The sequence below is a fragment of the Anolis carolinensis genome, chromosome 1 (genome assembly GCF_035594765.1).
Source record: "Anolis carolinensis isolate JA03-04 chromosome 1, rAnoCar3.1.pri, whole genome shotgun sequence".
NCBI classification, from domain to species: Eukaryota; Metazoa; Chordata; class Lepidosauria; order Squamata; family Dactyloidae; genus Anolis; species Anolis carolinensis.
In genome coordinates, this window is record NC_085841.1 from 27118700 (window position 1) to 27190788 (window position 72089).

The window sequence follows — 72089 nt, forward strand, 5'->3', positions numbered from 1 at the left end:
CATAGTAGTGCAAGGACAGTTGAGAAGCATCAGTCTTCTTTTAAGAATAGTGATCCCAAACTCTGATTTATTTGTTTGTTTACAGTATTTATGTTCCACCTTTCTCACCCCAAAGGGGACTCAGGGTGGATCACAATGTATATATATACAAGGCAAGCATTCAATGCCATTAGACAAACAACATATATAGACAACCACATATAGACAGACACAGAGGCAATTTAACATTCCAGCTTCTGGCTTCATGAGGATATGCTCGATTCCAACCACAGGGGGAGCTGGTGCTTCACCATCCACTGTGACATTGAATCCTTGATGGAGTACTTCCTCATCTTCCACACACTGCTGGAGATTTTATGGTGTTGTAAATTAGTTAAGTTAGCCTCCCTGCATAAGCGGTACCTAAATTCCTACTTGACAGATGCAACTATTTTTTGGCTACATAGGTCAACAGCAAGCTGGACTACTAATGGTCAGGAGCTTACCCTGACCCTGGCTGGCTTTGAACTCATTACCTCTCGGTCTGTAGTGATTTATTGCAGCTGGCTACTAACCAGCTCTGCCACAGCCCGATCCACAATTCTCTGAAACCCCAGCCACCAAAACGGTGAGAGACCAAAGTTTGGGAACCACTGTTTTAAAAGAATTTGCAATTCAGGTAACACAAAAGGCAAAATGGAATACAGCAATGCATTTAGAAGTTGTTTCAGGTAGTCCTTGGGACTCTTTCAATACTTACTAGGAAGACGAAACATCCAAATGTAAAATCCAGCTGTTATTCAGAACCATCTCTATCCTTAGATGGTGGGAGACAGAATTGGAGAGAAACAATAGACAATTTTAATGTAAATGAAACTGGAAACAATTTCAGAGAGTATAATAGTCAAATGGAGAGCCAGTGTGGTGTAGCGGTTTGAGTGTTGGACCAACATTGGGAAACACACATTTGAATCATGACTCAGCCATGGAAACCTCATGGATGTTCTTGTGGTCTCTTCCAACTCTTTGATTCTATACTAAGTCACTAGCTATGCCCAGCCACGCGTTGCTGTGGCCAAGTATGGTGGTATAGGAAATAAGGTATTGAGGAATTGGTGGTAGTTAAGGTAAAGGGTAAAGGTTTCCCCCTGACATTAAGTCCAGTCGTGTCTGACTCTGGGGGTTAGTGCTCATTTCCATTTCTAAGCCGAAGAGCCGGCGTTGTCCATAGACTCCTCCAAGGTCATGTGCGATGACTGCATGGAGCACCGTTACCTTCCTGCCGGAGCAGTACCTATTCATCTACTCTCATTTGCATGTTTTTGAACTTTAGGGTTGGCAGAAGCTGGGGCTAACAGTGGGGGCTCTCTCCGCTCCCCCAATTCAAACCTGCGGCCTTTCAGTCCAGAAGTTCAGCAGGTTAGCGCTTTAACACGCTGTGCCATCAGGGGATATTATTTCCTAAAGGTTGTGAATATACAATATTTTTGGTTTTTTTTGTCTGTGTTAGCTGGTCCTGATTGTTTCCTTTGTGGAATTTCCAATTTCCCTGCTTGCAGAGTGTTGCTTTTTATTTACTGTCCTGGTTTTAGAGATTATATTGATCTGTATTATTCTATCACAGCAATTATTTCATATTAAAGTAGAATCTCACTTATCCAACATTCGCTTATCCAATGTTCTGGATTATCCAACACAGTCTGCCTTTTAGTAATCAATGTTTTTGTAGTCAGTGTTTTAAATTCATTGTGATATTTTGGTGGTAAATTTGTAAATACAGTAATTACTACATAGCATTACTGCACATGGAACTACTTTTTCTGTCAAATTGGTTGTATAACATGATGTTTTGGTGCTTAATTTGTATAATGATTACCTAATTTGATGTTTAATCGGCTTTTCCTGAATCCCTTCTTATTATCCAACATATTCACTTATCCAACGTTTTGCCAGCCTGTTTATGTTGGATAAGTGAGACTGTACTGTATATTGATAATCTTATATTATCTGCTTAGAACTGGATTATATGAGGCCCCTTCTACACAGCTGGATAAAATGCACACTGAAGTGGATTATATGGCAGTGTGGAGTCAAGATAATCCAGTGCAAAGCAGATAATATAAGATTATAAATGGGTTATATAGCTGTGTGGAAGGGCCTTGAGTCTACACTGCCATATAATCTAGTGCAAATTAGATAATTTGTGGAAGAGGCCTAACTGAGGCCTAACTCTGCCTGTCCTCTGGGCTGAGTGAGTTGCTAGGAGACCAAGTGGGCGGAGCTTAGCCTTCTAACTGGCAGCAATTGGATAAAAACCATTATTCATCTCCCTCTAATTCGACTTTATTTTTCTTTTCTTTTTGTTGTATCAACCTAGAGGTGTGGATGATGGGTTGTGTTGTCAAATTTCGAGGTTGGGGGGCCTGTAGTTTTGTTGTTTTGTCGGTCACCAGGATTCCATCACTCTTTTATATATATAGATGAAGGGCTTTAAACATCAAAACTAACATTTTAAAATGAATAGAATGAACTAGACACTGATGCAGTTGCTAAATAGAGTAGGAACTAATGCTTTGAATCACTTACAGTAAACTGTATCCAGAAGCAGTTTCATTCTGTTCATAATGACTAGACTATAGTGGAAATAACTGCGCCTAGATTGTGAGTGCTCTATTGAAAGCAGAGTGATGCATCTCAAATATATATAGATTCATGAATAGAACCTCTAGTTTTCAATGTTTCATAGAAGTTACTTTGACCCCTAAGATTCAGAAGCAAGATATTCTCACTGAACTAAATTGATTTGTTCTAGATCCTCACATTTCCTGAATGTTTAATTTGGGCCAAATATCAGTTCATCTTGTCAATTGACACAAAATGGAAGAAAACACAATATTTATATTTGTGTAATTATTGAGTTTGAGGAGATCCAAAGTTTGGAAAAGTTACCATCTTGAATTATGAATGCAACAATCCCCCAGGCCACATTCTAGCCAGATGATTATGGGTGTTGATTAGCAAAAGTAACTTTCTGTGCATATTTATATGAATTAATATAGAATATGGATATGTTCTTCATGAAATGTAAATCATACAATCATAGAATCATAGAGTTGCAAGAAATCTTGTGGGCCAACTCCCTGCCAAGAAGCAGGAAAATCGCAGGAAAGCAGGAAAATGTACTTGATGAACTGAACACTGAACACTTTTTATATATTTTGGCCTTGAAATTCACAATTGACTCACCAGATACCAAGATGTGCCTTCAAGGATGATGGTGGGAACATAAACAGTTACTCATTCTTCTCACATCCATTGCTGAACATTTCAGTGGAATATTTTATTGACTCCAGCATAGTCTTAGATTCATAATTTGTAGCTCCAAGGGAACTATGTAGTTCTGTGCTGTTCAAAATCCCCAGCTCTCTCCACAGCTTGCTTGTTTGTCATGGCTGATCAACTTGTCTTGCCTTCCGAAGGGCCAAATTAAATGCTTGATTAACCAGATAATTGCGCTTAAGAGAGAGGTTTTTGATCCCACATTAAAACATATGGAACAAGAGCAACATATTTCACACAATCTGCTTTGCGGTCATTCTTCTGCCATTGCTCCCCCATATGCTTTTGTATTTAGATGTACATAGTTCAAGCAGAGACTTCCTGTACAACTTAAATGATGCATCTCTAAGGGAGATACAGCATTTTTATAACATGGTTACTAAGTGATCAAAGCAGGAAGATACATATTTTGAGAAATGACTGCAGACATGTGTTATGCAAAATCCAGAATCAATACAATTTTTAGATAGTCTAGGTAAATAATTGATTCTTTGAATGTATTGTAATTCCAATGATTAGTTCAGTTATCCTCAAAGCAGTAAGTTTATTTCCAGAAACATGTTTCTCACACATTTATTATTTTCAAACCATGCATTAAACCAACATCTATATATGTAGAGGTTAAAACATAATGTGGGGCCACAGAGATCTTTGGACATGGAAATGTTATTTGCCTCTCTGTGACAGTGGCCTCCTCCGCTGTCACCACCACTGCCATCACCATGGCCTTCTCCTCCTTTTCATGTTTTTTTCACAGTTTGGGATTCAATTTGACTCACATTAATAAAAGTAAACATAGTTAAAAATTAAATGACCAAACTTAAAATTCATCAAAATGCACACAATAAAAAAGAAAACAGCAAGTAGAAAATCTAGCCATTGTGTAAGGTTCTTTTCCCTTAAGCAATACCTGCCACACACACACAAAGTTTGTAGCTGAGAAGGAAATTCTGGGGGAACAACCCCCAAGAAGACCCTCTCGTATGTTTCTGCCAGATGTACCTATGAGGATGGTAGAACAGAAAGAAGTGTATTGCCAGAAAATTATATTATCTTATATGTCACTCTTATCTGAGTGACATATAAGGAGACTAAGGGCCCATCTCCACATCACTTAAAACACGGCAATTACCGGGTTAAGGGGGGGGGGGTAGCTACATGATGATACTGGTGAATCTGTGCTGATTTGCAGCAGAGGAAGATATGGAAAATCCCCTTTTGTCCTGATTCCAGCTGGAAAATGCACATATTTGCATCACTGTATATCCTTGCACTTGCAAAAAACACGTGATTTTCTTCCCTCCCCTCTGTGGAAGCTGCTCTAACATATGTTTGCCTTTAAAAAGCCCAAAACAGCTGATCAGCTGATTGAGCTATCAAATGGACACACAGCTGATTTAAAGGAAGTACAAACAGAGAGCAATTAGAACTCTCTAAAACTCTTTATTTTAAATTTTATAATATTAAACAGGGAGCCCCTGGTGGCACACTGAGTTAAACCGCTGAGCTGCTGAACTTGCTGACCAAAAGGTTGGTGGTTTGAATCCAGGGAGCTCTTGCTGTTAGCCCCAGCTTCTGCCAACCTAGCAGTTCAAAATCATGCAAATGTGAGTAGATCAACTTTCCCAGTGGGAAAGTTACAGCACTCCATGCAGTCATGCTGGCCACATGACATTTGAGGCGTCTACGGACAACGCCGGCTGTTCGGCTTAGAAATGGAGATGAATACCAAACCCCAGAGTGGGACTCGACTAGACTTAATGTCAAGGGGAAACCTTTACTAATATTAAACAGAGCTTGAATAAACAATTGGGTGAAGGGATATATCTGATGGAAGATTTGTTTTAAAAAAATCACTGTTACATGTGAATCCTTATATGAAAACTGCTTATATTTATACAAAGATATTTCTATGTGCGCATAATTGCCTATATGGTCCAGCACATAATGGAGTGCTTAAAACAAAGCCTTCTCCTGGATGTCCACCGTCTGCCCTCTATCTTGTTCCAATACAGTAGAAGCCTGTGAAGATCGTGGCAGAACCAATCCTGAGACTAACAGGTTTGCGTGGGGACCTGCAGTCAGATCCTGGGATTTTAAAAAACCCTATTTTAAACCTGCATTTTTGTGCTGTCTGGAAGCGCCCTAAAGCCCCTTCTACACTATCATATGACATCCCGATTATCTGCTCTGAACCGAATTAAATGGCAGTGTAGATTTATGTAATCCAGTTCAAATCAGATAATCTGGATTATATGGCAGTGTAAAGGGAGCCTTAGGTGATTTGTTGTTGTTGGCTTTTTTCTCTAGTTACTGACTTTGTCAAATTTTCTGGTATCAATAACTAGATATTGTAGTGTGGTCTGATACAAGAGCAAGTCCATGGTGATGACACCATGAACTATTGCACTGAGTGGCACCAACCAGGACCAATGTGTTTATATCTCAGAATCAATCGTAAATCAGTAGTCCGTGAGACTACTGTATTCCTTCCCTCAGCTCTAACAATAAAAACTGAGAAAGGTGTTGGTAGCAAGGGTTGCACAAACTCAGACTAACTCTTAGCAAATGTAATAGATTGTGGAACCAACCTGAAGTTCATTGCTGCCTGAAGGTTGGGGAAACGTGTACTGGTAGTTCAAAGCCGACGTTCCACACCCCTTTTCTGAATTTTGCTGAGACCTCATCAAACATAACAGAGCTTAAGGCAATTGCTGACACAGCTCCAACTAAACCATGAAGCCTCTTGATCAAAATATAAACAGTAACGTTTACTCATGACTATCACCTTGGCATCCATTGCTGATCCGAGCAACACACCCCATGTGAATCAAGAAACAATCTGTGACAGATACTCAAGCCTGAACTTGCAGAGATAAAAAGCTTGCAAGAGACGTTGAAGCAAAACTCTCCACTGACAGATTAAATACTTCTGTCTTAAGCATGATTTGTACTTTAAAAATGTACAGAAAACCCCAGAGAATAATCCAGGAAGCGAGTTGCATCACTATGAAAATAGTGGCCATAGGAAAAGCCAAGAACTCTTTAACCTTTTCCCTTCCTTTTCCTCCCTCTGCCCCCAATGCTCTACTAAATCCTCTACAGAGGTTCCAAAGTACATCTATGGCCTGCATTTCCCATTGGAGTCTGTCTGGAAATGAGAAACGCAATACAATTGATTTCCTCTTGCATGTGTTGTAGTGTATATGTAAATATATGGATCCTATCAGCCAGTGACTAGATAACATGGATCTGAGTCTCCAATCCATGTACAGATGGGAGAAACAGCTCATAATAAAGATGGTCCTTCAGAATGAGACCATCATTGGTATCTCAGGCTTTTTGCTACTTTTCAAAGAATAACACTTCCTAAGCCCTTACCACAATATCTCCGCAAAAAAGTGGAAATTTTGAAACAATTGAATTCTTCTTATGTATGGATTCGGACAACCCATGAAATAAATGGAAGAGTGTGTGTATATTTTTTTTCAAGGATTAAAAATTTGCTCCTAGCTTCCATGAATTTCCTCTGGGAGGAACAACAAACAATTCAGGCAGTTAAAGAAGCACTGCTGCTCAATAAATTAGCACTAGCAGACTGCCTCAATATTACTCCCAATACAACCATTCAGTACTTGGGTTCCAGCTATGTAAACTGCCTCTAGACATTTTCTCATATGGAAACTCTACACTCCCTTTAACACCACAATGTTTTTCCATAAACTCCTATTCCTCCTCTCCTCCTCTCTCCTTGTTCATATATTAATAACTCACCACAACCAGTTTTGTAGTCACCATGAGTGTTGTAGCCTCACACAATAAGGTATTTCATCAAACAAAGGTACTATCGGTCTAAAGTTCTGTGGATGAGGGGCAGAAATCATTAGGGCTGATTTGCCCATTTGCAGCAATCACTTTTCAGCTAGAAATCTGAAAAGTTACGAAGAAAATAATCCTGTCGTGGATGGCTTCCATATGCCATTGTATTGAGTAGTGGCACAAAGTAAAAAAGTGGAGAATGGTATTCTTGTCTTTCATTCACAGTGATTATGCCTCAAAAAAGAATGCATACATGTAAAGGACTTTGGGCATGTCTACAATGACTGGAAAAATATGGTGAAGCCCCAGCAACATATCTGGAACCCTTTGGTCATCCATATGGCCAGCTGGTCTGAGGGTGCATCGGGACATTCACTGAGTTGCCATCAGCAAGCAGCTCTCTCCCAGAGGCTTGCTAAGAATGTCACATTTCTGGTCATATGTCTCAGCTCCTCACATGAAATGACCTGAAATGTAAACTTATTAACAAGCAGTTCTGGGAGAGAGCTGCTTGCTGGGAGTGATGAAGCAGTGGGTCCATTGGTGGAGTGGACAGCCCTGATCTAGCTGCCCATACCTCCAAAACTACAGGATCACTTCTGGAAATTCTGGAGTCAATTCTGTGTTTTGCTATTACAGATTAACAGATGGATGAGGTGATTCCACCTTGAGTTATATGGATTCACTGCAACATCTGAGCAGGGAACCCACATTATTTTGCACAGCCTTCGATACCATTTGTATTGCCATGGTTACATCCTATGGAATACTGTGATTAATAGTGTAGCAGCAGAGATGTTTAGGATTCTTAGCCAGTGAACTCTTAGTGTTTCACAAAACTCTAGGATTCCACAGGATGTAGCCATAGCAATTCAAGTAGAACCATAGTGCTATATTTATGTAGTGTGGAAGACCAGAAATGAAAGCAGTGTGAGAATAAAAAAAAATAGTTCACACAAATGGAGAGATGGAAGACAAAGTTCTGAAGAATAGATTGAGGTTTCTACATATTTTTTCAGAAATGATGCAAAAATGGGACTGAGCAGTGAGGTGGGCAAGTTAGCATTAAACTGGGTGGTTAAAATAAAAGGTAAATTAGAAGAGTTGTCAAAAGATTTCCACAAAATGCGTGATTGGCAAAAGCGTTTTTGTATGAATATGAAATGATGCAGTGTGGAACAAATAAAATGTAACTTCATATATTATGTGAATGTGAGTCACTTACCACAAATAAGACCCTGGGGTTGTGGTAGATAACTTGATAAAAGTTTTGACTCAATCTGCTGCAAATTTGACTGAAAAGGGCAAATTCAATGCTGGGAAACAGAAAAGAAAACCACGTTAATATCATAATATCTTTATAGGACAGTAACTGTAAGAAACCCCTCTTCTTCTATGGAATTAGAAACCATAGTCACAAGCCACATAGCCCAAATTGTAGCTTTCCGAAAGCACATTTCTACATTTTCCTTATATGATATCTAGGCTTGCCCTTATGCCCCTCTGGAGTCTGCCCACCACTATGTCTATACCAGTTATTATGCCTTGTTTATTCTTTCAGCCTTTTGTAGCACAGTCAGTTCAATAGCTTCCAAATTTTTGTAGTAATTGTGAGTGTAAGAGCATCAGCAATAAAAATGTCAGTGAAGGAAGAAAGTGGATTCTCCAAGTACTAACATGATACTAGTATTCCGTACAGAAGGGTGATGAACTAGATGGTCCTTGCAGCCTCTTCCAGCTCTGAATCCATGAGCAGTGGGAACTGAAAACACAAAAATCATTTGGCAATTAACTTTCCAATAATGAATGTCACCATTCATTTTTACATGTAGGATTTTTTACATGTAGGATATTTGATTTATTGAAATATCCATGTTGGATAGTTGATTTTTTGAAAATGTTTAGGGAAAGATATAAATAGCATTTTGTATGGAATGCAGAACACAGATATATACAGATTTACTAGATCTGAAGCCTATTTTCAGGGTAGCGAAAATATATGCAGTACTTATTGAAACTATTATTATTATTATGATTATTATTAACAACTTTATTTATTCCCCACCTTTCTCCACATGGGGACTCAAGGCAGCTAACAATCCCACACTTTAATCAAGTTTAAAAAGCGCAATGCGAAAGTTTCAAAAACAATTAAGTAGTACAATGTGGTAAAAACAGATTAAAATTTAATAAATGCATTTAAAATAGCCTTTAAAACTCACAGTCCCCCCTCCCCAATTCCACTCAAAGCCCTTATCCTTCCCCAAATGCCTGCGGACAGATGAAGATCTTAACCTGCCTGTGGAAGGCCAGCAGGGATGTGGCCATCCTGGTCTCTCTTGGGAGGGACTTCCACAGTCTGGGAGCAGCCATCAAAAAGGCCCTCTCCCATGCACTTGAGCGAGTGGTGGGCCCTCCCCAGTAGAACGTCAATGTCTTTATCCATCCCTTCTTTTTTTAGCGAGAACAACTTGCTATAATGATATGAAATCTGGGAAATCTGGGCACCTTAAAGTAGGGTCCCATTGGTCAAATTGGTCACATTATCCCCACCTCTGCTACAGAATTTGCTAAATGAACATACCCCTGACTCTGGGTAGATTTGCACAGAGTTATTAATGCAGTTTGACACCACTTTAATCACCATTTTTCTATATATGGAATCATGGGATTTGTGGTTTTGCAAAGCCTTTAGACTTCTTTGCCAAGGAGTGCTGGAATCTCATCAAACAGCTGTCAGGATTCCACAGCAGTGAGCCATGACAGTTAAAACTGTGACAAACTGCATTAATTCTATAATGTAGATGCACTCCATGTCTCCCAATTAAAATGCTACCCACTCCATTATAAAAAGGCAGGAATTATGCAATTTCCCCTTCAGGAGTAAAAAAAAAAATATCACAAAAAACAGGGGGCCCAGTTCAGTGCAGCATTAAATGAAATTTGCATTGTAAATATTTGAAAACAAAGTTCTGTGCAACTAAGATATGCTGTATTGTATGTTATCATCAAAATGAAAGAGAGAAGAAAAAAGTGTGGTGGTGTTCTAGTAAAAGGTATACATGTGAAAATAGACAGGTTAGAGAATTAATGAACTTTGAGCATACTGGCAGGATATGTTATCCACCCTGCAAAAGCAGTGTATTGTGCTATAGAAGGATCTTGGCAACAGCTAGCATTCATTTCGATGACTGCAAATTGTACAGGCCTGACCTAAATCAATTTCCTGAGTATAGAATTATGCAGCATTTTATGAGCATAAGCCTATCCAGAGCAATGCATATTGTGTTTCTTTTTTCCCACCGTTTCCTAACAACGTAATCAATGCTCTTAACAAAAGAACTGAAGTGTCAAAGTAACTTTGAATGGAGCAACCATAAACTTTTATGAACCATTTGATTTCCTGTCCAGCATAGATCAGTTATTCTGCTTTTACCTGGTGCTTAGCAACAATAAGCCGTAGCCTGGACAATAGAAATACAGGGAAACTTGTCACTGTTGTAAATATTTACTAACTTAGGAACCAGATCAGAATACCTATAAATGATCAAAGTAACCCTTGCTGCAATTATTAACTACACCTAATGATATTAGGTATCTGTGGCTATGTATAGTTCTGTAGGGACTAATGGCAGTAACCAGGTAAACCTAGTAAACTATTCAGTAGCCTAGGCTATCTTTATTGAACTCTGCCATATTACACTGTAATAGCCATCCCAATGAAAGCTTGTTTGCCTCCCATTCTTATTACAAAAAAGAAGACTAACACAGAGGGCAGGTTGGGATAATGCATCTCCCTGATCTAAATAACATAATGTAGGTCACGCCTGTTTTTACATATCATATAAATCAGACATGGGCAAACTTCGGCCCTCCAGGGGTTTTGGACTTCAACTCCCACAATTCCTAACAGCCGTACTAGATTATTGTTTATGGCAAACATTCCCACATTGCTTGTTTCTTGAGGAAGGTGCTGGTGTGATAGAGAAGCCATGAATATTATGCTTTGTTCTGACACAAAGGTTTGTATGCCATCTAAACCAGCCATGCCGAGGATGTGTGGCACATACTTTCCTATGAGAGTACTCTGTGGGCAAAGTGGTGGTCCGATGATCTTTTAGCAAGCCTCATGGCTTCCATTGCTTTGGGTTGGTGAGTGGCTTTTAGCTCTCTCATTGAAGGTTGACATGGATGTTCAATCTGATAGGACATCAACATTACTGAATAACCAAGCACTCCATAGCAGAGGTTTAAAATGAGAAGAGGCCTGTATGTAACTAAATAAGAATACATATTGGTGGAAACCAGGGACAATTGTGACTAAGGAGTCACATGAGGAGATTCAACATGGAAGGTCTGGCCTCCCTTCTTCCATCTATCCAAATGTTGTCTGGCCTGCTCCTGAGTGACACAGAAATGACATTTCTTAGGAAGGAGGGAGGAAAGACAATAATGTCTACAGAGATTTATTAAATGGGAGAAAATGTTTTCAGTAGGATTATTGGAGACTCTGTGAAAAAATCTAGCAGAGGTGCTAACCATGTCAAGAAGAGATGGCACAATGAATAGAGGCTTTAATTCAATTTGGTGAGCCGACACCTGACCAAACAAAGGTGGAGCCAGACAGAGGTTACCTTAACATGCTGAAACAGATGCTTTAAAAAAAAAAACTCCGGGTATAGTATTTCAGTGTATTGAGCCACAGAATGAAAAGAAACATAAAAGTCCTAGACTAAGCCTTAAGCAAGCAGAAAATTCAGCATGTTTCTTGAAAGACATCCTGCTGTGCCTATAGATCACATTTTATACAGGAACAATGCACACATTCTTATTCTTATTCAACATATCCTCCTTGGCCTTAATTTTGCTAGATAATGCTGACAAATGCAATTATTTTAGTAATGTTACACATTTCACCATAGGTTCCAAGGCATTTATACATATTTTCACTTATTCATTTAGAATCTCCAATATAAGCTATATGCTATTTGTGGTATCTTTGTCATTCATCCCATTGAAAAATAATAGCACTTAGTGTTATTTATGATTTCAGGTATTGCTGTGAAGTCCAGGAACACATCTCCTGTGGATATGGGGATCATACTATGGAACCACTCACACTCTCAAGTAGGAAATGGACACTTAATACTATCAGTTGTGAATAATGAAACAGCCAGCAAACAACTGTATTATTCCACTTCATGCTGTGGTGGCGCAGCAAGTTAAACCCCTAGCTACAGGAAAAGCTGCTGACCGGAGGGTTAGCAGTTCAAAGTTGTGAGTCGAAGTGAGCTCCTGACTGTCAGCCCTAGCTTCTGCCAACCTAGCAGTTTAAAAGCAGGCAATGCAAGTAAATCAATAGGTACCATCTTGACAGGAAGGTAAAAGGATGCCACATGCAGGAATGCTAGCAAAACACGATTTGAGATGTCTATGTACAACAGACTCCTCGGCATGGAAAAATGGAACAAGAACACCCCCTGCCTCAGCTATGGGGAAGGCTTTTACCTTGTCTGTGTATTGTATTGTATATCATTGTGTAAAAAGGCATTGAATGTTTGCCTTATATGTGCTGTAATCCACTCTGAGTCCCTCTGGGGAGAGAAAGCAGAAAATAAATAAGGATTATTATTATTATTATTATTATTATTATTATTATTATTATTATTATTATCATCATCGTCATCGTCACACTGGCAACAAATGTCCACATAGTTAAAGCAATGGTATTCCCCATAGGAACCTATGGATGCAAGAGATGGACCATAAGGAAGGCTGAGCGAAGGAAGATAGATGCTTTTGAACTATGGTGTTGGTTTGAGGAAAATTATGAGAGTGCCTTGGACCGCAAGAAGATCAAACCAGTCCATACTTCAGGAAATAATGCCTGACTGCCCACTGGAGGGAAGGATCTTAGAGGCAAAGATGAAGTACTTTGGCCACATAATGAGACTGTAGCGGAAACCAGACTTCCCCTCTTCTCGGCTTGTGTGTCTGTGCGGACGCAGTGGAAGTAGGAGACAGACAACTGGAGGTTTTTTCCAAAGAAAGCAGTTTACTAAAAGTTTCCTGCAGCTGCAGAGGTTCATCCCACGCACAACTAGATGCTGAAAAGGGAGAACCCCGCAGACAGGGTCGAGTGTCTATTTATACAATTCAGTGGGTTCAGTTTACGACCGCCCACATATCAAACCATTGGTGCATATTTGTGGTGCAGTATTACATTTCATTACTTTCGTTTCTCTCAAAACACATGATTTCAGGGAAACCATGTGTTAACCCATCGGCTGTGTTCCTGGCCTGCTCGTACCTCCTTATATGGCCATTTCCTCCTACCCCTTCATTCCTGCCTTATTCCCCCATTTTTTTTTTTGCGAAGCGTGTATACAAAAGCTGAAGCAAACTAAATGAGCAGACTTATGGGTCCCTCCAATCCCTTCTAGCTTGCAGCCAAGCTATCTTTTCAGTGGAAAATGAGCGCAGAATAGCATTTGTACATAGTTTCATCACCAGAGGTAAACAACACATGAGGATTAAAAATATTAATCAGGTTTTAGAAAGGACATAGTCCACAGTAGAATTCTGATCTAGCCCAGTCATTTGGCTTCTTCCGATGATGGATTTGTTGCTATGGCCAGAGGTGGCCATTCACATACATGTCCAACTTTCAGGTCTTTTCAGTCTTTGGCATAAAGTCAAACTGGGGATGTGTTTCCTCTTCCTTGATCAAAGGAATAATGTTCAGTTAATTTGAAGAAAGTCTCTTTGTCCAATCAAGTCTCTAGTCTCTAAGAATTGTCTCTGTGTAAAGAAAAAGTCTGTAAAGAAAATTCCCATCTCTTACAGGGCTTTAGCTGTCATACTTAGTATACCCAGCGTGTGGGTGGGGTAGACTTAAACTGTTTTGGATTCCAAAACAGGCCTTCCAGTAATAATGCCTTATGGATCTCCATTTTTGGAAAACAGGCCTCTCAATAACAATGCCTTATGGATCTCCAATTTAGGAACAGGAGTCCAAAAAAAAAAAAAGCTGAAAAAGAAAGCAGGAAGACAGTGAGAGAGAATGGGGGAGGGGGAACGGATTACCCATCTGTCGATCATCCTGTTCGGCATCACTTTTGTCTCAGCCAATCTTGTTGAAATCCCTTGTCTCTCCACGGGTGGGGCAGGTAGGCCACTATTCAGCTCCTAAACGACCCCTCCATGGCCTCTTGAGAAATGATTCCTCCATGGGCCTTCTTTCGCGATCTGCAGTAATCCTTTTTACTCTGGTCCTGCTGCAATGGTTAACTTATTTTATTCTTTGTCACATTGCCTCCGTGCTATATCCTCCTTTTGGCTTAAAAAGCAAGGTTGTTAGATGGCATATGAAAAAGTCCCTCATTGTCTCTCAAATCCGTCAAAAATCCGAATTATTTGCAATGTCCCATTACAAAAGGTCCTATCCAGGAGAGTTGGGTCAAAATAGAAAATTGTATGTTGTTGAGTTGGTCAGCCCTTACAGCCTCCAGCCTTATGCCACACTCCATCACAGCCTTAGCACTCAGCAACACCTATAGGCCCTCCCAGGCCTCTCAATAAACATGTCTCATAGACTTCTGGGTTTATCCCATACAGGAGTTCAGGACCTGTAGCAAAAAACAATGAGAGGGAAAAGAAGGGGAGGGAAATACTCATCCTTCCAGGCTGTATGGCTCTTGAAGCACTCTCTCTAGTCGTTTCGCCCACATCCAAGGCAGGCCTCCTCAGAGGCTGTGCCTTTGACAACACACTCATCTGTCTTGAAATCCAACAAAATCTTTCTTCTCCGCATCTTTTTCTTTTCCTTTCCGCAAACGATTTAACAATCGTGTATCCACTTGCTGCAATGCAATCTTCCACTCCAGTCCTGCTGCAGTGTTAAACTTACTCAATTCCCCTTTTACACCGACTCGTTGAACAGCTCAAAATTTGTTAGTAACACACGTTGAAAAGCCTCCTGCCGCTTCTCAAATCTGGCAAAATCCAGGCTGGGGGCGATGGAAAAAATGCCCCTATTTGCATGATCTAATGTCCCGTTTACAAAAGTCCTAGTCCTTCCTTTCCGTAACCTTTAGAAAGAGTTGGGCCAAAATCACAAAGTCCAGAATCCAAATCTCACAAAATTATTATGAAGCAACATGAGACGTAGCCAATTATATCATGTCTTTGGTTCTCAAAAGGATAACTTTTTATCACTTGGGCACTAGCTCCCTTTTTGAATAAAATGTCAATCAAAAATTTAAAAATCAATGTCAGTTCTTAATCCTTCTGTGTCAGGAATATGGGGTCAATTTTTTTTCAAAAACAAATATATATATATATTTTTTCTTGCACTGCCAACTTGTGACAGTTTTCCATACAAAGTCTCTACAACCAATAACTCCTCTCCTTGTATTCCAAAGTGCTGCAAAAAAAAAAAAAAAAAACCTCCAACATTTCCCTATAACCTGTAAGGGGTTTAAAGTCTGTAGCACCATGTTCTCTAAAAACACTGAAGCATTGTTCTTTCAAAACAAGGATTTTTTTTTTTCAAGCCTAAGACCATTTTTTTTTTCAAAAAAAAATATCTACAGCTTCCGAATTGCTTCTGAACAAATCTACTAACATTGTTTATAACTCTTTATGCATTTTGAATTCAACACATACATCTCATTCACACAAGGTCCACAGGAATTCTGATTAGTGGTTAGTTGTTTAGATAAAGTCACACACTCTATCTCAGCTCATGAAACATTCTCACCCAGTTGTCCCAAAATAAGTCCAAAAGCAAGGATTTAAGATCCAGGTGAAAGACAGAACCCCAATATATATATATATATACACATTTACATCATCATTTTCTTTCTTTCTTTTTTTCATATTAAATTCACATTACATTTTTACAGCGGCTTTCATTGACCTTGGCTGTCCACTGGAATTCCATTATCTTTCTCTGGGCATTTCGCCTGAGTTTTAACAAGAATAACAGGGAGTTTTTACCTTGAACTGTTGCCAAGATTTTCCCACTATCTTTTTGGCATGAGGCCCAGGTGCAAAGGAAAACTTTTTAAGAAAACAGCCTTTGTTCCTCAGAAATAACAAGGAAAAAAACTTTCTGAGCCTCAACACCACTTTAACTCCCTCCCTTTTTCTCGCCTCTCTGCAGCTTGTCAGCAAAAGCAAACTAACACAGACCCTCTTCGAATCAGATTTTTTTTCAACCGTAATAAAACATTTCTAGATATTTGTGCTCAACATTTTTTGTGTAAATCTATAGACTCATTTTTCATTTTCACTTCAATATTACCACGAAACATGCAGAACTTGAAACTCATTATTCCCCACACATGACAAAGAAATCAAACAGTTTTTTTTTTTTTCCTTTCCCCGGGAGTTGCGACTCCTCATGAGCCCTGCACGACTTGGTCTTGGGGCACCCTCACAAGTCTTGTTCTCTGGGGAATTCCTTCTACGGCTCTACTTGCAACTGAGCCGAAATTGTCTAACATACACTGTAATGGGGTGGTGGATTTGAACCCACTGCCTCCCATCCTGCCTAAATAGAGGGGACTGCCTTGGACTGGGCACCTGGACACTCAACGGTGTGTGTCAGGAATAACAAGACAGAACCCCTTTATACCTCCCTGGGAACCTTTGTGTCCCTCCCGGCGCTGTTCCCTTAGTGTCTCATTTTAACCACTATACTTGCCAGATTGCTGTAGACGTCGGACCAACCTTCGCCCCTGGACTTTTCCCTGGATCCTTTTCCCTGCCTGGTTTCTTTGGAACCTCGCTGTCGTTGCGGCTCCCACCGTCGGCCGGCGTTGGCATCAGAGGCAAGTACCGCAGCCGGTCTTACAATATTCAGGGGCCCCTTCTCGTCTCACGGTAGTTGCCTCTGGCCCCCACCGCCGAGTTGGGACCGTCCCGCCAGCGGGATCCGTCTCCGATCTCCTGGTCCGTCTTATTGTGGAATCACGTCGGGGTCACCAGAAAATGTAGCGGAAACCAGACTTCCCCTCTTCTCGGCTTGTGTGTCTGTGCGGACGCAGTGGAAGTAGGAGACAGACAACTGGAGGTTTTTTCCAAAGAAAGCAGTTTACTAAAAGTTTCCTGCAGCTGCAGAGGTTCATCCCACGCACAACTAGATGCTGAAAAGGGAGAACCCCGCAGACAGGGTCGAGTGTCTATTTATACAATTCAGTGGGTTCAGTTTACGACCGCCCACATATCAAACCATTGGTGCATATTTGTGGTGCAGTATTACATTTCATTACTTTCGTTTCTCTCAAAACACATGATTTCAGGGAAACCATGTGTTAACCCATCGGCTGTGTTCCTGGCCTGCTCGTACCTCCTTATATGGCCATTTCCTCCTACCCCTTCATTCCTGCCTTAAGACGACAGGAAAGCTTGGAGAAGATAATGATGCTAGGGAAAATGGAAGGAAAAAGGAGGAGAGGCTGACCTAGGGCAAGATGGATGAATGGTATGATGGCAAAACACAATTGGAGATGAAAATGGACAACAGATTCCTCAGCATGGAAAAATGGAACAAGAACACTGCCCCCCTCCCCCCCCCCCCATGGCTGGAGTTGAGCATTGCCTCCAGATGCCAGAGATGAAAAGGGGAAGGCCTTTACCTTGTCTGTGTATTGTAATGTATATCATTGTGTAAAAAGACATTGAATGTTTGTCTTATATGTACTGTAATTCACTCTGAGTCCCTTTGGAGAAAGAAAGCAGAATATAAATAAAGTATATCATCATCATCATCATCATCATCATCATTATCACATTGGCAACGAAAGTCCACATAGTTACCTTCCATTTTCCACATAGGGAAAATGGAAGGAAAAAGGAGGAGGGGCCAACCAAGGACAAGATGGATGAATGGTATTGAAGGGACTGGCTTGACCTTGAAGGAGCTGAGGGTTGCAATGGCTGACAGGGAGCTCTGGCATGAGGTCATGAAGAGTCAGAAGTGACTGAACAAATAATAATAATAATAATAATAATAATAATAATAATAATAATAATAATAACAACAACAACAACAACAACAACTTTATTTTTATACCCCGCCCCATCTCCCTGAAGGGACTCGGGGCGGCTTACATGGGGCCTTGCCCGATAAAACAATCAAATATCAAAACACAGCAATAAAACAGTTATTCAATAAAAACATCAATTACAGTAAAAACAATCGTTAAAATCAACATAAAACATACAATATTAACACTGGAGACTAATTCATAGAACCCAGGCAATGTGTAACATGTGCCGAAATGGGCCGAAATGGGGAAGGTAATTTCACAGTTAAAATGGACAAAGTGCAATATAGCATTGGCAACACCTCAAGAATGGGGCTATTATGAAATGGGCAGATCGATCAGTCCAACACCCGATTAAGTATCAAAGGCCTTTTGAAAGAGCCAGGTTTTTAAGCTCCTACGGAAGGAGAGGAGGGTAGGGGCCTGCCTGATCTCTCTAGGGAGCGAGTTCCAAAGCCGGGGGGCCACGACGGAGAAGGCCCTCTCTCTCGTCCCCACCAACCACGACTGCGAGGGTGGTGGGAGCGAGAGAAGGGCCTCCCTCGACGAGCGAAGAGAACATGCGGGTTCGTAGGGGGACAACATTATTGTTTCCAGTTATGTTACAACAGAGGATTCCATGTTGTTATGCTATAACTTAGTGGTAGAAAGGAAGGACTGCAAAGTTCCATTTTATTTTCTACCCCTACCTTATACTCCAATTTTGCAAAAGCCGATACTGCGTGATTGTTTGAAGGGTGCAAGGGAAATAATTGACATTATGTTTTCTAAAGCCTGCATTGTTGACCTATATGTAACAAGCTGTTTGAAGCAGTGATGCAACACTGGTGTCAGAATATGGCCACATTCCTACAGAGTATCTCTCCAAGCCATCTTCATTGTGCCATCTGAACAAATGCTGCTGTACTATGCATGTTTTTTTATACTTTTAATGAGAGTAAAATATAGCCTCCTCTTTGCGTGATAGATATTTACAAGTGAAACAAAAAACCCTGTCCTTCCTACCATGAGCAGAACATATCTTAAGCGAGACATGACATACTGAAACGTTAATGCCTTAAACATTTCAATATGTCAACACTGGCTTTTCAGAAGACATCTTTCCATGACGGCAAAGTGAAGTGAACCCAGAAGACAACAAGTTTATAATTATTAACAGACTAATCATCCTGTGCTTTGTTCAGCTGGAAAGAGAAATTATGACAGTCTGTGTATATGACTCATCCTTCTTACAATTCTTCAGCATTCAAAAGAACAGAAGTACGTTGTGTGTGTAACCAAAATGATATATGAATATTCATCCCGCTCACAAATGGTCACCTCTACAGCTATTTTTTATTCTGTCCTGCATTGTTGTTTCAAACTTTATTTCTTGTCCTTGAGGCAGTTCTAAAATGAATGGTAGCCAACTAAATTCCTACCAGCCCCAATATTGATTGCAAATCCAAAAAGAATATGGAGGCCTGAGAACTCCAAATGCAGCTGGTGCTGAATATTCAATAGGCAGCCAATGCCAGAGCCTCCGGGAATGTATCCCAGCACATGGGCTGTGGCAATAGATATTTCAAGACTTGTCTAGACTCTAGCAACATCTGCCAAAGGATAATATATTCTTTTGTGCCTCAGTTTTATTTATTTCTGTTCAGCAAAATACGTTTATGGTACTTGCCAAAGTCGTATTCGTAATTTCAATCTCTCCCATCACTCCTCCCTTCCCTCCCTTTCATTCACTCTTTCCCTAATAATCTACACAGTTAAACATTCCCATTGATGTTATCAAGGCAGCAAACTAAATAACTGCTAATAAAGTAACAGGTATTGTGCTTGGGCAAAACACACCCTGCCCTGACCTTCCAGGCATAGACACGTCCGTTAGAGGTATTGCTGTGACCCGTATCGCAAACGTTCAAAGAGGGAAAAAACAGCTCCTTTTTATCCTTCGAAGCCAAACAATAGGGCAATGCACTTATTTCCCAACAGTAAACAACAGTAAAAATGTATGGCTTTGGTCGGTTAGCCAAGCCAGCCTTGGGTTTGAACTTGACTGCTGTGGAAAATTCCATTCTCAGATTAGATAGGCAGACCTTTTTTTCCTCCTTCAGTTTGCTAGTACCTGTTCAATGGAAGCAGTAGTAATCACATAAACATTTTGGCATATATTGCACCATTGGGCTTCTTGTCTTTAATTTTCATAGTAGAATCGTGTACTGGCTTTGTAGTTTTTGTTCCTTTTCCATCTCGAAAAATGCTGTCTTGTTTTCATCATTTTCATATAGCTTCCAGCTGAATTTGAACATACTGTTTTGTTGTTGTTGTTGTTGTTGTTGTTGTTTTAAATTACAGCTTCCATAGTCCTCCAACTTGGTGATCAAGCTGGTTTGGGAATTCTGGGAATTATTATTTAAAAAGAGTTTTTTTTTTCAGGTTCTGGTATCTGTAATAGCTAGTAATCTAGAATGAATGCTGGGCAGCTGGAATGAACTACAATGTACAGAGTCAAGATTATAGCTCCTATGTACCAGGCCCAATCATTATACATGTGAATGTAGGAATTCCTTAAAATAGGTAATGGTGGACAGGTAGAACCTGTGTCATAGTCAGAGACAGGTGCAATACAGAGGAAGAGACAGTAGACTCTTCTACATATGTTCTACAACCGAGAAGAAACAGGGATTAAGGGGGGGGGGGGGTGTTAAATGACGTTTTATGAAAATGCTCACTGATTTGGGTTAACAGCTGAAAAACACGTGTTATAAAGGTGCATTTAAAACTCAATTCTGACCAAAAATGTGCATATTTGCATGGCTTTATATCCCAGCAGTCATGGAAAACATGTGACTGTTTGTATACCCTGGTGTGGACTGATCCAGCGCATGTGCATGTTTTAAAGTCACGAAACAGCTGATGAGGGCTATCAAAAAATAGGCTTGCTGTTATGTTTTACAATTTTTGTCCCACTTGTTTGATCCTCTTTTTGATGCTGTCTGGAAGCATCCAGCAACTGCCATCCTATATGTCTGGGCCACTCAAGCCCAGGAAACATAGGATATCAGTGGGGACAACTGTTCAGACTGGCCTAAAGTCATGGGATGCTCCAAATTTTGGATCAGAATTCAGACTATCCACCATGTTAAGGTTATCTTGCCCTGCATTATCCTGAATCAGCTCCATGCAGCATTTGGTCACTGACCTAAGATGTGCTAACAGACTTAGTTGAGAAACACATGAATATTGGAAAAGACCAACAGAAATCTTTCTAGGCTATTATTATTTCCTAAATAATATCCTACCTGTTCAGAACAGGTTTTTCCCCCTATGGACAAAATCATTTAAATAATTTCTATGCCTAGTTCCCAACCCTTTACATACAGAATAACGAGAAAACATATCCATGCCTTAAGGAGCTTAAATTCCAGATGGTGGCTGGTGAGGGGCATGGGATAGAAGAGAAATGAAAAGACAAGGAAAGCGAAGTGAAGCAAATGATAAAAATTTAGATTAGCTTCAATAGTACAGCAGTGGAGAATAGGATTGCTGCAGTGAAGGCTGGAAATATGTAACATGTATTTAAAGTTTGTGTAGAAGAGAGATTTTGCTTGCTATTTAAATGTGTGATAACCAATACTTTCTGAAATTCCCCTTTCTGTAGAATCATTAAAGGGACAAGAGTTGCCTCAATATTCAGTCTGGCAGTCCTAGGGGAACCTTTGATCTTCTCTCCTATGGTTCCCACAATCAGCTGTCATTGGAGACACTAGATGAAAGTTGTAAGCTAAACCATCTAGAGAGAGAGAAATGATCTCCATCCCCGCAATAGCAATGTTATGCACAATTTTTTCTTCAAGCATACATATAGACCGGAAGACAGAAACCCTGCATAGCTCCCAGTCATTTCAAAGAATAGAGCACCACAATTTTTAAGTGGACACAATCTATGCATTTGTCCTGCCTAAAGTACAAAATCATCCAGAGATTATTCACATATTTCTCACATATCTCTTTGTTTTCTTACTGCTGTAATTTAAGGCAATGCTGTGTGTGTGTATGTGTCTTCATTCATGCATGCATGTGTTTTTATAGACAAACCTGATAGCACTTTGTATAAATCAAATTTATAATGACATCTTATGGAGAGATTTTAAATTCTATCGAAAACTGACAACATGGTTTAATCACACCTTTGACCTGATGAATGGAGAAAGTGTATCTTCAAAACAACATGACCTGCCAAAATCAAGTAACCCAATGCTATTTATAAAAGAATTGACCCAACCATGTGCAAGTCAGCCTGCCATTATGATTTACTACATTTCCCCATAATATGATTCATGGATCATTTCAGTCACACTGCAGACAAAAAATGGAAAAAATATCACTGCAACCTGCAATCCCATTGGACTAACAGAAAAGTGAAATCTCTATAGGTTTTTAAGCCTATCTCTCATGATAAGATGTAGGCCTAAGGGTAGTCCTTACATTTAGAACTGGGTCATAAACAATAAAATTAAGAATATTCCAGGATGATATTTAAAATATTAAAGAGCTTCATTATATCTCAGACTAAAGATACATAGGATAATGACAAGAAATCAGTTCATCTAGAACAGGGGTTCTTAAAGTGTGTTCCATGGGGCCCTTGAGGTTCCGTGAAGCATACTGAGGGGCTCTGCACTTTCTTCCCCCTTCCCCCTCCAAGCTTTCCCTCCTCTTTCCTGCTTCTCCCCTTCCACCAAAAGCCTTTCTCCCACTTCCTTGCCACCACAAAAAGCATTTTTCCCTCACCTTCCTCGCCACCCAGATCGTTTCTCCCTTGCCTTCCTTGCTTCCAAAACCCTAAACCCCTCCCCCACTCAGGAGGTGCTTTGACTGTGCTTTTCCTACATGAAAAGAGGGTTAGACTGGATAGCCCCTATGGTTGCTCCTATTACTGTAATTATTATTACAAAGGCTGGATGGCGATCTGTTGAGGGTGCTTTGATTGTGCTTTTCCAGTATAGCAGAAGGGGGTTGGACTGAATAACACTGGGGCCTTCCAATGAAATACTGTTAAGTTTGTGTTGGTTAAAATTGTTATTCATTTTCAATATTGTATTGTTCTTTCTTTCTTTTTCCTCCTTTCTTTCTTTCTTTCTTTCTTTCTTTCTTTCTTTCTTTCTTTCTTTCTCATTTTTCATTAATCAAATGAGATATGTACAGCGTGCACAGGAATTTGTTCATTTTTTTTCAAATTAGTTCATACAACCACTCTTCATCCATCTGCCACTGGCCTGGCCTGTCTGTCCAATTTTAAAACACAATGTGTCAAAAAGTTAGCCCATGTCTGATATTTATACATTATGTATAATATAACATAAACATCTTGGGGGGCTCTCCGAGAAACTTTTCCTTCAAAAAGGGCTCCGCAGCTGAATAGGTTTGTGAACCCCTGGCCTAGAAATTTAAATAAATGGATGCCACATTTCAAAAAAAGAAAGAAAGAAAGAAAAAAAGAGGCTGTGTCCCCTCTGAAAACTCTTCATAAGTTCAGCCAGAATTCTTTTGAATGTCATTTTTCTATTACAAAATGATTCAGATAAGGAAAAGTGAAAATGTCTCCCTTTGAAATTATTCAGTCCTAGTCATTGTTGTTCACTGTGGAAGATTCCAGGGCTTTCTCCTGGTACCAGAGATAACAGCTTCCTGAATTAACCCATCTATTGTGAGCCCTTGTTTTTCTTTGTTCTTATAATAAAATGATTTCATTCCTCTTTCGTCATCGAACAGTTTCATTGTGTGCAGCTAAGAACAGGTTTTGTTTGATGATGCTCCTGAAAAGTCCCCACAGAGTTCTATTTTGGTTGCTCTGCTATTGTTTTAAAATTACTCTCTTGGATTGAAGGTTCACTTTCCACGAGGTTAGCTTTTTCTCCTGAAATTGACAGACTCCCTGTCTCTGAGACTCAACTCTACCTGGCTGCAGTCATGCATTTTTGAAAGACACACATGCACCCATCCTTATCCAGACTAGCTCAAAAATATTGAGCACTTGAATGAAGGGAAAAAAGTGAAATAGATCGGGAATTGTCTTACACCAGGAGACATTCACAGTACACATTCACAGTACACAATTAAAGCACTACGAACCCACTTTAAGTGCCAAGATTACATCCTATGGAGTCGTATGGAATCTAAAGAATCTCTATGGATATGGGCATGGGAATGGGCATGGGCATGGGCATGGATATGAACAAGCCTACAGTTCTTTTCTCTTTTTTTGCAATTGTTCTTCCAGTATGGGTACAAAGCTTGGTGATCACAATTTTGTGATGAAGTAAAAAAACACACCCTTATATCTATATCATTGATGAATGCCCATCAAATCACATCCTTCAACTGTACAACTGATCTGACAGAGGCAATCCTGATGATTTCTCTGTCATTCCACTTTTTCACTCATTTTAAAAGTCTTGCTTTCTCTCTTCTAGTCCCATTTTCATCCATTGTTCTCTGCTAACTTCTAACTTCAGTTGCATCAGTGTAGACTTGAGTTACATCAGTGTAGACAACTCCTGAGCTGAGCCACCAAGGCAGGCCAGTTGTAACTGTTTTGGTTAGCTCTTGAATTCTTTCAGAATGGCACTGTGCAAGTCTGTCAGGTAGGTTGGGAAGATGATGAACTGCCCAAACTGGTAAAGGAAATAAAGCAATCAGATTCTGGAAATAATTTTTATTTGGTACATACACAGCTGTGAAAAGTCCAACAATTGCCTTTTTTCCAAGTCCCAATTTGCACACTGCTACATGTGTGAAAATGGCAGAACTCTTGAAACATATCCGATTCAAGTCAGGCCTTTATGTTCACCTCTGAAGTCAGACTTTAGCTTTGAAGTCCTCACTTCCTAGAGAAAGAAATGAAAATACTGTAAACACATTTATTAAAGGGACAAATAATACTATTTGGCTATCCCTGAAAGCAGTGCAGTAGAAACAATCATTTGATAGTACAGTAGAGTCTCACTTATCCAACACTCGCTTATCCAACGTTCTGGATCATCCAATGCATTGTTGTAGTCAATGTTTTCAATATATCATGATATTTTGATGCTAAATTTGTAAATACAGTAATTACTACATAGCATTACTGTGTATTGAACTAATTTTTCTGTCAAATTTGTTGTATAATATGATGTTTTTGGTGCTTAATTTGTAAAATCATAACCTAATTTAATGTTTAATACTTTTCCTTAATCTCTCCTTATTATCCAACATATTCGCTTATCCAACGTTCTGCCGATCCATTTACATTGGATAAGCGAGACTCTACCGTAACAGTAGTAGTTATTATTGTTATAATATTCATCATTGTGGTTGCCTCTATCAAAAGAATGTTTGGAAGGGCAACCAATTCACAGTTTGGCTAGTAACATCAACCAAGGTTAGCACATATGAACAACTACTCTGAAATACAGAGAAAGGCAGCCATTCTTTTAAAAAAGAGTTAAATTAAGTCAAACTGTTTTATAAATACTCGACTCACTAACTCTTTCAATAACAGAAGAATTGTAATAGCCCTGTTTTTGAGTCTTTGCCACAATGATTATAAATGACTTTTATTAAAGCTGGTGTTCTGTGATTTGTTTATGTCATGCAAAATAAGAGACATTGCGTAAGAGAAGCTTGAGTCTCCAGATGCAGACAGGACATCGATCCAACTCACAGGAACAGTTCTGCACGTTGAATCTTGGATTTCATGGTACAAAAGGAGCTATGTTGGACCAAACCAAAACACTTTCTAGTCCAGAATTCTGTTCTCACACTGGCCACCCAGATGCCTAGAGAAGCCTCCAAGTAGGACATAAGTGCAACTGCACTCTCCTTCTGGTGCAAATATTAGACAAGGGTGAGTCATGGTGGTGGGCCTCATGACCAATTTCCATGGACACGTGGTACATAAAAACCTCAAAACTACCACCCAAAATGAAGTCCCAGAATTTTCTGGAAATCCAATTCTGATTTTGAAGTAGGCGACAGTTGTGTTAAACAGTGCAAAGTTGCTCTTCAACTTATTTTAAAGATAAATTGCTGCTTCTATTGGCTTCCAGGAGAGACAACCTACCTTTTTTTAACCAGAACAAGTTGTATAGAGCATTGAGCAGTTGAATGATGTAAAAACAGGAAGAGAGGGAGCACACAGTGTTCCAGGGCTTATGTGTTGTATTAATTTTCAATTCCATCATGCCTGGTGTTGGAAGCAGAGGAAAGGTCCTCATTCCTTCCCAACTGCTATTGCCCTACCCTTAGGAGGAAGATAACAGACCTCTGTATTCATTGGGGTTAGGCACACAGGAACCTGTGAAAATGAAAAAAAAATCAAGAATAAAGCAAAATCTATATGTATATTTTTACCCAGGAGAGCATGTCTCGGAGAATTTCTAGGTCTTCCAGCATGAATTTGTGATAAACTTCCACTGGAAGATGGTCATAAAATAACATTGGAGGGCCTAGAGATTCCTAGACAGATGCTCTTTCTGAAATCTCTAGATTTTCCATAATGACTGGAGGAAGCTGACCATAGAATTGTACTAGAGAACCTAGAGTTTCTTAGAGAGAACATTTTAAATCAAATCCAGGAATAATCAAATCCACAAAAATCAAAACTACAAATGTGGAGGGATGACTGTACTAGCTCGTACCTGGTATTAGACAGACACTTTCTTTGGTCCTATACAAGTTATTACATCAAACTGAAGGGCTTGACAGAAAGAATTTGGGGAATTAGAGTTAAATAGTGAGTTACATATGAACTGAGAAAGCATGTACTGATAGGAGAGCGGGGACAGAACCAATTGGGAAACATACCATAATAAGGAAATACTTTTGGGAAGAATGTCAGTCAATGGGTACTCAAGAAATATATAATGTAATGCAACCTTTGTTTAGCAGGACTCAGAGGCAGTCCAACCGTGAGGCGAATTAGGCACTTGCCTGTGGCACCATTGTCCCCCGACTCCTTCTCCTTTAGGCCTTCCAGTGCTCGCGCTGGGCCTTCCGGTGCCTGCGCTGGGCCTTCTGGCAGGCATGGGCCCCCTCAGCGCCGTGCGGGCCCGCCTTTGGGGCCTTCAGAGATTGTGAGGTCTGTGGGAACTTGGAAGCTAGGTAAGTGGGGTAGAAGGTCCAGGGTAGGAGAAAGAACTCTTCTTTGAAGCAGGTGTGAATGTTGTAATTAATCACCTTGATTAGCATTTAATGGCCCTGTGGCTTCAAGGCCTGGCTTCTTCTTGCCTGGGAGAATCTTTTTTGGGAGGTGTTAGCTGTCCCTGATTGTTTACTGTCTGGATTTCCCTGATTTTAGAGTTTTTTTTAATACCGGGGGGGGGGGGCTGATTCCCCTTTGGTGGCCTTTTAATTATCTGCCTTGATATTCTGGGTTATATGGCTGTGTGGAAGGACCATCAGGGCTCTTCCACACAGCCATATAACCTAGAATATCAAAGCACAATAACCCACAATATCTGCTTTGAACTGAGTTATCTAAGTCCACACTGCCCTATATCCCTGTTCAATGTTTTGTGCTAAATTCGCAAATATAGTAATTCCTACATAACATTACCATGTATTGAACTGGTTTTTCTGTTGATGATGTGTTGGTGCTTAATATGTAAAATCATAATGTAATTTGATGTTTAATAGTCTTTTCCTTAATCCCTCCTTATTATCCAACATTTTCAGTTATCCAACGCTTTTATTTTTCAGTGATTGGTTTGGGGGGGGGTGTCAAAATTCTCTTCACCTACACTTGAAAATTACCTAAGGCCGGCCTTGGCAGTACTTGCCGGCTTTAAGTGGAACTCTGCATTTCCTGATTTGTGCTTTTTTTTCCTAATAAATTCTTGTGTTCTAACCTTCCAAACCTGTGCTTGTTTTTGGCTAGTGAAGCAAGTAAAATTGTGGACACACACAAAAGGTTGTCAAAACTGTTTGAGTATATGTTTCTTTGGGGGCTTCTCTGCAAGGGAAACACATCAAACACCTCTGAATTGTCCTCACTTAGCTATGTGCATAGGATCTGTTTGTGTTAACTTGATAAATATTTAGCTAGGAAATATCATTGAAGGATAAATATTATTCTTCCCATGCTCTGCCATTGTTTTATTTATGCATGCAAATACTAATAAACTATCCCATACATTGGGGAGGCACCAAAAAGGAAGAACAAAGGGAAGGAGGTGAAAAAAGAGGGACTTTGCACAAGGCAGACAGGTTTTTCTTAACCACTTAGTAATTTCCCTGAGGATGAACCTTTTTTTTCCTTTAGAAAAGAAGAGTCAACAGTCAGTTTGACAAATGACTATTTCCTTTGAGAGGCAATTTTTGATTTATTTTTGGCTGGGAAGTACTACCTACTCTTCAACATTTATCTGTGAAACATTGAAGAGTTGGTAATACTTCCTTGCCACAAATCCTGGCCATGTGTGGCTAGGCAACTGTGGAGTGTAATGATGGTAAAAGTTATTGACATGGAAAGCTATACAAGCTAAGAAAAGCTGCAGCAGTTAGTTTTTTGACTGAGTCTACTGGGGAGGGCAAGATTCTGCCTTTTATCTTTCTCTCCTCTCCTGAATCCAAATTACTTTTGCACTTTGAAATGAGTTTCCATCAAAGGAAGTAAACTAAGCATGGAGCAAGAGCTACATCTACATGGGCCACAAAATCCAAGCTGGTCCAGAGCATTACATAGTTATCCCAAACCTATTAATGCAGGCATGGGCAAACTAAGGCACTGGGTGTTTACCTCAGGCCTTCCTCATTTTTCCTGTCCTCTTGGCACAGTAGCCTGGCATGTTCTTATGCCAAAAAGATTGGGGAGGAAGGCACACAGCAACTGAGAACCCTCTGGAGCACTCTCAGCCATTGTGTGTCTCCTCCCAGCATAAAAATGGTGCAAACGGTCCCATTCTTATGCCAGGAAGACATCTTGAGGGGGGTCGAGGAAGGCACGCGGCGGCTGAGAGCCCTCCAGAGCACTCTCAGCTGCTGCCTATCTCACAAAAAAACTTGCTCATTCCTGTTTTAATAGGTCAAACTTGTCAATAGTTTCCAATAGTTATCTTAGTTATCTTAGGTAGCACATGCTGAGTGGAGGCAGCAATGTCTCATTGCCAGTACTAAAGAAAAAATCAACTTTGCACATGAAATGGATACAATGACAGCTTGTCCTCTGCCTCTGGCAGCAACATCTCTTGAGCCAATGCTCCTGCTCTCAGTGGCTTACACTGCTCATGTGCAAAAGAAGAGGTTTAGCCAGAAAATATAAAGTTCCAACTATAGTTTCCAGGCTCTTCCAAAAGTAACTAATTCTAAACACAACATGAATCCTTTTTACTTTCTTGTTGCTCAAAAGTTACTCAACAATTTGTTTTAATTCCTTTTAATCAAACAAACATAGCAAGCTATGAGGAAACATATCGAAACAGAGTGGACACCTCTAAAGCTATCAAAGCAACTTTCAAATTCCAGTTACACTGTAAAAAGAATTAAGTTATCGTTTGCTGTATTACAATTTTAGTGACACGTAATTTTATCTACTCATTGCAAAACAAAAACAAAAGGAAATGCAGATGACTCTTTATTGGTAACTACAGTTGGCTCTTTAAACCCACAAATTTGCAGATTCAATAATTTAAAAGACAATTCTTCATTTTGCCATTTTATAAAAAGGAGGCAATTTTACTACATTGTTGTACATAATGGAAATTGAACACCCACGAATTTTGGTATCCACGGAGAATGCCAGCAAATACCAAGGGTCCACTATAGTTATTTCAAAACACTTAATATTGCCAAAAGTAGGGTTTTGTCCTCTTTCTGATTGAATACTGCATGTATAATACTTATGTCATGTAAAATGTTGATGAGAGTCAATATTTTGACTGGAGAACCAGCATACATGCTTTTATAAGTATAGAATACCCTTTTCTTCAAATAGAAGAAGTGGAAAATATACAGTTTATTTATCAAGCAGCCCTCTTCTAGGGTCATATTTATTATGTAGAAAACCCAGTCCTGACAAAAGTAACATTCACAAGAAGTCCCACAAGGAAATACAACTGAATTGGAAAGAACTCTTCAGGGATTGTGAACACAGGTGTGCTTCAGCCTCCTGAAATAGGAAAAATAAGAAAAATAACAAGAAACAAACCTCAGTCTATTCAACAACTCAAAAATATTGGACTTGTTTATGACGGAAATTTACTTTTGCATAAGAACTGGAAACATAAATTAAGATATCTTCATTCATATCATGGATAATTTCATTATATTTGCAACATGTTTGGTTGAATTTCAAACTCATTACCTCGACGCAGGTGGCAGATTGCTATGTATGAATGGAAAACTGGTTGCTGCTATAAGGAAAGACACATATGCACGTACACATGCATACACACAAACATCTTGAGGACCAAAATGCTTTACATGCAGAGATGTGAAAACCTCTCTGCCTCACTTGTTTTTTTTCTTCCTTTTCTGAATCTCACCTTCATTGCCAACTGAGATGTGTTCATTATCAGGTTGCAAGATTTTCTTTTCCTTCCACATGTTAGTCTCATTTTTCCAGGTGCCTTTTCTACAACATACCCATTTTTATAGATTTAGGAAGAGGCATAACTCCCCCATGTGCAAAGTGTATTTGTGTATTATTTTCAATTATATTCATTTTTAACATGCAAATACTCCAATTTAAACAATATATCCAAATACTCAGATGATTGGTTGGTGGAGGGGTTGCTCTCTCCCCAAAAGATGAGGGGAGATTCTATGGCAACCTTAGAGCTGATGTAAAATATTTTCACAGAACCAAAATAGTGTGCTATTAAATATCTTTTATGGGGACTTTGCAATACTAAAATTGTGAGTCAAGGTTCACCAGGAAGAGATAAAAATCTTCCAGTTAAAAAGTAATAAAACCCTGCTTTAAAACACATCAGTCTGGAAATGCCCAAGGTGAGAGACTAGTTTGGGACAGAGCTCTTATTAAGACAAGTTTGAACCTGAGTTAAACCTGGGCTGGGGAGATATAGAAAATGTGTTTTGGTTTTTTTTTTTTTGGGGGGGGGGGGTTGCAGCTGTTAACAATAAGTGCTAATACTGCTGCCAAAGCAAATTCATGCTATTAACTTTTATTTTCTTACTAATTTTACTGTTACTTCCTTCAAACTCAGCAGAGGAAAGCAAAAGGTTTTCAGTTAATAATGCAAAATAAAATCTTCAAAACATAATGCAGTGGTAGTGGTGGGAAAGTGCAGATAGATACCTTGATCCAATGGGAAGCCATACACAGGAGGAAAGGGACTTCCATGAAACATAAAGTTGAGTACATACCGTATTGTATGCCTACAATTCTCCAACTCTGTCCAAGAGCCATGAGGCTTCACTCACCAAAGGAGCGATGACTTTCACTGATAAGATATATGAAAGGGACTGCAGAAGTATGGTTTTATATGCCTTTCCAATTTTTTTGGCACTAAATGTCTGTTGAAGACAATTTTATGCACAGTTCTGTGGGCTGATTTTAACCAATATGAATTGTTGACATTGTTTTGTATTAACAGACTCATTCATAAAGACCTTATCTTCTGTTGTTGGTTGCTGGTTCTGACCTTTAAAGTGTTGGTTTTGACCTCGGTTTGGGTCCAGGTTACCTACAGGATCACTTTCTCCCGTAGAATCCATCCTGAACACATAAGTCCTCTGGAAAGCGGCTGCTCCAACCAGCCAGAATCTGACTGACGATTGTTACCCAGAGAACCTTTTCTTCAGCTGTCCCAAGACTATGGAATGATCTGCCGGAAGAGGTCTGACAGCTAAATGAGCAGTCAAAATTTGAAATGCATCTAAAGTCCTATCTCTCTGGCAGGACTACCAAGTCAGTTTAAAATTATGCATTTTAAACTCATGTGCTTACTATATTTTAATCTTTCTTCTGTGTACTGTAATATATATATATATATATATATATATATATATATATATATATATCCATCCATATCCATATCCATATCCATATCCATATCCATAGCATTTCTATATCCATAACATCTAGAAAAATGTTTTCAGATAACCTTCTGCTATCATTGTACAGTCTGAGTGTCCCTTATCTGAAATGATTGGGGCCAAAGGTGTTTTGGATTTCATGGTTTTTCAGATTTTATTTATTTATTTATATTTATTTACATCACTTTTACCCCGCCTTTCTCTCCGAGGAGACTCAAAGCAGCTTACAGTAAATAGGCAAAAATTCAATGCCTAAAAACAATGTAAAAACAACAATTCATATAAAACAATCTACAAAACAACAGTTCATATAAAACAGATACCATTACAAAATAAAATCACATTATATAAAATTTTAAGAATATTCATGTAATGAGATATCTTGGAGATGGAATCCAAGTCTGAAAATGAAATTCATTTATGTTTCAGATACACATTATATGCACATTACAAAGGTAATGTAACCATGTTCTAAATAATTTTGTGCACAAAACAAAGTTTTTGTACATTGAACCATCAGAAAGCAAAGATGTCACTATCTCAGCCACTAATGTGGACACTTGTGAAGTATTTTGTATTTTGGATTCCAGAAAAAGGATGTTCAACCTGTATGATATGCTTCTTTGCTCAGCTCTTTTCTTTGGATTATACTCAAATGGTGGGAAAATGCTATTATAGATAAGAAGGCAAAGCATAAATTAAATTACAAATTAAAGAGGAAAATTAGAAACAAGGGAGAAAATAGGAATTTCTGATTTTGGGCAGAAGATATCTTTTTAAAAAATAATCACTACACATCTACTCAAAAATAGTCGAGATTATTTTATTACCCTCCAAGATGGGGACTAACCTAGGGTACTATTTGCTTTCACCTCACATTTCTGGGCAAATCCATTGTGCCCTAGCTTACTGAGTTGTGTGCCTCTCAAAATATAAAACTATTGCCTATGGATTTTCCTCCATTCTTTCTTGAGAGTTCATGTCTAACACATATAGCCACCACAATCAAGCAATAGCACTCATAGAATACAGGGGCATTCATATTATCCAAACTATTCTGTATTTTAGGCTCGTCTCTAACTTGTGGCATGTGCATCAGTGTTGCCTAAAATGCTTTTATTCTTCTGAACACATGCGTACAGCAAATGCATATATGTACACATACAGAATATTTAATTCATATATGTAGAAAAAGTCGCAATCATAAAAATAAGGTCACACAGAAAATAAATAATCTCCACAGTACTGTTTTTCTTAATAGATGCTAATAAAATGCATGGGAAACATGGAGCACAACAGCAACATAAATTGGCAAATTATCAAGGCATAACCTTGTGTGCAATTATAAATCCATGAGCATGCATAAACATATGGCTTCAAGGGATTCATAACTGTAATATTTCATCCCGGGAGCATGGGTGTTGCAGCTATATTTGAGGCCTTTAATTATTAGTCTTGGTGGGAAAGCAGTTTGGAATGTTAATCACAGATCATGTTTTGGAAACATTTGCATGCATTAGTCCCCAAATGTCTTCACAACACATGATAAAATATAGCCAGGTATAACATGAGCTCTGAAAACTATTATTCTTGTTTAAAGGAAGGACTGCTCAGTTACCAACCACTGAAAAGGGTAAAGTTTCACCAAATCATAAGGCAAATACATACTTTCAGAAATATTCTATTTGTGTGCTTATCTTAGGGATATAAATACTTGCATATTTTCTCCCCTTGAATGAGAAAGGATCTGTTGACACATCAAGACACCCTATTCAAAAAACTGACACATGACAAATAACAAGAACAAAAAAGAGAACATGTTAATGTATTTCAATAAGAATGATGGCAGGTGCAATAGCAAAAAAGTATGTATTATTAGTCTTGTGCTTTCAGGGTAAACCTTGCCCTGTTTTGTGTTGCAGCTTTCGTTGGGGCCCCGATTGGTTTTTGAGAGCCTCCCAAAATCAAGGGGGGGGGGTCAGATTGGGTCCCTGAAATTTGGACCATTACGGAGGGGGGGGGTCCACCCTGGGGTTTTCACCCACTCCCTCCCCTTCCTCGCATTCTTTCTTCCTGCTGGCACCTGCTGTTGTACCTCTGGAGTAAGGCGCTCAGCTGCAGGTGCACTCCAGGCCTGCCTGCACACCTTGCCAACTACCACATATGACCTGCCACACTCTAGCAGAGTGTGTATGTGGCGGGACCTGCAGGCAGGCTTGGAGCTCACCTGCAGGCCCCACCAGCTGCCAAACATCCCCCACCACACTCTCAGAGAGTATGTGTGTTGTGGGGCCTGCAAACAGGCCCGGAACATGCCTGCAGCCTAGCTCCAGGCCTTCCTATATGCAGGCAAGGAGGCAATTTTGACTTGACATGAAAGCAGGCTTTCGTGTTGAGCTGATTTCCATGTTGGGAGGGGGCTTCCTGTTTCATGTTTCTGAAGTAACGGAAGACATGGAAGAAACAGAAAAAATTGTAGGAATAAATTTCACGCACATGACTAGTTATTATAGCATTTAGATATTATAACACAAAACACTGTTTTAAGCAACAAAACCTGCAAAAACCACTCCCATCTTTTGCAGTTTTTCACTAAGAAGTTCTGAAATGCTGCCATGATCTTGTCCAACAAAAAATATGAAAAATTACACTCCTATATTTCATTACAGCTAGGAATTGGTGGGCTTCTAGAAATGGTAAAATTTTCCATTTCAGAACTTCAAAATGTACAACAAGTAATGGGGATTCTTGTAACACATTACTTTTTGGCTATGGATGTAAGAAAATTTCCACATCTTACTGACTTTGATGAGAAAAGGTATCTAGAATACAATGTCAAACCTGTGGATTAGGGAAATGTTGGAAAATCATAATGCACAGAAATTAAATGAAGTGTGACCCCCTTAACTGCAGACTCAATATCCAGGGTTTCACTTACACAAAAAACATTCCCCCCTGGAAATGTTATGTTCCTTTTTAGGTGATCCAGTGCTGTTCTTTGGTATGCTTCTGGCCCACATATAATCATATAGATTTCACTATTATTAACTTTATTTATACCCTGCCTTTCTCCCTGTCAGAACTCAAGGCAGCTAATAACCTCACACTTTAGTCAATGTAATACAAATGTTAAAAACCAACTAAATAGTACATTGCCATAATGACATATTAAAATATAATAAATACAATTAAAATAGCCTTTACAACTCACACTTCTCCACTAATCCCACCCACAACCTCCCCAAAGCCTGTGTGTTACCCTTCCCCAAATGCCTGTTGGCAGAAGAAAGTCTTAACTTGCCTGCAAATAGCCAACAGAGAAGGGACCATCCTGGTCTCTCTTGGAGGAAGTTCCACAATCTGGGAGCAGCCACTGAAAGGCCCTGTTCCGTGTTCCCACCAAATGCACTTGAGTGGGTGGTGGGACAGATAGAAGGCCCTCCCCAGTAGATGGTAGATGTCTACCAGGCTCATAGAAAGAGTTTTGGTCCTCCAGATAACCTGGACTGAAGCCATATAGGACTTTGTAGGCCAAAACCAGCTCTTTGAACAAGGCCGGGAAACGTGTTGGCAGCCAGTGGAGCTGTTGCCATAGAGGAGTTGTACGCTCCCCAGTTAGCAGTTTGGCTTCTGCTCTTTGTACCCACTCAATTTTCTGAGCACTTTTCAAAGGCAGCTCTGTGTAGAGCTCATTGCAGTAGTCTAACTGGAATTTAACCAAGGCATGTACCACTGTGGCCAGCTCTGACTTCTCCAGGAATGGGCACAGTTGGTACACTAGCTTTAACTATTCAAAACCACTCCAGGTAACTGCTGATACCTGAGCCTCCAGGTTCAGAGCTGAATCCAGGAGTATCCCCACAGGGTTGACTACAGGGGTCATGGAATATATTTCCAAAATAAAGAGCATAAAGAGCAGCAGTGATACAGTTAAGGTTAAGTGGGCTGTGACAGCTGCTCTTACAGCTACGACACTCCGTCCATCCACCCAAGAGACCTGTGGACCCACCCTCTTTCCTGGCATCTCCAACCTATCCCATTCCCACTTCCAATTGCCCAATGAGTGAGTGAGTGCACCAGAGAATACACATGTCCAGTCACCCCACCAATCCAAATATTGTGTGTGTGTGCTAAACATGATTTGGGAGGACTCAAAGGTATTTGTGGTTTTTCCACTTTCCCAGATCTTGTTCCCCTAACAAATGTGGAATGCTAACTGTATTAAAAAACTGTGCAGAATTGACTTATGACTGGTTGCCTATAAAATTGAAGATGCCTGCTGATAACAAGAGAACTTACAGAAGTTGTTTTTTGGAGAACTCTAAAAAAAATCCAAAAATCCTCAAAAATAATTTTCCAGACTCTGTTGACAGAAACAATAAATAACTAAACCCACACTTGACACAGAATCCTTTAAGTTAAAGTATGACTCTATTGCAACACAATGAATGAATGAATGTTCCTTTGAAAGTAATAACCTATAGCAGTGATTCTCAACCTGTGGGACCCCATATGTTTAGGCCTTCAACTCCAGAAATTCTAGCTCATAAACTGGCTGGGATTTCTGAAAGTTGTAAGCCAAACACCTGGGAACCCACGGGTTGAGCACTGTCATATAGCTTTAATGGGTCTGAAAACACAATGCCATATACATTTGCCTGGGGAGTGTCCTCTCAATCTAATAGGGCTTATTTTTGAATAAATATACATAGCATTGCATACAAATAGATGTTCACATATCTTATTTATCCTAGATGTATTTCTTGAGAGTAAAAAAGTTGGTTGGTCTACTACGTGGATAGGCAGCATATTCAGTGGATTCTTAAATCTTGAGAACTATTCCACAGCAGCATGGTACTTGATGATCCATAAATCACCTTCCAGTTCTATGAGGCTTCTAGTTTGTTAAATCTGTGGCATGTGAAAGTTTCACCATTATTTACAACAATAGCTCATTTCTAGGACTTTTGCTATCAGCCTTGTGTTTTGCTATTTTCTGTTTCCAAGTATTCTGTTTTCTTTTCCTAGCAAGATTAGGGCTTTGTTTAAACATTGCAACATAATTTTATGTCAATAGCTGCACTGTAAAATATTAAGTAATGATCTTATAACATTTTATCGCTGTTCTTTCCTTGTTTCAAATACATTATTCAAGATCTTTGCTTAACTTTTTTAAACCTTCCACAAACCAATCTAAAGAAAACAACATTGTATCTGTCCAGCAATTCCATTTGTATTTCACTTTAGTGTTGACAATTCTTGTGGTGTGACTGACAAGATATGTAGCTCTTTTGGCCAAAGGCAATGGTTCTAATCCAACTATATGACTATCAGCTTCCCCCACATCTTGTCTTCCTTGCTCTATCCATGTCTTCCAACAAACATTTCATAGTACTCTGGAAGTGTTACATTTCCATACTGCAACTCCTAGAATCTGCAATCCACCAAACCAAGTCTTCCAGAAAATACTATTCTTATATTTAAAGCATTTGTCTGAATGGTAGTCAAAAATATTTTAGATGAATAATGATGAAGTAATGGCCACTGAATATATAGAGTAAACTAAGATATGGTAGATTGTTTGCTACAGTGCCAGCAATTGGGTGAAGGGAAGAAAATGTCTGAATGTGCTTCCTTCCACTCACCCTTGTATCCCAAAACAGATAATCCATTACGCTGCTAATTTTCTTAGCAGAGTACCACTACTGTGGTTACTTTATAGATTTTACAAACTACAAAGGTGTTTTGACTCTGGATTTATATGATGAATATACTCACAAGGCATGCAGAACAACATCTGTATTTGCAGGGTGTGCCTTTCTGAACTTATTTTGAAAACAGCAAATTGTGGATAGCAAATCCCACCAAAATGATGATAACCCAGGTTTCCATTGAGTCAGCTGGAGGACCCAAAACAGTGGTACCCAATCTTCGGTCCTTGGGGTGTTTTGAAATCTGTCTAGGATGGAAGTCCAAAACAACTGGAGGAGCAAAGGCTGGGAACCATTCTGATGACCTAGAAATTCCTCCCTTTCTGGCAACTCTATGGTAACTTCAGAAGCATGCCATAGAATCATCTGGAAGGCCTAGAAAGGTCCTAGGGAGGACATATTTTGTCTAATACAAGTAGGTGAAACCACAGGAACAGTTCTGCAGGTAGGAGAGTTGTACTGTATTCATTTCTCATGTTGAAATATATTCATTTAGTCCTGTTGGATATGTAAGCTATCATGACCTTCTGTTAAGAGGAGCCCTGAACATCTACTCTTGATGGCACCCTTGAGTGTAGAGATTTGAGTCTACTATTCTTGATCCATAAGAATTGCTTGGTTGTGTTGAAGGGCAGAGAGGGGTTAGGAAGTTTATTCAAACTATGTCTTCTGTCTTGTTCAAGCTTTCTGTTCCTCTGTTGTCACAGTTGATGTGTGCCTTCAAATTATTTCTGACTAATAGCAACCTTAAAGTGCACCTATCAAAAGGTTTTCAGGGACAGGAGTGTGTGACTTGACCAGGATCATTCAGGGGGTTTCATGGCTGCTTGGAGATTTGGACTCTGTTCTCCAGAATTATAGTCCAATGCTCAAACCACTACACTGAGTCTGTTTGTTACCTAAACTGATATTCTAAGGATTACTTTATTTCCCCTCTTCCCTCAGCTTAAACTTTCTCTCAGTCCCTCAGACACTGTGTCATACTCACTTTTATTTGTGACAGCCATTGCTGTTTATTCCCAGAACAAAGTACATATCTACTAGAGGTATGCAATTTTTCCGTTATGCACTGTAAGTTGAATCAATTTTGTTAATTTCATACTTACAATGCAACAACTGACACGTTGGTGTGGCCTGCGGCAAAAACGTAAGAATTGAAACTTACCCAACACTTTTTTGTTTGAATTTTATAAACCTTGGAAGTCTCCCAAAGTCAGTTTCATTTTTAGGGCAAGCAACAAAGCAAAGCCAAAAAGGCTGCCATTCCTCTTTAAATTAATGGCCTCTTTCCATTAGGAGAAGGAATCAGGAGGGAAAAAGCAGAGTTCACTGAGAAGGAAACTGAGAAAGCACAGAATTCTGGGAAATGTAGTTTGGGAAGGCGAGGGGCCCTGTGCCAGATAATTCAAAAGGCTCTGCCCTAAACTACATTTCCCAGAATTCTGCTCAGCATCAGAAAGCCCCAATCAGGATAGGGGAGAGATTTGTCCCTCCATAGCAGCAGCCAGCCAGTTTCAATAAATTGTTGAATCTGTATAGAGGAGGACTGATTGATAGTTCTATAGTAAGTAAATCTCTATGCTGGGCTGGGAAGAAATCCCTAAATGGAAGCTCTATTGGTTAATATGAGAGACATTCAAAATCCTTAAAATCAGTCGTTGTCTCACTCGTTGAGTCGTTTTTGACTCTTCGTGACCTCATGGACCAGTCCACGCCAGAGCTCCCTGTCGGCCGTTGCCGCCCCCAGTTCCTTCAAGAACGAGCCAGTCACTTCAAGGATACCGTCCATCTCGCCTTGGTCAGCCTCTCTTCCTTTTTCCTTCCATTTTCCCCAGCATCATGATCTTCTCCAAGCTTTCCCGTCTTCTCATGATGTGGCCAAAATACTTCAGCTTTGCCTCTAATATCCTTCCCTCCAGTGAGCAGCCGGGCATTATTTCCTGGAGGATGGACTGGTTGGATCTTCTTGCGGTCCAAGGCACTCTCAGGACTTTCCTCCAGCACCAGAGTTCAAAAGCGTCTATCTTCCTTCGCTCAGCCTTCCTTATGGTCCAGCTCTCACATTCATAGGTTACTATAGGGAATACCATTGCTTTGACTATGCGGACCTTCGTTACCAGTGTGATGTCTCTGCTTTTCAGTATTTTATCGAGGTTGGCCATTGCTCTCCTCCCAAGAAGTAAATGTCTTCTGACTTCCTGGCTGCAGTCTGCATCTGCAGTGATCTTCGCACCTAGAAATATAAAGTCTGTCACTGCCTCTACATTTCTCCCTCTATTTGCTAGTTGTCAATCGGTCTGGTTGCCATGATCTTGGTTTTCTTGATGTTTAACTGGAGCCCGGCTTTTGCACTTTCTTCTTTCATCTTGGTGATAAGGCTCCTCAGCTCTTCCTCAATTTCAGCCATCAGAGTGGTATCATTTGCATACCTAAGGTTGTTAATGTTTTTCCAGAAATTTTAACTGCTACTTTTTGATTAGTGAGCCCTAGTAGGTCATCGCAATTCCAATTAAGCCAAAAATCGCTACACATCTGTTAGTCGAAGAAACCACTGCACTATACTTACACCAGTAGCTTCATTTTTTTGGCACAATGGTGCAATCAGAGATACAGGGACCATGGGAATAACTTTGTGCTATTGGATCTTGACCTTAATAAGCCATTTCTTTCTCTAACACTGAAAGAATTCACTGAAGAGTTTCTAATCTTATCTGGCTCGTTTTCTTTAAAATAAATAAACAAATATGCCACAAACAAATAAGCCACATTAGGAGATAACTGCAATGTCTTCCCTCACTTTTAAGGAAAATTTCCACTGGGTCGCTTTCGAGGCCCTATTACTTCATCCACAAGGAATCCAAATTGATTTCATGCAAGGTTATGTTTTAAATTGCTCAAGGAAGCTAAAGCAGCCTTCCTACACTTTGGTACTTTACAAAAATAAATCTACAGCTAAGCAAACAGTTCTGCCTATAAATCTGAACAAATCCCATTCTAAGGGGTTTGCAGTATCTAATATGAACTATTATTCTTGCTCTAGCTGCTGGTGCTCCAAATAATAATATTGGAACTATTCATTATATGAAATTCGAGGGACTTAACAAACAGCTTGCTGAATAACATCTCAGCTCTTATGAGAGCTCAAACTCTTAATACACATTCAGAAGTAAATCAGATGCCACCATGGGCTCTGCTGTACAGACAACAGTCCTCTAGCTGGGGGACTATGAAAGGTCAATTCTTTAAAATTATTATCCTAAGGGTTCTGCTCTTTGCCGAAGGACTGCCTTTCCAGGACAGGTCTTATCTCAAGAGGGATAGCAATAAGGAGGGAAAATTGGGACTTTAAAGTTGTCAATCAGTAGTAGGCAGATAAGCCTATTCAGACCTATAACCACCTGTTATTAATTCTCCTCATTCTGATGAGATGTATTCTTATTGTACAGCCATATTTCAAAATGTGCACCAATCCATATGCATTCAAGTATGCATATATCTTCTAAATATATGTCTATTGGAAAAGAAAGTGGTGTATTCAGGAAACCAGTTCATCCCCTAACTCTCATTCAGGAATATAGTAAAGACACACTTGAATGCCTTCAATTGGGGTGTCTATGAAAACAGAAGAAAAATTAATTGGGAGGCAGACTGCTGAGATGCAATGCTCTTATCCTCCACCCACCCTGCACAGCTATTCCCCTATTCTTCTGAACTAACATATTGTATCTCCTTTCTTGTCACTCTGCATAACCGAGGCAGAAATGCAACCAGAAACATAACGCATCAGCAGGATTCTATCCTTCAATGTCATGAAATACCTACTTTGCAAATTAAATTTAATGAATTCTCAAAAATTCCAGCAGCTGCCCAGAGGTGGAATGGATAACACCATATTGTTCTTTTGCCCCTGATTCCCAAGGATACAGCCAGAATTGTTAAAGTGGTATGAACGTGCTTTAATTGTGTAATGTGAAAAAGATCCAAATCTATGGAGGTTTTGAAAACAATGGCCTCATCATGATAATCTCCCTAGCACAAGGGTGCCCTGCCCACACAGATATATGTAACAATATTGATCCTCATCAAACCATTTTTGTGGAGGGCTATATGGACCTATTTTATTTGCTATTGGAATTATCACTTTATTCTTAGTATATGGTTTTGTCTGGGGCTGAAAGCTATTCTACATTTGTTAATACAAATCTACACATTAGGAGGGGTAGCCAGCTAATATTCCTGAAGGCAGAGTCAGGATTCAAAATAAATTTAGTAGATTAAAGAACTGGGCCAAAAGTAACAAAATGAATTTCTAGATGGAGAAATGTAAGGCAGTACATTTGGAAGAAGAAAAATGAAATGCAGATATATAGAAAGGAGGACATTAGCTTGACAACAGTACATGCGGGAGGGATTTAGGAATCTCGGTAGCCTATAATCTGAATATGACTCAATAATGGCAGTTTAAAAAGCCAATGCAATTTAAGATTACATCTGTAAGAATCTAATATATAGATTGAGGAAAGTAATTGTATCTTTCTATTCTACTTTGGTATTGAAGATAGAACAAACTTGTCTTTTGGTGTTCCAGAGACTAGGACGTGGAACAAAGGATTCATGGAACATTGCAAAGAACTTTCTGACAGTAAGAGCTGTTAGACATGGAATATGCCCCTTCAGAGTATGATGGAGTCTCCTTCTTTGGAGGTTTTAAAACAGAACAATAGAGTTGGAAGAGACCACAATCAAAGCACACCAACAGATAGCCATCCAACTGTTGGGTGTGCTTTAGTTGTGTATTCCTACATGGCAGGAGATTGGACTGGATGGCTCTCTAGTTTTTTCTGTTTTTCGATTTTAAAAAGCCTATAAACTAACAGAGAAATGTTCCTTTCTAATATGAGCAGATCTCATAAAGTTAGTGTATGAATAGGCTTTTCATCCCAAAATGTTTTGCATTGCATTATTAGTACAAAATTATTGCACAGTACCATGATTCAAAAATACATTGCAGCTGAAATATTTGAATATGCTGAAGGTATCTTCCGTGAAAAGTTCAAATTTGCAGTCAATCTTCGAGCATGGCTGGTAAAGAATGTTAGATTATCTCTATGTGAACCTTGGAAAGCTACTGAGAATCAGGCAGCCCTGCTGCCATGCTAGATGGACAAAATGATGAGAGTCTGATAGGATAAGCTTGTATCTGATCATGTATCATCATGTTCAGTGTCTCTAGGTGCCTGTATTTTCTTATTATTGCTCAAAGCCTTTTCCATGGATTCCATGGAGCCAGAAAATATTCAAAAACATTTCAAAAAGGAAACCTTAATTTTGCTGTTTTTTAGGGGAGGGGGCACTATTTGACTGTTACTGAATATAACAGGACTTGGAACCAAACTCCAATCAATATCAGGGACCCACTGTACTTTCATTTTTAATTTTTAATTTTGAGAACAGATCTGTTGGGCAATTTCAGGGGAAAGCTCTTGAAGCTGTAAATCTTGGCAAGAGGCATATTGCACTGAGATCAGTTCCCACATCCTGGTAAAGAGCAATTCCAAAGGCCAAAAAACCCACACTGCTAATTTGTTGCAAACATAGGTGTGTAACTGATCTCCCTATAAATGGGGATGTTATGGGATAGGCACATGTTGTGACACTCTGGTTTTGTGGCTGTCTCTATACACAGCTTGCTGCCCTGTTATTTGACTAAATGGAGAGATGACGTAAGGAAGATAGTGGAACATTCCCATGGTGGTATAATTGGATTCCAGAATACGTTTGAAGTTTCACAAACATTTTGCCTCAAAATACCATGTTCAGGGCTATTTGTGGGGTAGCAGACTTGCAGCATTAGTCTTTGGAAATGGCCCTCCATAGATGCCTACTCTCTGTTGTGAAATGTTTATATCTCCATAGAAAATTGATTTTAAAAGAGATTTTTAAAAAAGGAAAAAAGAAAAGGTAACATAGACTTACTGTTTCCCATGTGACAGTCTCATGGGATTTAGTGTCAACAGAAATTAGATGAATTCCTTTCCCATGTACAGGTAACAGAAGACATCCCTAAATTTAGAGAAGAAATATGCCAAAGTAGAACCACCTTTCCTAACACCCACGGCTGACATTACAAAAAGACCATTGACTGCAATTTTTTTTAAAAGCATGGTGATGTACTGCAGCTTTCTTGAGGTCATCTGTAATCCTTTTGCCGTTTTATAGCTCATTCATAAAATTATAAGGGAGTGTTTCCAGAGCTGGATACTCAAGAAAGAAAGATTATAACCAGGTGGGTTTGTTTTGCAACATTTAATTTAACCAATCCAATGGTATAAATTAGTAAGCATCTTTTTACTCTATACATAAAATGTCTTGAAATTGTAGCATTCTTGAATTCACCTGTGTCTCCTGGGGCATTTCTTTCTTCCTATAATTTATATCCCACTTTTTCCATATTATGGGGGCAAAATCAGTTACTGTTCTTGTATTACAATTATTACAAACCTTTTTTGTTGTGACTATCTGACTCTGGACTACATTTTGTTTCTTGCTATCTACTTCAGTCCACTCGTGCATTACCACGCTTAGCCTGCCTGACCTTACCTATCTGTCTACTATAGTTCAAATTTATAAAACAGAAAAAGTAAATTTACAAAATGGTATACAGTCAGCACTTGTTAAACATGTGAAAAATCATATTTGGCTGTACAGTTATTATACCTTACCATTTCTTATCCCTCTAACCCCACACCTGTGAACCCAATCCCCATGATCTCCAACACCCCTCAATATGGATTATATAACTAACCAGCAATTACCCCTATGCCGTCTTTCACTAAATCCCCTTTATGGCAATCTTCAAATCTACCTTTGTCTTCTTTTCCAGATACCCAAGTGCCAGCCTCCATTTGTTTGCGAATTCTTTATTATTTCCTTCTCTGCTGCTATTTGTCCACTTGGCCATTTGGATATAATTACTAATGTATCCCTCCAATCTTTAATAGTTAACTCTTCCCCCCCCCCTTCCATGTTTTAGCTATTATTAGTCTTGCAGCAACAAAGCAATATTGACAAATTTCTTCATCACCTGAACTAATACATCTTCTAAATAGTCCTAATAGGCACATTTCCGGGTTTTTCTTGACCTTTTTGTTGATCATATTGTTTGTTTCTTTCACCACTTTTTCCAGAATTCTTGAACTATATAACTAATGGTACATTCCTTCCCTTTATTGACCCTTGACTTCAGTACTGGGTCCAGCCTGACCTGAGATACTTAACTGTGTGTATTCTGAGCAATATTTGCATTCATTTTAAATATATTGTTTGCCTTTATTTCATTCCTAAGTTGTTTTCTGAATTTTAAATATTCATAAAATATTTTATGAATGTTGTAGGTTACCTTGAGGATAGTTTATCATGTAGATAGCCAATAATATTATGTTCCTGTTCCCATACTCAGATCTTTTCACTAAATTATTAATGTTCTCCTTTTCTTTTGACATAAAAGAAACAGGAAGCCTTTCATAACTGCTTCAGATGTTTCCCATACCCTGGAAAATACTCAGATGCAAACATTCCTTCATGCTTTGTATTCTATGATGCATTGTGTCTTGCTTCCATAGAGTCTTATCACATGAGCTCCCTCTCCATCTCCAATTATGATGAGAGTAAAAACAATATTCAAAAAGGTGAGCATTAGATTTGAATAAATATGGTATCAAAAAACCATATTGTAGTTAAGAATGAGGGTGAGACAACAGGAGGTGAGAGGAAATCTACTCCTAGAAAGGGAAATTTACTCCTGGAAGAGTTATCATGGGAAAAGGTGTCTCCGCTGAAACTTTCTCAGCAATCCTTGTTTCCACAGCAAGCCAATTTTTTTCAAAATCCAATTGTCACATGAATAGAAAATGAGGTGAAATCTTTTGAACAGGGGTATAGAGAACAAGACAAACATCACAGTGGTGTTCACACTTCCTTATGCTATCCAAAACTGATACAGGTAGTTCCTGAGTTATGAACATCCAACTTCCAAACAACTCATTGCTATGAACAGACCTCTCCCCTCCCTGCCTGCCATGAAATCTTAGTGCTGAGCCAAAGCTGTCTGTAGCTTTCCACCCCACTTTCCTTTTTATTCTTAACAATCTCTCCAAACTCCTTTTCCTTTTTCTTCCTATACATATCTCTCCGTCCCCTTTCCTTTTTCTTAAATCAAATCTTAAATCAAAGTATTTGACCTTTGCCAAGCCCAGCTTTTTTTCTCTTCCCCCCCCCCCTTTTGCTAGCCTTTGGCCTGGAGGTCTAGAAATTTAGGTTTTCTTTTTTGTTTTAGAGATAGAATCCCCTCCAAACGGTCAAAAAGAATATTGTGTTTGTCTACCTAAACCCATAAGGAATGCAGGACTCTGTATAATCCTGCTCATGTATGGGTTCCTACTGTATCAGCTATCATTTATTTTATTAGTTATTATTTTGTCCTTATTTTTTACCTTTATTCTCTGTATAATATTCTTCCCCTTATAAATGAAGCATGATAACCTTAACCTGAACTCTGGTCAGCAGGAACCCCACCAGGATGTCCATAAAAGGTCAAGGGATTACAGGCATGAACTGTCATTTACCACTATTTACAGTATACAATGGATTTCTCTAGACTTTGGAGGACATTAATGTCAGGCCATCTGGAGGAGACCCTTTGGACATTTGGAAAGCCATTCATCATAAAAGACTCATCTTCCTGGAAGGGAGAGGCAAGGCTTGACAAAAGCTACCTTTTCCTCAGACTTTGAGTCACAAATAATCCCATCACCGATCCTATGGACAAACCAGCAGGGGGCAGCCCCCCTATTCATGAAACTGGAAAATCAATCAGAATCTATAGACAGGTCAGGCTTGCAGGGCCCAAGGCTCTCGCTGGGCCACCTGGCAATGGGCCCAGGAAGGGTCAGTCATAATCCAGCCATTAGACGAATATTTTCTGTTGGACTTACCTGGGAGTTTTAGTGTTTGGGACACTGGGCTTCATCAGAGACTGTACATGCAAAAGGACAATAAGAGTTTCAACAGGGTTATTGTCCCCACACAGCAGGATACTTAATCCCATCATCAGCCATCGCCTCCTCCATTGTTCAGAGACCTGCCAGCCCCTCTTTCATCATTGGACTGAGGGAGAATTTGCATCGAAGGAAGGCAGCGCTCTCATTGGCTGAGGTGCATCAAGCCTCCACCTCTCCAGGGAGCCCCTGCCAATCACAGCAAGGCTGGCTCCAGCCAGGGGCGGTGGGAATTTTGAACCTGAAAAACTGTATAAAAGTGCATGCTTTGTTATGTTATGTATCTCAGCCTATTTTTGGCAAACTATCGCAGGATGGCATCACTTTCAGCTGAAATTAAATAAAATTCCTTGGTGGCTTTCTGCTTCAACTTGGTGAGTTATATTCTGGAAATTGTTGGCTTCTATTCTCACCAGGTCTAACCCACAGCTTGGATCTCACTATCCAATGCTGCTCTAAATTGCTCTACAACAACTGGAAGCCTGGCCCATTTCCCAATATATCCTTGGCTATATGGCCAGAATGAAAAACCCAAACTTGATCATTTTGTTTGAGTTGCCAAACCAGCCAGCCAATGAATTCAAATCATGTTTTGAACTCACTGGCTTGAGCTTCCTGCCACTATAAGAATACCTTCTGGGAAGGAAGCAAGCTCCATGGCACTGAGCTGATGACCCACCATGCTGTGCTCCCACTGCACCATGCAGCTGTGGCCACAGGTAAGCAAGACACCCAGTTTAATGGGTAATTGAATTGTTTACAATAAAGTAATTATTATGTCTTAGTTCTGACATAAGGAGAGATGTGTAGGGTATATGCATAATAATAGTAAAAGGATAGACATCAACATAAACAGAGAGAACCTTAAATCCACCTTTAGCTTTTACAGTTTCAGATTTAAGACTCCAAAAGGCAATGACAATATTTCCTCAACATTAAGAAACTGAAAGGATTAAAAAAAACTGATCATGGTCCATAACACCACATGGCTGCCAGTGCTCAACCTATGCACAAGATTCAAAGCCAGTGTTTGGAAAAACTAAAAAGCAAGCAGAGAAACCGATGCAACATCTGCCTCTATTTAAATGCTGGTCTTTCATGACAATGTTATATATATCTTTGCTTTTTTTCTAAATAAAAGCAGAGCGCAGACCAGGTTTACGTCAAGATAACTGGAATGCCTAAGTTAGAAATGGCAGAATGATGGAGTTAATAAAACAAGCCATTCTGAAATGGCCGTCAGAGATCAGTTTGGTTATGTTATTTTAAAGTCAAATCAAAACAAAGAAAGAAAGTTCAGCTGTCTTCTCAATCCATAGGATGAAGTCATAGGTTATTGGAAGTACCTCAGGCACATTTTCCTCAAATGTTTATGATACAAAGCAAATGCTCCCTTACTGTCTATTTCTCATTTTTTTTGGGGGGGGGGGGAAGTGAATGAACTGATATAAAGTACAACAGAGAAGTTGGTTTTGACACAAATGGATAAACAGGCAAATGAAAAATGCCAGCCCTGAAAAACCAGCAGGGGACATTTTAATATCCTAAAATACTGAAAATCACTTTGGTTCAATAAAAAGACTTCAAAGAGAAGCTCTAGGGAGAAATTGCTAGAATAGAATATATCACCAAATTTGCTGATTCTCTTCAGTTTGGACTTAGTTGGAGATTGAAGTTTCTCTCCCTATTATGACTGCTAAATTAGCATAACATAGCATAGTTACAAAACAATATAATCGATAACAGCTGCAATAGTGTCAATAGTCTTATTTTACAAACATCTGGGTCTCACATAGAAATGTCACAGGTGCCCTGTGCTTTCCTTCTTTCATAAGCTGCCACAAAAAACAATCTGCCCCAAAATTTTAAGAGAGAAAAATAGAATGCGTTCCCTACACAAATCAGCCAACTATAGCACTTTGCCATCACTTTTACTGTCGTGGCTGTGTCCTAGGGAATTCTAGAATTTGTACCTTGTTGAGAGAATGTCATGTTTCTGCCAGAAAGCTGTAGTGGTATCGTTCAGGAGAGTGCAATAGAAAATTCTATATATTTAAGAAAATTAAAGGACTTCCTAGGATGGAGCTAACGCAGTTACATGAAATGTCTAGACCAAGAGAAGTAATGGTACCACTCTATTCTGCTTTGGTCAGACCTCACCTGGAATGCTGTGTCCAATTCTGGGCACCACAATTTAAGAGAGACCTTGACAAGCTGAGGGCAACTAAAATAATCAAAGGTCTGGAGAGTATGCCCTATGAGGAGAAGCTTAAAAAGATGGGAGTGTTTAGCCTACAGAAGAGACTGAGAGGCTGAGAGGAGACATGATAGCCATGTTTACATATTTGAAAGGATGTCATAAGGAAGAGGGAGCAGGCTTGTTTTCTGCTACCCTGGAAACTAAGACTTGGAGCAATGGGGTCAAATTACAGGAAATGAGATTTACCTGAACATTAAGAAGAACTTCCTGAATGTAAGAGCTGTTCAGCAGTCGCACTCTCTGCCTCAGAGTTTGGTGGAAGTGCCTTCCTTGGAGGTTTTTAAACAGAGGCTAGATGGCCATCTGTCAGGGATACTTTGTGCTTTTCCTGCATGGCAAGGGGTTGGATTAGATGGCCCATGTGGTTTCTTCCAACTCTATGATTCAATGAAATAGCTATAATTGTGGACTGTGGCTACACCCAGAGTTTGCATTGCAGTACAATTCTGCTGGTAGTGGGCTGCTTACTCTCAACTGAAGAGGTGGGATACGTAGAGTGACCATGTTGACCAAGGACCTTGCAGTCCAAAAACAGTAATGCTTGTGAGATCTAAATTGTGACTGATCTATCTGTCTCTCTGTCTATCTGTCTGTCTTTCACAGAACAAACAGAAGCATCAGAGAGAGGAGAGATAGGGACCACCATTCTTTTTCATACAATATTTCCTGTGAGTGAGAAGAAAACAATATCATTTTCCTTCCCTACCTACCTGGCTTTTAATTACATTAATTATATTACAAAAAGAAAGATAGCTCAACAGCTCCTAAGCTTCCTTCCATCATGACCATCAACCTTTCCACTGAAAATGCCAGGAAGACAACCTAGAATATTCTGCATGTGTAGAAAGAACGAATCTGCTCCACAGTAACCCTTCCACTGAATACACCCCTTATCTTTGAAATCTGTTCATGGTCCCTGCATTTTATGAGTGAAGAAGAACTGAAGTGTGTGCATACCTATCTGAGAAGAATGATTGGCCTCATCAAGAATATACCAACTTGGTCCTCTTGCCAGAGTGCTCATATTATGTGCTTGTCCTCTTTAAGCCACTCACAGAGGCCAAAAGTTTAACTTTGCTATAAGCAGCAATGGTGGTAATAACAAACATCCACTCATTCACACATACAAACCCCGAAAAGGTCAAGAGTCTGGGCTGTTTTGAAAGAAAACATGTTCACTGTGGAATCCCTCCCTCTTGGTGAAGACAAAAGGTCAGCCCTCATACCTCGTGCTTTGATGTTACCTTGGAGTATTGCTAGGCAAAAAGAAAAAAAAAGAATGGTAGGGGAAGATGCCTTTAATTTTACAGCATGAAGGGCAACATTATTGTTTGCCTAAGGAGATTTACCCAAATTAGACGAATTGCTGGTCTACTGAACCTAAATCCCAATTTCACTGTTGGTCATCATCATTTAATCCCACTCAAAGTAGAAATTAGTTTTGTATAAAATCATATATGGTGCAGAGAAAGAAAACTGATCATTTGTTAAATATTCTCTAGTACTGTTAGTCACTCATCCTAAATGACTGATTTGCATACAGGAGAATGTCTTTTATCACAGAGCATAAAATTAATTTATGAAATTCATAAACTCAAGGGCTGTGAATGACCATTCACTTCAATGTTTTTGTTTGAAACAGGTCAGACCAGCCTCCCTTAAGTTCATGTCCTCCATTGTGTTGACCTACAGCTCCTAAGATCCTAAACCAATATGAGTAATATTGATGTCAATTGTGCCTAAAGATGAAGGGTAATAATGGTAATTACATCTGGAGAGCATCAGGCTGGAGAGGACCAGGTTAGACAAACTCACTGAAGATTGGTCTAAAGTATTATTAGTAGTGTTGTGCTTTTGTATGGAATTGCTGTTCATTTTGTGTAGTTTCATTCATTTTGTCTCATTTCTGTATTTGTTCCCACTAACGAAAATGGAGCGCCTATATGAACAGAATTTTTTTCCTGACTTACGAAAAAACAAAAAAAATTGGACCATTGACTGCAATGGGAGGGCTTCCGAGACTCACCCACCCCTCCCCTGCTCAGTTTTTGGGCTAGAGGGGAGAAATTCATTACACACAGAGGGCATTTTGACCCCACCAATTTTTAAAACATTTGGGTCTTCCCCAGAGTAATACTGTTATTAATAATATTATTATTAACACCCATTGGCACACATCAGCTGTCATGGAGAAGCAGTCCTATCTCAGACTCAGCTTAGGGTCCCAGAATAACTATTGTTATTAATATTAATATTATTATTAAGACCCATTGGTACACATCAGCTGTAATGGGAAAGCAGCCCTCTGTCAGTACCTGCTTATTGTTAAGGAGGCGAAACAAAAAGGAAAACAAAAGTAAGCATAATGACTGTGTGGCTTTCATTTTCGTATCGCCTCTCGTTTCCTACGGAAATGTCATCATTCGTTTTGTGTAGACAAACGGTCGAAACAAAATGATAGCATGAAGGAAACGAAGGAAAAATTTCACACACATCTCTAATTATTAGTATAACAGCTAGACTGAAGCCCAACTTGATGCAGCATGTTTGACTTCAGCTTTGAGAAGGCTTTGAGCACAATGATGTTTCATATCCTTCCTTCATTTTCAGTGGTATCGAATGGGCTTACTATGGAAATGATAGCCTCTTGCCTCAATCTGCCTCTTCTTGTAAGTTAGACATGCAGGCACTAGACTTCTGAAAAAAAACATGAGAGCTGACAAGGTCAGGAAGTAGTTATTACTCAGCCACTTCAGTCCATCATCAGGCTTGAGGATTCCATGGGTTTCTATACATTACAAAACAAGCTGTATATCCATTGCATTTGCCTGGCTTTCAAAGCATATTTACTCTTTAACTAATAGCTTGGAAAATCAGGTCCCTGATCCACTGAAGGCAGCCAAGATTAAATTACCTGTGCTTCTTTACTTTAGGGTTTCTTACTCTAAGGGGAGGGAAGGGGTCTTTTAACTAGACATAAAAAATATTTCAGTTTTGTGTGAACTTAAATAGGCACTTTTCATTCTCTTTCTTGGTTTAGGCTGAGTTCAGATGTGAAAAGCAATGTTCATTTGAGAACAACAGTTTCAAGTCATGATTCATACTTTTAATGTAATGGTTAAAGCTCATGCAGGAATAGGGGGCATTTTTCAGCTATATTTTTTGCTACAAGTAACATATCAAACACATGGCAAGCCTATGGAGTTCATAGGTTTTTCTTAGGCAAGGAATAGTCAGAGAAGTTTTTGCTAGTTCCTTCCTCTGAAATATGGGATGTAGCTACACTCTAGAATGAATGTAGTTTGACACCCAATTTAACAATCATAACCCTTTTCAAGGTCTTTAGTCTTCCTTGCCAAAGAGTGCTGGTGTCTCACAGATCCCCAAATTCCATGGTATTGAGTCATGGCAGTTAAAGTAATGCCAAACTGCATTCATTCTATAGCAGTGGTTCTCAGCCTGTGGGTCCCCAGATGTATTGGCCTTCAACTCCCAGAAATCCTAACAGCTGCTAAACTGGCTGGGATTTCTGAGAGTTGTAGGCCAAAACTCCTTGGGACCTACAGGTTGAGAACCACTTTTCTATAGCATAGATATACATATTGCCACCTCAATATCTGTTAGCAGAGAATATAGCACAGAGTGATCCAACACTTGAAATGTGTTGTTAATCATCTTCCACTGTGTACAGTTTTGAGAACTCCAGCATTAACTATAAAAGTATAAACTATAAAAGGTGCATTTGTACCAGACAAAGAATAGCATTAAAGTTCTACTTTGACCTTCCATGTGATTACAATATTCCACACGGCATAATAGACAGGAGTGTTCCTCCTACACAATTGCCTGCAGGAGTGCATGCAGATCTAAAGGTTTAAAAGCCAGCAAGGATCATGTGGAGAAGTGAAGTCATGCTAGTCACTTTTGGTTAAACCAAACAAAAACAAAACAATGCAAAATCAAAACAGACTTCCTATGAAGGATCTGGCTTACATAACATGCATCTCTGTGTGATCTTCCCAGGTAAGATCATAGAATCATAGAATAGTAGAGTTGGAAGAGACCTCATGGGCCATCCAGTCCAACCCCCTGCTAAGAAGCAGGAAATCGCATTCAAAGCACCCCCGACAGATGGCCATCCAGCCTCTACTTAAAAGCCTCCAAAGAAGGAGCCTCCACCACGGCCCGGGGGAGAGAGTTCCACTGCCGAACAGCCCTCACAGTGAGGAAGTTCTTCCTGATGTTCAGGTGGAATCTCCTTTCCTGTAGTTTGAAGCCATTGTTCCGTGTCCTAGTCTGCAGGGCAACAGAAAACAAGCTTGCTCCCTCCTCCCTATTGTTGTCGACCGCGTTTTAGGGGATCGGGCCCTTAAGGAGAGACCCGACCCGGTCCGGAGGGAACGGACCTTGGCGAAGCCAAAAGGAGAATATAAGCCGCAATACAACCTGAAGCCGAAATGAAGAAGGTCCGCCAAAGTTGAAGGAAAATCCGCCAAGGAGTCTTTATTGAGTGATTCAGCTGAAAAGGACGCTAATAGCGATCATTCAATCTACTAGCGTATCATATGTTTCAAATAAAGCCATATTTATACAATGTTTCGGTCTGACAGCCCTTTGAATTTCCCACCCCGCTCCCCCGCCCATCTGATCGCGGATAGGCTGGGAGGTTGAACGAGGCGGGCTTTCGTTTCCCGCCTTGCTCTGCTGGCCCAATGGGGAGCCGCTTTTTGTCCCCACTCGGGCCAATCAGAGAGGAGGAGGCGGGAGCTATTGAAACAATGAAGTGACAGGACAGGAAATATCAGATTAATCCTTGCCCGGCCGATTTCTAAAGGAATTAATGGCACCCATCAAGGATGTCCGGGGTCCTGTCACATTCACAGATTTTAGATATGCCTTGGGGTGCCAGAGGGGAAGTGGTGATGGGTGTTGATGAGCCAAAATTGATAGGCTCCACAGGGCGCCCAGCGTCCTGGAATTTCCTGAGATATGACAATGTTTGCCCTGGGGGCTGAATCACCTTTTAGGACTATACTCCGAATTTGGTGACTCAAGCCTTATATTGTCCATGCCATCTGAATTAGATTGGGTTAAGCTGTAGCAGATTATCCTTTTGTTTTTTTGGGAAGGGAGACCTGGGTCATAGGGGCTAGGGTTCATGTTGGGGTCAAAATATTTCCCATTTGATTTCATGATTTGACAATTATATGAGATAAAAATGAAAAATAAAATAAAGTTGGAGCGTAAACCCAGCTAGGAAAAACACATAATTTCCGGGGATCCCAAAGAGTACAAATACATATAGGCAGATAGACAGATTTCAAGGAAGTAAGGGGGGAATCCATAGAGGGGGGTTACATTGCATAAAGGGGAATCATGGATGATATAAACAATTGAAAACATTTGATAAGAACGAGGTTTACAACATCTGGGGAACCCAATATGGAAAGTCATAGAAATGGAGTTCTAGCAGCATGATTTCACAATTCATGAAGTTAGCCCAACGATTAGAAATTCATACAACAGTGGGTCATGAGGGTGTCCAGGTACATAGAATATGAAAATTCATGGATACATGAGGGAAAAGAGTTCATCTGTGATGGGAGGAATTCATAGAGATGGCATGGGGAAGGGGCACATGTGGGTTATAGTCTTTGGAAGTATAAGATTTCATAAGTCCAGGGATAGGTCTGGGGAAGAGTGTTCTTCTCCTTCATAAAATTATGAAGGTATGAATGAAACGTGGAGGGCACCCGTTCGGGCACCCCCTGGCAGCTGCAGAGAGGGTGAGGGTCCTTGGAGAACTATGTCTCCCCAGCGGGAGAGCGATCCCCCCATCCCCAGTTCACAGAAAGGGGCTAGGGATCTCTTAAAACCATTCCGTGAGCCACGGGGAGAGGAAAGTCCGGGATAAGGCTGGAGGAGGGCAGCCCGGCTTGAAAAGAGCAGTCGGTCCCGTTTGACAGTCAGCTGTTGAGGTGCCGAAAACTGGACCGATTTCGGTTCCGTTGGTGGTCTTCGAGTCAGGAGCCTTAGAAAGGGTTAGGACTAAAAGATGGGTGTGCTAGGGGTAATTTTGATAAAGATATGAGCCAATTTGTACCGTCCGCCGTATTAATCTATGGCGGAGAAGCCTCCGCCAGGGTTTTAAAGATCAGACGGGCTAGTGAGAGAGAGAGAGAGAAATTGCATGCAAAGGAAGGAGTCAGAGAATGACACAAAATAACCGGATAGAGAGTGTTACTGTTAAAATAAATGTTACTTTTATTGGGGGATTTGTTACATAGTTCAGGGAAGGGGAAAGTGAAGAAAAAAAAGATCTTTTAATAATAGTCTGCTGCGGTCCCGCTCCGTTCCTTTGGTGGCTGATCTGCGGAACTCCCCGCTGCGATTTCAAAACAATTTGAAAGCCGGGGTGACGGTCATCACTATGACTTCCCTTCACGTATTTGTACATGGCTATCATGTCTCCTCTCAGCCTTCTCTTCTGCAGGCTAAACATGCCCAGTTCTTTAAGCCGCTCCTCATAGGGCTTGTTCTCCAGACCCTTAATCATTTTAGTCGCCCTCCTCTGGACGCTTTCCAGCTTGTCAACATCTCCCTTCAACTGCGGTGCCCAAAATTGGACACAGTATTCCAGGTGTGGTCTAACCAAGGCAGAATAGAGACTTCTGTGGGTTGGTGAGCTTTAGTACTAAGAAGAAATGTTATAACACTTGAACTAAAATCTATATATATAAAAGGGTAATGAAATTTCGGCCTAGGACAAAACAACAAAACTACACACCCCAGAAACACTAAACTTGGCAGCACAACCCCTCATCCATGCCTCTACGTTCATACAACAAAAAGAAAAGAAAAATAAAGTCCTAATTAGAGGGAGAGGAATAATTGTTTTTATCCAATTGCTGCCAGTTAGAAGTCTAATCTCTGCCCACTTGGTCTCCTAGCAACCCACTCAGCCTCTTTCACACTGCTTATGAAATACAGATTATCAGATTTGAACTGGATTATATGGCAGTGTAGACTCAAGGCCCTTCCACACAGCTATATAACCCATTTATAATCTTATATTATCTGCTTTGAACTGGATTATTTGGACTCCACACTGCCATATAATCCACTTCAGTGTGCATTTTATACAGCTGTGAAGAAGGGGGCCTCATATAATCCAGTTCTAAGCAGATAATATAAGATTATAAATATAATATGTAATAATTACTGTGATATAATAATACAGAACAATATAATCTCTAAAATCAGGACAGTAAATAAAGAGCAACACTCTGAAAGCATAAGCCACAGCAACGCATGGCCGGGCAAAGCTAGTACCTATATATATTATACAGTAGTTCATTAAGCCACATAATACAAGACAGGAATAAGTCCTGTTGTTTATTCCAGCTAAACTAGCCCCAATAAATCAATGGATGTTAAATAAGTGTGTTACTTCCTTTGTTTCCATTGAGCCATTAATCTATTCAACTGGATCAATAGCACTTGAGTGTTTATTTGTCCAATTTCCACGTATTTCTAGCTGAGACCAACTATTGGATTTGAGACAGTAACATTTCATTTTCTAAAAGGTAGTGCGTGTGTGTGTGTGTGTGTTTGCCAAAAGTGAATATTTGCCAAAGTGAAAAACATGTTGGCTTTTCAACCTAAGAGGACAAGTTACAAAATACATAGACGTTTCAGGATAAGGAGTGAATTTGTTGCAAGTTACAACAAACTAATTAGTAATTACCCATCAACATTTGAAGGATTAACTTTTTGTCCCTAAAACCAAAGCACATATTTTTACGTTCATATATTACACCTTTCCTCATGTTTATTTTTTTCCTTTTTTTTTTTTTTTGCAAATAATATATAAGGAGTGGGAAAGGGTAGAAGAGTGGATATAGAACAGGGGAATTTCTGACATCTTACATCTTTGGTTTCCATTGCTGTCTAATTTTCTATGATGTTGAAAGAGAAAAGAGAGAAAGAAAAATAGAGGACATTGGGTTGCTGTGAGTTTTCCAGGCTGTAGGGCCATGTTCCAAAAGCAATCTCTCATGACATTTCACTCACATCTATGGCAGGCATTCTTAGAAGTTCTGAGGTTTGAGGATCTGAGGATGCCTGCCATAGATGTGGGTGAAAGGTCAGGAGAGAATGCTTCTGGAACATGGCCATACAGCCCAGAAAACTCACAGCAACCCAATGATTTGGCCATGAAAACCGTCGACAAAAGAGAACATTTCTTTTCTAATCTAAAACAGAAGAATAGAAAAGCTGGTGTACAGTATTTTGAAACAAAGAATATAAAAAAGTTGAAAAATGGAAAATAGAAAGCCCTAACTAATGCTTCCTACCCTGCCTCTACCGTCCTCTTCATAATACAAAAATCTGTTCTTTTTGTCATAAAACATCTCTGGTAGATTAACTTTCCAGGATCCCTTGGCTACCATTGGGGTTCCTGTTATTTTTATCTAAAAATAATTTCTGTATTTTTGCTTCTCTTGGTATTCCTACATCCCTGCACTACTAATTACTCCTTGGTGCTATAGAAAACTCAATATTTTAATTTTCTTCTTTTAAATATTCAATAAAAGGCTGCAATTCTTCTTCAGATTTGGAAGGGTTTGGCAATTGTATAAGTCTGATCAGTTTGCCAATGTCTGCCAGATCCATCGTTTTTGTAATCCATAAATCTTGAGTGGGAATTTCCTCACGTTTATTGTTATATTCAAAATTATTTTGACCCTTCCAAATAGGCGGTATGTGTACTTTAAGATGCATCTACACTGCAAAATAAATCCAATTTGATACCACTTTAATGGCCATGGCTCATGGTCTAGTTTAGAAGGTTTTTTTGTCAGAATGTGTAAATTACTCAGTATTTCTTTAAGTGACAACAGAAGCAATGTATCAGGAATAACTACAGGTGTCATTGTTATTGGGGTGTGGTAGCAGAGTGCTGAGATTGTTACATATAAGTTTGTAGTAACCTGATGAGAATTTGATGAGGGCTGGAGGTTGGTGTATGAAGATAGGAGATATTGTACATACTGTAAATGCTGTGTTAATATTTATACCATTACTATAACTTAAGAAAGAAAAGCCTTCCAGTTGGAATAAACAGCTTTGTGTCTCTGTGTTGTTCTTGTTCCTGAGGAGACCACTTCACTGCAAGAAGGTATTTGGCTTCATAAGAGCAGTAAAGAGTCCCTTCCACTATACAACAGGGAATTTCATGCTGATTCTCCATGAAAGAATGATTCTCACCATACTACGAGTCCCACAATCTCATAGCATTGAGCCATGGCAGTTAAAGTGATGTAAAACTGCATTAATTCTACAGTGAAGATACATCTGAAGTAGCTCCCAGTCATTATCTGACATTGGTCATTACTAAAGCAAGGACCTTAGAGCCATTAAAGAAGTGTCAGTAGATCTTAGGTCTATAAAAGTCCAGAGAAAATTGCATCGCTTTGATATGCACAATATGAATAAAGCCTTCCCATACCACTTTTTCTCTTTATTGCCAGTAAAGGTTCAAAATCATATAATTACAAAAAAAAAAAAATCTGTGTCTGGGTGGCAGCTCTATCTCTATACTAGAGAACAGGGAATTTTAAAATTCCCTTCATTAAAATTATAAACATTTTGCGTCATTGGAAGCCTGTGTTCAAAGAAAGCTTAGACCATTGCCAGTTTCAGAATGCTGTTTCATCAAAGCTAAATATAGCGCTCTGTGACCACTTAGTCCTTTGCCTTATGTTTATAGCCAGGGCTGGAATGCATTTTTGACTACAGGAATGGAAAGTACAATTTAAGAGATTTCCTGTTATTTTGCAGGTTTTCAAACCACTGGAACATTTTCCCCTTAAATCACAACAGGGAAGTACCAAAATGCTATTTGAGTGAATTTCATACTTTCTCTCGGGGACAACGGTTGGAGTTCTTGATAATTTGCCTTGCACTTTTCAATCTTCTTTTGTAACATTGAGCAGCAATAGTGAGGACCGAACTGTAGGGAATGATATGGAGAGGCAGGAACAGTCAATATAGAAAGAAATACATGAAATCACGATGTGATAATGTTAATATTGCAAATAAAGTTTACCATTTGGAAAAAATGTTAGTATTAAGGCAGGGTTATTCTTATGAGAGATACTGAGTTCAGTTTTCAGTTGAGCCCCTATATTTTTATCTTAAGGGAAAAGGATGGTACCGTTCACCAACAGGGCATACATATAGGATCTGACGTAAACTGGATCTACAGTGCCATATAATCCAGTATCTGAATCCAGATTATCTTCTTTCAACTTAATTATACGAGTTTATCTGCTTTAACCTGGATTATATGGCAGTGTAATTTGGATTCAAAAACTGTAGTGTAGTTGGGACTTACGAAGCAAAAAAACAACTTAGAGAACAGCTTTGAGCACCATAGTTAAACAACTCAAGGAATGTCTTTCACCATAGAAAATCATCTCAGCTAGCCAATTAAAGTTCCATAGTATCCACTGTGGTGTTCTCCTCTGATTATTAGATAAGAACTCTACAATAACAGAGTTTATATCCCTGTTCAGCCACAGAAGCCCATTGGGGTGACCTTGAACAAGCTACGTTCTCTTGATCTCAGAGGCAGAGGCAAACTACCTCTGAACAATTTTTGTCAAGAGAGCTTCATGAACTTAAGGGGTGCCATAAGTTGTCCATCTTCAAATCACAATTTCGTTTTTCCTGAAATTTGCAGCAAAATGGGTGTACCTTATCTTACAGTTACAACTTTGTCTTCCAGGGAAAAAAAGTTGAAAAATATAAATGTGGGCTGCATTTACACTGTAGCATTAATACAGTTTGGCATGGCTTGAACTGTAATGTTTCAATGTTATGGAGTCATGTGAGGTGTTGTTTGGAGAGCTACTAGCACTCTTTGGCAGAGGAGGCTAAAAACCACACTGCCCATGGCTCCAAATCATTGAGTCATATCAATTAAAGTGATGTCAAGCTGCATTAATCCTACGGTGTGTGCTATCAACATACGGAAGCGTGCATTACAATGTGTACATCACTAAATTGTGTGTATATTTTGGATAAAATGTATTGCATTTTTTGTTAACAGACCTCCACACTCTAGTGTATTGTGTATTGTATTTCTAGTCAATGTTAGTAATTGTTTCTAAACATGTATTTTGAATATGAAAGCATATGCAAAGTATACATAAACTTATACCTCTTTTGCCTTTTATGGTGATCTTTTTTTATTTATAGATGAAATTTGTGGGTTTAATTCAGTTTGCAAGGTGTAAATACCCATCCTAAATCTAGATATAAGAACAATCTTACCCTGTCTTTCATTTTAAAACCACACATATAGAAAACTCCCTCCATCCAAACAACATCTTTACCTAATGGAAATGCGGAGAGATATTGGGGAAAGGGAGGAGGGAGGAATCCAGTTATTATACTAAAATCAAAGTATGTCCACGGGGCACAAAGCTCTATGCGTGGGGGGAATCCACATACAAGCAAAAGAAACAAAACATCATTTGCTTTACAACAACCCAAGTTCTGGAGCTTGTAAAATGACTGCATTGTTATCCCTACCATTAGCTGCTTTCTAAGTTTCCTTAAAGAATTAAAGAGAAAACAAAGCAAAACAAAAGCACTCCACAGAGAAGAAGCAGAATTAACAAGGCCCAGAATGATTACAGACTTAGGAAACATAATGTTTTTGAGACAGTAAAGACTAACATATAATCTAAAATGTAGCCCAGATTCCAAAAAGAGATGCTATATGTCCTTAGTTATAGAACAAAGGTTCCAGAATTTAATTCCCATCCCAGTCTTCATGGGCTTGATCGATAGCCAAGAAATAAAAAGACCAGTATCTTTTTCACACTTAACCATTATAGCATTATGATTCTTTTTAACTGCCATGACAACATCCTAAGGAATGCTGGGATTTGCATTTTAGACAAATTCAGAATTCTCAGTGTGATAGTTCTAATGTCTCACCAAACTACAAATCCCAAGATTCCCCAGGATGCAGTCATGGTATTGCAAGTGCAATGTCATCAATAGGCTTGTGCATTTCGGCTGAACCTTGATCTGTTTCTGCTGGCTGGATACCAGTAGACCCCCCCCCCCCCCATATCCATTTTCCCAAGCCTCCCGAAAATGGGCGGGTAGCACTAGCCAGATAGCCGTTTTTGTACCACAGCCAGAAATATATGGCCAGATCCAGCCTATTTTGGGGGGGGGGGCTCCCCGGGCTCTCCTTCCAGTCATTTTAGGCAATGACATTGTAAGTCCTTATATCCTTTATTAAGACCTGGATCAAAAAACATCAGAGTTAAGATATAGCTTTAACAAAGCATTAAACCCAGGTATCCTCTACACACCAAACGGAACGGATCGCATAAAGAGTGGTATCTTAAGCCCTTTCGTTAAACCCAGTTGTCCTCTACAGACCAAAGGGGAAAGAATCGCAGAAAGAGTGGTTTGTACTCTAGAGGAGACAAGCACTATAGGCACTGCAGACACACACTCTCTCCTTTCATGCAGCTTTCCAAGGCATTTTAAGGAGGCTTTCCACTTGCCAGGGAAGGAAGAGTGATGACCTGGAGCTATCCTACTCTGGGCTTTTTTTTTAAAAAAGCCCTCTCTTTTCTCTTGATTTGCACTGTAGGCCCTGCCTGGATGTCCTCGATGCAAAAAACCTTCTGAATCCAGAATAGGATCCACAATCACTTACAGGCCCACCAACAGAACTCTACCTCTGGCAGTTGATAATAATAATAATAATAATAATAATAATAATAATAATAATAATAATAATAGAAACAACTATGTTTTCAAGACTTTTCGGAATGTGGCCAGGGTGGGCGCTAGTTTGACTTCTTGGGGAGAGAGTTGCAGAGCTGAGGGGCTACCACCAAGAAGGCCCTCTCCCTCATCCCCACCAGCCGTGTTTGTGATGGTGGTGGGAGCGAGAGGAGGGCCTCCCTGGACGATCATAGAGCCTGCGCTGGTTTATAGGGAGAGATGCGATCACGAAGATAAACAGGACCCAAACCATTTAGGGCTTTGTAGGTAATGACCTGCACTTTGAATTAGAACCAGAAACTTATCGGGAGCCAGTGGAGGTGCTTCAGGAGAAGCGTACTCAGCCATGAGTGATTGTCCATGATGATGATGGTAGTGCAGTATTAAAGAACCCAGAAATGGTCAGAGGTTTTCTGAATTTGAAAAGTGGGCGCTTGTATTGATGCTTAAATAGTTGCACAGTTTAGTTTTCTTTTGGAACAGAAACAAGGAAGTCTGATAAATTTCCCAGGTCACAGACTTTACAAGTTGCTCACACCACCATGAAATAAAATGCCTTATTTTTATGCATTTAGACCTATCCAGCTCCCAGTAGACTCAAATTAAGGAAAAGCTTCTTGAGAACCACCACTCCTCTTAACGTTCCCCCAGCAACAGCAAGAGTATCCCTTTGGGCAGCTAAACAAAGAAATCCAAAATGGATTCCCCCCCCCCCGAGGGTCTGCTTCCAGGGGCAAACTAAGAATGGGCAACTTGGAAATTGGAAGGATCCCACTATGGGTCCACTCCTAGCTCCGATGAGGAGACCTCAGCAGTGGCGGATGGTAGGGTTCCTGATTGAAGGGGAAACAGCAGCGAGAAACTACTCCCCAGGTGAAGGTGAGGCAAACCCCGATAAAAAGTCCCCTTAAAGCATGCGCTGGGAAGGGGAACCTGGGAAGCTCACCCATTGTCACAATGGGATGAAAATATTTGTATTTTCAGGCTCAGAACAAAAAAGCTCATTTGGAAAGGCGCCTGTTTTTGGAAGAGGTACTCAAAAATGAAAATGGGGCCTTACGAATGAAACAAACAGAAACGGATAGCGGTTCTATACAAATGCACAAGACTGCTACCTATATTGTTTTACGTTTTGTAAGCTGCTTTAAGTCCCAGATTGGGGAAAAGGCAGGATGATAGTGGGAATGATGATTCTCTTATCCATCTAAATCAGTTGATTTTCCACAATTGTCTTCTCTTTTTCATTTCCATAGCTCCTTTAATGTTGTTGCATTGTGATTTCCATAATCACTGACCTTTTCCTGTGGTGGTTGGGAAGAATGAGAAAGATATTAATTCTATTTGGACGGCTGTAATTCTGTCTTATCTCACTGTGATTTTGTTCCAGTGAATACCAGATTATCATTATTCCAGCAGTTCTGTTCTCTCATCATAGTATATTGATTCTCTTTTCTACATTTAGCATTCGAAGATCAGATTTGCCACAACAATGCTCTGGCAGTCTGCCACAGCACAGCTTTAAGCAGCTGTGTTCTGTCCTTAACCCTCATGACTTCTTCTCTTCCTTCCTTATTATATGCTCAACATCTGTATTGCTTGCTTGCTTGATTTCTTTATTTATCTAGATGTAAAACCTGTCCCATTCTGAAGCTATGGGCAACATAAGCAAAATATGTTTTCAAAAAATCAGATTGAGATTTAACATGTTTTCAAGAAATTGTTCTATTCTTCCACAACTGAGGGCCAAAGCAGATGAGAAGTTGCATAACTCCAACATTTCATAGAAGAAAACTAGAACACATATGGAAAAGCAGCATCAGAGGATGTCCAAAAAGGCAAACATTATTAAAGAGGGAGAACAAATCAGCCAGGAGAGGCTGCAGTAGTTTGCTTTTGTTTGAGCCTACAAGAAAGGGAAATGTTCCATCCCTTCCTTTCCTGAGTCTTCTGCTGAATTTTTTTAAAGTATAAACTACTTTTGCACTTTGAACTCTATTAGCAGCAACAGAAGTAACCCAAATTGAAGAGGAAAAGTGGGTGAACAAATATGACATTTTGAAGTCAACTAAAAAGTGGGGTGACAGAGAAACAAATGAAACTGTCCCTGCCAAATTAGAACAATGGAAAGGTTTTTACTTTCTAGTGTTATATAAAGTGTGAGATCAAATTTATGGCTCTGGAGAGCTAGATTCGACACTTAGGGTGCATTCACACTGTGGAATTAATGCAGTTTGACACTACTTTAATTGCCATGGCTCAATGCTGTTGAATCATAGGTCTTGTAGTTTTGTGTGATAGCATAACTTTTTGGCAGAGAAATCTTAAGACCTTGTAAAATAACAACTTACATGATTCCATAGCATAGAAGTTTCAGTCAGCCAGCTGCATAAGATGGTTAGAGCTTTCATCCAAACCATCTGGAGAAAAAAAGGATCTGCCTTATCCTCTGCTTTAGCATATTTGTTTATGTATCTGCAAAATATCTATGCATAAACATATAATATGCCACTAGGCTCACATATGCACACCATCCTTGAACATACATTATAATCATTTTGTTGTTGTTGTTGTTGTGTGCCTTCAAGTCGTTTCCAATTTATTGTGACCCTGGTTAATATTCAAAGAAAAGGAACATGTGAGGTTGAGAACCACTGATATAGATGCATGGGGTGGAAAGGAGAAAATCAGCATTGGGTCTCATCCAAGCCAATGGAGAAGAGCCCATTTCAATATTTGATAATGGGACATAATAAAGCTGGTGAAGTTGGCATTTTGGCTGGCTATTTGTCTTGTTTGAAGCTTTCTCTTGAATAATGGTGCTGCATTGAAAGTGAACATTTTGCTGTTTCTTTTTGTTGTGTGTCTTAAAATCAGTTCTGGCTTAATGCAACATGGTGAACTTATTTCTTTATTTTATTTATTTTATTTATATCCCACCTTTCTCTCTGTAATGGCTCACAGCAGCTAACAACCACAAACTTCAATAACAATTTAAAATAAAAATAATAAAACATTTAAAAAACAATTAAATACTACTGTGTGGATTTAGGTGAAAAAATGGTTAAAATATAAGAAATACAATTAAAATTGCATTTAAAACTCACAATTCTTCCTTCCCCAAAATCATGACATTTTCTTGGTGAAATTTGTTCAGAGGAAGGTTTCCTTTGCCTTCTTTTGAGGCTGATAGCCCTTGTACACATGCAATAAAACCCGGAAGTAACCAGAATAAAAGGGAGGGGTGGCTAAACAAAGTTTGGGAAAAGTGCGGGTGGAATTGGGTTAACAGCTGAAAAGCACATGTTTAAAAGGTGTGCTTAAAACCCGATTCCACCCAAAAAAAGTGCACCTTTGCATGACTGTATATTCCTGCACATATAGAAAATATGTGACTTCCTTCCCATCCCCTAGCGTGTTCCAGCATGCATGCACATTTTAAAAGCCTGAAACAGCTGATCGGCCTGTCAAAATATGGAGCCTAAGGAGGACTATAGGGAAGAAGAATTGGAAAGCAATTAGAAAACTCTGCAATCATTTGTTTCTTCTGATGTTTATAATTTTAAACAGATTTTAAATTAACAGTTTGGTGATGTCAAGACCCAGGCTGCAGAGCACCAATAACCATACACAGAGGCCAGAATCTATCTAATATCTTTATTGAAGGAATATATAAAGTTAATAAAAACAAGTGTAGAAAATAGTCCAGAATTAGACCTTTCAGGGAAGGTCAAAATTAGTCCAAAGAAACAACGTCCAATATGAAATATTAAGGTCCAAAGTTGTAATCCAATAACCGAAACACTCACTTTGCCAGGCAAAGTGAGGGGAGATGACAAGGTCTTTTAGTCCATGAAACTTGAGCGAGGCTAGGAAGTAACTTGATTCTTGGAAAAACGAGGCTTGATTCAAGGCAACAAGGAAACAAGGAACAAGAGCAAGATCCGTGGTAATTTCTTGGTAAAATCCGGGAAACAAGACGAGGCTGAGTCTTAGAAAGCAAGGCAGGATTCGTGGAGTAAACAAAGCTGGGAACGAAGGCTTGGCGACAGGAACGGAGGCTTGGAAGCGGAGTAGCTGTCCACACACGCTACTCCGGTTGCTGACGAATTGACTCCGCAAGATCCCTTTGTGGGTAAAACACCTAAATAGGGTCCCGTTTTCCCGCCCAAGAGCAGTTCTCTGGAGAACCAGAAACGAAAGCTATTTTCTGAGTCCAGATGCATTTATTTATTTCCAATATTTCTACCCCGCCCTTCTCCCCGAGGGGACTCAGGGCGGCTTACACAACTGGTAGGATCACTACCAGTACATCATAATACAATAAAATAAGAATAAAACAGTTAAAATAATTAAATAACATAATAAAATACAATATATAAAAATTTAAAACAATGCAACACCAAATATATATACCAATCATCCATCAGACCTTGTGCAAAAGCCTTAATCCGATCCATGTCAATGCTAACTGAGTTCATTCATTAAACGCTTGCGCGCATAGCCAGGTCTTCAGCTTCTTCCTGAACCCCAAAAGGGATGGAGCCTGCCGGATGTCACTGGGGAGGGAGTTCCACAGCCGAGGGGCCGCCACCGAGAAGGCCCTGTCTCTCGTCCCCACCAGCCGTGCTTGTGAGGCCGGTGGGATCGAGAGCAGGGCCTCCCCGGATGATCTTAAGGTTCTCGTGGGCTCATAGGAGGAGATGCGTTCGGACAGGTAAATTGGACCAGAACCGTTTAGGGCTTTGTAGGTCAAAACCAGCACTTTGAATTGGGCTCGGTAGCATATTGGCAGCCAGTGGAGCTGGCTTAGCAGGGGGGTAGTACGCTCCCTGTAAGCCGCCCCAGTTATTAATCTGGCTGCCGCCCGTTGTACTAGCTGGAGCTTCCGGGCCGTCTTCAAAGGCAGCCCCACGTAGAGCGCGTTGCAGTAATCCAAACGAGCTGTAACCAGAGCGTGGACCACCGTGGCCAAGTCAGACCTCCCAAGGAACGGGCGCAGCTGGCGTACAAGGCGGAGTTGTGCGAAGGCTCTCCTGGCCACCGCTAAAACCTGAGGCTCCAGGCTCAGCGATGAGTCCAAGAGAACCCCCAGACTGCGAACCTGTGTCTTCAGGGGGAGTGCGACCCCGTCCAACACAGGCTGTAACCCTATTCCCTGTTCAGCCCTGCGACTGACCAGAAGGACCTCTGTCTTGTCTGGATTCAGTTTCAATTTGTTAGCCCTCATCCAGTCCGACACAGCGGCCAGACACCGGTTCAGGACCTGGACAGCCTCCTTAGTGACAGGTGGGAAGGAGTGACAGAGCTGGACACCATCTGCGTACAGATGACACCGGACCCCGAAACTCCGAATGATCTCTCCCAACGGCTTCATGTAGATGTTAAACAACATGGGGGACAGTACTGACCCCTGCGGGACCCCACAAGTCAACGGTTGTGGGGCCGAGCAGGCGTCCCCCAATGACACCATCTGGGACCGACCCTCCAGGAATGAGTGGAGCCACTGCAGAACAGTACCTCCAAGTCCCATTCCCGCGAGGCGTCCCAGAAGGATACCGTGATCGATGGTATCGAAGGCCGCTGAGAGGTCCAGCAGAACCAGCAGGGACACACTCCCCCTGTCCAGTTCCCGGCGTAGATCATCGACTAAGGCGACCAAGGCTGTCTCGGTGCCATGCCCCGGCCTGAAGCCAGACTGCGCCGGATCCAGAAAATCAGTGTCAACCAAGAATGCCTGGAGTTGCGCAGCCACCACACGTTCCAGGACCTTGCCCAAAAAGGGGAGATTGGAAATAGGCCGATAGCTGTCCAATTGAGTGGGATCTAGTGATGGCTTCTTCAACAGCGGTTTGATCACAGCCAATTTAAGGCTCGCTGGAACAATGCCTTCCCGAAGGGAGGCATTCACCACCACCTTCACCCACTCGGCCAATCCCCCTCTGGCTTCTCTCACCAGCCAGGATGGGCAGGGGTCTAAGATGCATGTGGTAGCCTTTGCCTCTCCAAGCACCTTGTCCACATCCTCGAGCTCAACCAATTGAAATGAATCCATCAAAATAGGACAAGCAGGAGCTCGTGTTACATCCTCGGAAGCTGCCATTAATATGGTGTCAAAGCTAGAGCGGATCAGAGCGACTTTGTCCGCAAAGAACTGAGCAAATGCTTCACAGCGGGCTGCCGAGTTGTCAGGGATCCCATCTTGAGAGATGGGATTCAACAAACCTCTAACAACTTGGAACAGCTCTGCCGGACGGTTCTTTGCGGACGCAATATTAGCTGCAAAGAAAACATTCTTAGCAGCATCTATTGCCGCGGCGTATGCCTTTAAATAAAGGCACAGCCGTGCTCGGTCTGGTTCGTTCTGCTTCAAACGCCACACGCGCTCTAGACCCCTCTTCTTTCGCTTCATCGCTGCCAACTCCTCAGTGAACCAAGGAGATGGTTTAGCTCGGGTACTCGAGAGGGGACGTTCCGGAGCAATCGTGTCTATTGCCCTAGTCGCCTCCTTGTTCCAGAGGGCAACCAGAGCATCGACAGGATCACCAACCGAGGCAGCGGGAAACTCCCCAAGAGCCGTCAGGAATCCATCCGGATCCATAAGCCTCCGGGGGCGGACCATTTTATTAGGTCCTCCACCCCTGCGGAGGTTGGGGGGCACAGCGAGTCTAAACCTGATCAGGTGATGGTCGGTCCATGGCAAAGGAGTGATGGTGAGCTCCTCCACATCACCACCTTCCTCCCATCCCTGGCAGAAAACCAAGTCAAGTGTGTGCCCTGCTCTGTGGGTGGGACCAGATACCAATTGGGACAGCCCCATGGTTGCCATGGTGGCCATGAAGTCCTGAGCTGCGCCAGTCAGGGTGGTCTCCGCATGGACATTGAAGTCCCCCAGCACAATAAGCCGCTGGGACTCCAACGCCAGGCCCGAGACCATCCCCGCTAGCTCAGGCAGGGAGACTGTAGTGCAGCGGGGTGGTCGGTACACTAGCAGAATCCCTAATCTGTCCCGGTCACCCACCCTCAGGTGGACACATTCAAACAAGGTTGACTGCGGGATGGGGCACCTGGTCAGGGGGATGGAATCCTTGTAGACCACTGCGACTCCACCTCCCCTCCCTCCGGATCTTGGTTGGTGCTGCACGGAGTACCCAGGAGGACAGAGTTGGGTGAGATTGACCCCACCCGCCTCATCCAGCCAGGTCTCCGTTATGCACGCCAGGTCTGCACGTTCATCCAGGATAAGATCCTGGATAATTGCGGTTTTTCCATTTGCAGACCTGGCGTTCAACAGCACCACCTTTAGTCCGAAGGGACCGCCAGCCCGGATATCCAAATTTACCATATCAGGAGACCATTTTAAATCTACAAGAAATCTCTCCCTAGGCCGAATTAATTTTGGTCTCCTTTTCCCGCATCTCCTCCTCCCCTGAATAACTTCAATGGGGGCTCCTCGGCTAGCGGACATCCCCCCTCCCTCTACATGGCCCCTCTCCCTATTCTCTAACATCTGGCTAACACTGGCTATAGCTGGAGACAAGAACACTGGCTATAGATGTAGACAAGCCACTCCTTTCTCCCCCCCCCCTTAGGAGTTACTAGAATAAAGTGCACTAAGAAGCTTTGTAACTCCCCCCCCTCCTTAGCTTGATATTAAAGTGCACAGTGCAAAGACAGGGGGGTCTAGTTCATAGGTTCCCATAAAACTCACAGGGAGAGGGGCTCATGGAGAGCTAAAAACAATAATGGGTTCTCAATTAAATGCCAGTAGCTAACGCAGCGTTATACAATTTTAAGAAATAAAGTGACTCAGTGCTATGATATAAAAATCAGGACGGGTTATGGCTATATACTGGGTCGGTAACAGGCCCCCTCTCCCCAAAACTCCGCGGGCAACCCTCCCTAGCCCTCCACTAGCAGCGTCATATTATAGGACTAAACACAATTCATAAAAGTCAGGTGGAATTTCATAGCAGATGTTAGCAGCAATAAACAATAGAGCAATAAATTGTAGCAATTATAGCAGTAAGATAAAGTGCTGGTCCAGATGTTGGTCTAATAGATGAAATCAATATATCCTCAGGTAAACCCGGATACCAAAGCAGCCAAAAAAAGGTTAGATAAGGCTGGTAGGGCAGGCAGCGCTCAGACCCAGTCAATATAGTTACTTATCGGGCTAACACAATGCAGTGGTAGGGCCCCAAGGGGTGGAATTGTGCTTTCGGTCTTATGGATGATGGAGGATGGAACTCCCCAACTGGGGGTAGCAAACTGCCCACGCTGACACAGCAATAGTTAGGTCTTTGGCCCAGATGAAACAAACAAACCACAGCCAGGTCACTGGCGGCTAGACTCCAAAAGCCCTCCTTCTCCACACAGCGCCCACAATGATAATCAGTGGCAGCAACGAAGATCATCCTGCCACCCAGCGCGATGATGGAGCTGCCGTTCCAAGCCGGGTCCAGTCAATAAGCCCATGATGGCAAAACAAGGCGAAATGGCGGGCAGCGGGCAATGGTGGCGGCAGCGGGAAACGGTGGTTGGCACAGCGGTGCAGTGGGAAATGGTGGCTATTGGCATGACTCCCTAAACTTTCCCATGGGAAGCAGGCTTAATCAGCTGAATGCTTAGCAGCTATCCTAGCACTCCTGCGAGACGCCTGATCGACTCCTCTCTGTTGTTTACAAAAATCATGGCGAGAAAACACAGGAGATTTAGGCTCAGGGCTTGTTTGACAGACTTCTGGAAGACAAATCTCTTGCAGGTGCAAGGTTCCCAAATCTGGCTGGGAGAGTTCCAAATCTGACTGAAACGGTGAAAAACCCAAGTTTTCCTCTTCATCTGGCACTACAATGCCAGGAATGGGACTACATGGCCCATGACTCATCACACTATCCCCCTCCTCAAGCCCCCTCTCAAACTGGGACTCTCTCCCCGAGGCGCGAGGCCGCGGCTTGGCGGGATAGGTCTGATGGAAGCGGCGGGTTAGATCAGGAGCATGGACTGTGGAAGCGTCTTCCCAAGAGCGTTCCTCGGGGCCAAAACCCACCCAGTCAATGAGATATTGTAGGCGGCGGCGGTGAAAGCGAGAATCCAAAATGTCCTGAACCTCAAACTCCTCCTCTCCATCCACCCAAACAGGAGGGGGGGCCGGCCGGTCTGTATCAGGGCGCACACCATCCGCCGGAAGGAGTAGGGAGCGATGGAACACTGGATGAATGCGCATAGCGCGCGGAAGTTGGAGTTTGAAAGTCACGGGGTTAAGTTGTGCCACCACCTGATAGGGACCAATGAAACGGGCATCTAACTTCCGGCAAGGGCGATGGGAGGGCAAAAAGCGAGTGGACAGAAGAACCCGGTCTCCTACCTTGATTTCGGGGCCCGGCTGGCGATGTTTGTCCGCGTGACGTTTATAGTCCTCCTTGGCTTGGTCTAGTTGCTGGAGCAAGAGTTGTTGCACCGCTGCGAGTTCCTGCAGCCAGTCCTCTGCTGCGGGAACTTCTGAGGTTTCAATGACAGGAGGAAAGAAACGTGGATGGAAGCCGTAGTTTGCAAAAAACGGGGTTTCTTTAGTAGAAGCCTGGACCCCATTGTTGTAGGCAAACTCTGACAGCGATAACAGGGAAGCCCAATTGTCCTGCTGGTAATTCACATAACAGCGAAGGTATTGTTCCAAAGTGGCATTGGTGCGCTCAGTTTGCCCATCTGTTTGGGGATGATGAGCCGAAGATAAACGAGAGTCTATGCCCAATAGTTTTTGTAGTGCTTTCCAGAAACGAGAGGTGAATTGGGACCCACGGTCTGTGACCAAACTCTTGGGCAATCCATGCAATCTGAAAACATGTTGGAGGAATAGATCTGCAGTCTCTTTGGCCGTGGGAAGGCCTTCACAGGGAATAAAATGGGCTAACTTGGTGAAAAGGTCCACCACCACTAGGATCGTGGTGAATCCACAGGAAGGTGGTAGATCAGTTATAAAATCCGCAGAGATTATTTCCCATGGGTGGGATGGAGTAGGGAG

At 40.6% G+C, this 72089-nt stretch overlaps 1 long non-coding RNA gene across 1 annotated transcript; it reads right to left on the reverse strand.

Moving 5' to 3' along the window:
- Positions 1-24882: 24882 nt before the first annotated feature.
- On the reverse strand, positions 24883-29652 carry LOC134296446 (uncharacterized). Its single transcript, XR_010003198.1, has 2 exons — positions 26287-29652; positions 24883-25069 (listed from the first exon to the last, which is right to left on the reverse strand). It is a non-coding gene; the product is annotated as an uncharacterized LOC134296446 (long non-coding RNA).
- Between the last annotated feature and the right edge of the window lie 42437 nt (positions 29653-72089).